General features: G+C 42.9%; 1 protein-coding gene across 3 annotated transcripts; it reads right to left on the bottom strand.

The window, feature by feature from the left end:
* Positions 1-495: 495 nt before the first annotated feature.
* On the bottom strand, positions 496-52528 carry fgfr1a (fibroblast growth factor receptor 1a). 3 transcript variants are annotated; one of them, XM_072682417.1, is made up of 18 exons: positions 52111-52528; positions 37996-38165; positions 25092-25346; positions 24706-24810; positions 23524-23696; positions 17239-17362; positions 14672-14862; positions 12788-12938; positions 7235-7425; positions 6411-6556; positions 5955-6076; positions 4486-4596; positions 3882-4072; positions 3636-3758; positions 2984-3054; positions 2712-2849; positions 2298-2403; positions 496-2019 (listed from the first exon to the last, which is right to left on the bottom strand). In XM_072682417.1, the coding sequence occupies exons 2-18, from the start codon at positions 38099-38101 to the stop codon at positions 1840-1842; spliced, it is 2484 nt and encodes an 827-aa protein (XP_072538518.1). In that variant the 5' UTR covers positions 38102-38165; positions 52111-52528; the 3' UTR covers positions 496-1839. The 3 variants fall into 3 exon arrangements, with proteins under 3 accessions (XP_072538518.1, XP_072538520.1, XP_072538519.1); XM_072682419.1 differs by lacking the exon at positions 12788-12938 and adding an exon at positions 11017-11161; XM_072682418.1 differs by lacking the exon at positions 52111-52528 and adding an exon at positions 51860-52085.
* Between the last annotated feature and the right edge of the window lie 5638 nt (positions 52529-58166).

The raw sequence follows: 58166 nt of genomic DNA, 5'->3' as shown, positions 1-58166 counted from the left end.
CGCCGTAGTATTCTTACAGTCCAACACATCCTGTCTCGTGGGCAACCCGTGAGAACCGTGGCAGTAAAAGCTAATACCGGACAACGGGACAGGAGGGTGTCATTTGGCTGAGGCCAGCTCGTCCGTTGCTAAGGGAGGAAGTTGTCTGGCTGACGCATCAGCAGCTGGTAGGGAGCCAGTAGCCGCTGGTAAAAGCAGCGCCTGATTGATGGATCTGCAGGAGTCCAGGCGTCTTGCTAGTGCAGTCATTCACCCCACTATAAATAATGCGCCAACGGCTAGTCGGCTAGCGCTCGGCCCTCAGCAAGAAGCGTCTGGCATTAGCATATCTGAGCGGCCTTGCATAGCCTTGCTAATATGGAGAGAGTGGACGGACGGATGAACTGCAGCCTCCTTGGTGTCGCAAATATAATTTACGCTGTAGACTCACACGGATACCCGGGATATTTACGAGCTTGTTTATGAAGTTCGTCCCAAAGTCCGAAAGCTCTGATCTGGTTTTCAATAGCATTTTATTTAATGTAATCCTTTTACAGTGACATAAGTGATCTGCAAATCTTTCCCCATTGCGAGGAGGATGGCATCTTTGCTTTTATGCACAGTCAATTCATTACATGGATGTCAAAGCCTTTTACAATTCCCGGCGTTCCCGGAGGCACATCTTAAGGTGATTGACTTTTACTCTTTACCATTTCTTTTTTTTTTTCTTCGGTAGAAATATTGGTATTAATAGGGCCTTTATCCATTTTTTTTCTTCCATAAATCGTAAGACATGTACCTTAAGACAAAACCTTAAGAAAAAGTACCATTCTGAGATGCCGACTACCTTAATACAGAAGGAAAGAGCAACCACTACAAGTGGGAATGATTTCTACTAAACAATAGTAGCGTACTATTATGTAGCTTAACTAGTTAATCTTGAGGATGGAGTGAATGCCATCGAAAAGCTAGCAGCGGTTTCTGAGCTACATTAGCTTACCTGCATTGACGATACAGAACAAAAACAAAAACACAAGGATCGGTAAAAACTGGCCAGCTATCAGTTCATAGAATTTTAGCATATTTTTCGTATCAAACTGACATTTTTTTCGCCCCTTTCCAAAAAAATAAAAAACAAAAAAAAAAGCCCAAAACAATCACTGAACATCCAGGTACAAAAAAAAGCAACAAAATCAATTAGAGTAATAAAAATAAGAGTAGAGTGTAAATATATATTCATATTTATAAATTTCTAACTGTATTTACAAGAAAGTCACATTTCAAATGAACTGACTTTACTGTTGTAACAAACCATTGTTAGAATACTTTACTTTCGGACAGTCCAGTAAGTGAAATAAGCCTTTTTTGTTTTTTTTGTTTTTTCCAGAAAGATGTTTTGGTCTGGGAAAAAAGAACGACAGAAGGACAGACAGAAAGACAGAAAAGGTCCTTGTCTGTTAGCAATGAAAAATCTCCAAAATACTCCAACCATTCAGCAATTACGTCCCCAATCCACGTCTTCCAGCCCTTTTTTGAGTTCAGGGACACACAAAAATAAAAATAAAATAAAGGTCTCTCCTTTCAGACGCACAAAATCTGTCCCAAGTGCCCTAAAGCTTGTCCACACCAATGGCGAATGGTGTCTGGAAATGACTAGCCAACGCTTCCCTAGGCTAACTGCGAAAGTCTTTAGCGAGTCGTGTCCCGAAAAACCGTCCTCATCCAGTCTGTAGTGTGCACTATATGTGAGCACTGTCTTCTCTGTAGTGTGCACTGTATAGTATGCCTACGAGTTCATGAGGGAAGTCCAGCTCGGTGGCACACACTACAGCAGGTTGCCGGGTGGAGGGGGAGGGGAACTCAGCGCTTTTTGAAAGCCACCCCGCGGTTAGGATGAGGAGGGAATTTGGGCAGGCAGGGTTCATCGGCGCCGGGGTCGTGGGAGAAGACTGAATCTTCGCCGGACGAGCAGGTGGAGCTGCGCGTGTCGGGGAAGCTGGGAGAATACTGGTCCAGAGACATGGACAGGTCTAGGTACTCCTGAATTAAAACACATACAACAATTTATATGGGGGTGTTAATTGGACCTCAGGGTTAATCTTATCAAATGAGTTAATTAATTTATTGACAATTAATGACAATTTGGTTTAAAAAAAAATAAAATAAAATGTATTTATTACACTTAAAATAGCATTCCAGGCTAAAAAGAGAACATAATCAAACAGAATTTGAATACAATTAATATCATTATTAATATAATTAATACAAAAATATTATTGTATTTCTTATATTTGATTCTAACCTTTTAAATTACTCACCTGATTGGACGTCATTGAGAGAGTGCGGTCCAAGTCCTCCACAAGCTGTTTGAAGGTGGGTCTTTGAGAGGGGATAGCATGCCAGCAATCCCTCATCATCATATACCTGAAATACAGAAAGAGAGAGATCATGTGCCTTTGTCTTTTTTTTTAGGGAATAATGAAATTCTAGTTTGGAAAGTTGGGATCAGAGCAAAGGGTCAGCCAAGCTACAGCACCTCTGGAACAAAGAGCATTAAGGGCCTTGCTCAAGGGCCCAACAGCTGAGAGGACACTGGTATAGAACCCCCAACCTTGTAATCAATAACCCAGCGCTCCAACCACTGAGCCACCACATTTAGTTCCAGACATCTGAAGACCATCTGAAACAGATCGACGAGCTCATTTAATGCATGCACATCTAATTAGTCTTACAGTTCATGGGTGCACGTTGAGGGGCGGTCCATGCGGTGGCCCTCCTTCAGCAGCTTGAACAGCTCCTCTACAGGCACGCCTGGATACGGAGAACCGCCCAGAGTGAAGATCTCCCAGAGCAGCACCCCGAAAGACCACCTGCACCAAAGAGAGAGAGACAGATGCATAGTTTCAACATTAGGATGCTGGATAAACTATTGTATCAAGAATAGCAGGACTACATACTGTTGCAGAGCTCACAGAATCGTAAAAGAAGAGATGGGGAGACTTACACGTCGCTCTGATGGGTGTAGATCCGGTCAAACAGCGCCTCTGGAGCCATCCACTTCACTGGCAAACGACCCTGCAGTGAGCCACATACAGTCAGTACTTTCATCATCCATCAGTGATCCTTTCATTTTTTTTTGGAATTGCTAAACAGTGCTCATAATTTTGGGCAGAGGCTCCCAATCCTGGTTCTGAAGATGCCCTTGCCCCATACATTTCAGCTCAGGAAGGGATTGTTAATTAGATAACCAGCTGTATTTTAAGGGTGGAGCAGCTCTAATGGTAAACTGTACGAGCCTTCAAGAACTGACGAGCTAAGGAACTTAGGAGCTACACGATTTGGACCAAAGTATTGGGACACCTGCTCATGCAAGGGGTATTTACTCCCAATTTTATTGGCGAAACTGTCTCGATTATCCAGGGAAGGTGTTCTACTAGATTTTACAGCGCTGCTGTGATAGTGAGGTCAGGACGTTTGATGATCACCACCCCACTGCATACCAAACTCCCCAACTTGGCCCAAATCTACTGGATGGAGGACCAACCAGCACTCCAACAGTTCTCCACACGGACTAGACAATTGGTGTGTTCGTGCATTCATGCATATTTTAGTGTGACTGGAACTGAAAATCAGCGAGCGAATTACTTCACACTCACATTGGTGGTTTTCTTGTAGTAATCAATATGGTGGATGTCTCTGGCCAAGCCGAAGTCTGCGATCTTCATCACGTTGTCGTCGGTTACGAGGACATTACGGGCAGCCAGGTCTCTATGGATACACTGATTGAAAGAACACACAATTAAAATGATACAGTGGAGCAGAACATGAGTTACTCTGAGGGTTCGGAGAAGCTGTTATTTGACTAGACCACTAGGGTGTTTTATTTATTTATTTATTTTTACCTTTTTGGATGCCAGGTACTCCATGCCGCGTGCTACCTGATAGGCGCAGGACACCAGGTCTTTGATGGACATGTTCTCCACAGGCACCTGGTCGGGGTTGTAGCAGTACTCCATCCCTGGAGGACGACGAGCCCTCAGGTACTCCCTCAGGTTCCCCTTTGAGGCGAACTCCACGATGACGTAAAGCGGACCTGAAAGAGAACATAAGTATGCATGAGTGCCTACTGGTAGAATTTTAAATAAACGGTCATGAGCAATGGATTATATGTATATAAGGGGTGCACACAAATGTGACCTTTAAGGAAAAAGGTCAAGCTTCACAGAATGTTACTGGTGACCATCTTTGCCTGCTTTTAGATAAATGTGTAAAAAACTTATCAACAACTCTCCAATTAATTCTTCCAATTAATTAATTCATTTTTACCCAATTTTCCCCCTAATTTAGCTAAGCCAATAACCCACCCACTCACCAGGACCCCACCCCCCACACACACACACATAAATCATAAGGTCTGTGTTGATTCAGTCCTTGAACTGACATCATCCTACTGACGCTAGCCTAGTACCGCATCAATCCTTCAGCCATGAAAGCAAAGCCTCTTACCGTCCTGTGTGCAGGCTCCCAGCAGGTTGATTATGTTCTTGTGCTTGCCAATGATCTTCATCATCTCCATCTCAGAGATAAGGTCTGACAGGTCCTTCTCTGTGGCATCAGCTATTTAAAATAAATTAATTAATTAATTTAAAAAAAGACATTTATTAGCACACACACACCATTGAGTGACGGGTCACGCAACCCTCAACCTTTAGGCTCAGAGAGACACCTAATTAGCAAGGCTAGGGGTGATAAACAGCATGGATTTTGAACATTTAAGCCTAGTTTACTTCAAAATATGATGCAAGCTGGAAGAAATAACGACTCAATAATCAAATCGCCATTATTAGCCTGTCAATATTACGTTAAAGAAGAATTCTGACCACATAGTTTGATTAAATTACAAAAAATATGATTCAATGGATGATTAAATGTTGTATTTTTACCACAATTAAGTACATAAAAATACAAATAAATAAATAAATAAATAAAAACCACCGAATGGGACGACATAGTAGAATATTGCCAATATAACTAATATTAAAAGATTACGCGAATTAAAAAAATGTGAATAATGTATTCAACATTCACTCACACTACTTAATTTTACTGCTTCACTAATCTGTGTTTTATAATGCCAGTCGGTTTATCGCATAGTTTGTTTGTGGGTACACAGTCTACCCTTCTTTCTATTAAACCACTCTGTGAAGCACTTTGAGCTGCACTGATGTATTCAAGGTGCTATACAAATGAAGATGATCACCATCATCATCATTACAATTTAATTATCCTTAATCATCCAGAGGTCCCAGTACACCAATACGACCCCATCCCGCACAAGCCTCTATCAGAACGGTGAAACTTTTCCTTTCTGATAACTGTGGTATACACCTGAAGTCAAAACCTCTCATAACCATTATCCACATCTCTCTCTTGCTATGTGGCTCTTGCAGCACACATCTGAGCCTAATGTGACTGGACTAAGACATGCAATGTGTGTGGATTGGGGAAAATATCTAAGACTAGAAGTAAGGGGAATTTAAACTACATGGCATGTAGTTTGTTAGTCATTCATCAATGGATGTTGCCACCCATTATGATTCATTTGCTGTGTGAAGGCTGAGCTCTAAAGTGACCTGGGCAAGAGTACTAATGACTCTGGCCATTTATGAGGAACTAAAAAAGCCAAGGGAATGGATGTGTAGAGAAAAAAAAAGCGCATACGCAGCTAAAGGCAATATAGAGGCAAAGATGCTGCAGCACAACTGCAGAATACAAATGAGATCAAATGACTCAGTCCAAGTGTATGCTCCTGAGAAGACATCAAGGAGGGGGTTGGATGGGGGACTAAACTCTAACACTCCTCACTCCTTAGACTCTTTTAATCAAGTTTTGTTTGGAGGAGGACAACATTTGGGTTGCATCAGCCCCAATGCAATCCTCGGTTTACAGTAAGAGGTGTGGAGATCATCACTCACATTTCAGCATCTTGACAGCGACTTTGGTAATGCGGTTAGGTTTGTCTTTGTCCATGCCCAGAACCTCTCCCATTACCACCTGGCCAAAGCAGCCTTCACCCAGAGGCTTTCCCAGCACCAGCCTGACCATGGAGAGAAAGAAAGATTAGAGCACATTCAGTATAATCACCGCTACAGTTTAACCACTGTGCTTCTGGGCTCTGGAAAAACGCTACACAAAATTACCCTTAAGAAGACAGAAGTGTTTGTAAGTGGTTAAATATTTAATTTATTAATGGTCATTAAATTTGGTCATGAAAACCTTACAAATCACCAATAATGGCAACAACCTCTAAACGAAAGACCAACTATGACCTGTCTTTTGCCAAATAGTGAGCCCACAATCACAACACTACTGCTGAACATCAGAATGTGTGCATGTGTGTTTATGTGTGTGTATGTGTGCGTGCGCATTACTTGTCTCGGGGTAGTTCCCAGCGGGGATCCTGTGGCAGTTCATATTCAGAGACTCCAGACAGCATGGGGGAGCCACTAGAGGAGAGACGGGACGGTTTGACCAGCATGGCTCCAGAGTGCAGAGACGAGCTGGAGTCCACAGACACCTGTAAAGAGACACTTACAACTTACTCTCTATATCACAGTACTGCACCATGTGTGTACATAACGTGTGTGTGTGTGTGTGTGTGTTTTAACATTACAAATATGGCCTTACATTATGGACATATTGTTTAATTATTACTATTTATCTGTTAATTAAAATGCAATTACATGACAATTTTCTAGCAGGTTTTCTAAAACTGCTACAAATACTGCTCTGAAACCACTGTAAATGGCTAATCCTGCTAACTGTGCTGCTGTGTGTGAATGGCTAGACTTCTTCCACCCATACAGTAAGTAAAGGCACAGAATTAGCAAGTGCACAAAGGCCAAGCTGTTCAAGAGGCTGATACTGGTTTCAGAAACAGAGTAGCTCAAGTGTGCTAAACACATTTAGCTTGACTTGGCTTGTTATTTTTATAACTGCAAGTCTTTTCTCTTAAAACTACTACAATACTCAGAATACTGGCCCTGATGAGCCTAATCTCCACTTACCTTCTTCAGAACAAACACTGAAACCAACTGAATCAGTGGAGAAACATCAACCATTGATCACTCAATCAATTCAATTCAAACAATTATGAACTTATCATCTTATAATCTTTAGCCACGTTTCCCGGCACCTGTCAAGGCTAAGTGTTTAGTAGTAGTGTCGTTCAAACCCCTTATCTACTTTCTGTTACCTGTCTGCGCAGGGGGATGCTCTTGGCCAGCTTGTGGACGGCCATCTGGCTGTTGAAGTCGCTCTTCTTGGCCGTGCTGTGCATCTTGACCAGCACGGCGATCACCACCATCACGCAGATGAGGAAGAAGCCCACGCAGTAGATCAGGACCTCCAGGTACGTCTGGTTGGGCAGCGGCGTTGGGGGCACAGCTGCTCGGGAGGAGAGAAATGCCATGCGGGATGCGGCACAAAAGGGGAAAGAGTGAGACGGCTGGCTGTGGCTGAACCGGGTTGTCAGTGGCAAGGGACCAGGTCTCCAATTTCAGGTTTCCAATTCTGGTCTTGAAGGCCTGGATATACATTAGTGTTGTCCTGCACCTCTAACAAGATGATGCTTCACCTTGAAGCTGGAGACAGAATCCTAAGCAAACCCAATGTCCAATAGGAGGCCTAAGGGCAAAGATATTCCAGGACCAGGATGGGAAACCACTGAAGTATGGAAGTGATTGGCCTTTTCAGACATGAAACCCTCTATATCCCTGAGCCACAGGAATGTTTTCCTCTTTTATTTTGGTTTCTACACTGGCCAACAACCACATTCCTAGAGGAGCCAGTGCGTTTGCTAGCCATCGAGTGCAAATTATCCCTTGCTTTCCTTACAGAATTCCTTCTGGATAGACCACGGACAACCCAGGCTTTGCAGACCATAGAATAGGTTTCTACAGATGGCTGAATCCACACTAGTCCTCTAAAAACTGAGGTTTGGGACCTTGATGGAGCCAATATTGCCAAATTGGAAGATGGCACACTCCATAAGACAAGACAACACACAACCACACACACACACACACCCTTTCCCAAAACAACACCACCAAAAACCCACCCAAATCCACAGCAAACACACAGAAAGGGGAGGGAAATAAAAGTGTGCAGAGCCTTTAGCATGACTGCCACGCTGCATAGAGCACAAACTCCTATTGTAGCACCATAATCACGTCTTTCAAGCATCGGGTTTCAGCCCGCATTCTTCTGCTTATGCACCGGCAGGGAGAGAGAAAACTGCTGCTCGTGACACTTGGCAGCCTCCGTCTCCAGATAAGAGCACAAAAAAAAAAAAAAAAAAAAAGAAAGAAAAATGGCCAAAGTAAACGGTTACATAAGCGGAGAAGAAGCCAGCCTGATTTAAGGCGGGCGGATAAACTGTAAACTATACAGTAAACTACATTCGCTGGCATGCACTGGCCAGGGCACTCCATTTTAATCCAGGAGACGGTGCACGTCAGCAGGGCATAATCAGCTAGCTAGGTCATGGGGTAATGTTACATGATAAATCTGGATGATAAAGCTGGTTCTTACTCCAAGGAAGCAATTTTCCCTAGCCTTAAGGGCTCTGCCTAATAGAACCGGAGGTATGCAGTCACATTAGAAAAGTACTCCAAAAACATACAATACAGGTGCATTCCCATCCCAAACACAAAAATACAAACACACAGCTTATTCATACAGACAAATGCTTTATAAGATGATGCTAAATGTGTTCTTAAGTGACCGTACTGTTGTGAAATGGTTGCTGCTGGATGTTTAACCTGTTTAAGTGTAACCTGGCTTTTCCATCAGAAGAATGCAAAGAACAAGGGAAAGACACTCCAAAGTTCCACTTTGGTTAAAACACCAACACCACATACACAAAAAGTATCCAAAAGGCCCAAGTGTTGAGGCTTTGATTGACAAGCAGCTTGATAAACGGATGAACAGAGAAACAGAACCCATTCCAAGCACCGAATGGATCTGCTCGGCTCTGTTTGAGAGACGTTTATCAGAGCAAGCCCAAAGAGCACGCTACGTATTCATTTCTTGAGAAGAAATGACGCAAGCATCGTCCACTCTTGGGTAGTTTTGTCAATCATCTTGCCAAACACTGATGTCCTTTTGAAACAGGCTTGTAATTAAAGGAGTAGAATCAGGAAATATTAGAAAGGCAATGGACGTAGCCAAGCAAACCACCACCTCAAACATCTCTCTCTCTCTCTATCTGACTGCAGTATCTGCAATATCTGACTGCAGACTGACAGCAGTTTCAGGCAAGTTGGCTGCATGTGCAGACACTTGGTTTAGGTTCCCTGGGCAAGGCTAATCAATGGGCTAGATTTCAAGCTTTAGGCTAAACATTTGTTGGGGCGCATACAGATATTCACTGGGTAAACTATTACACATAGCTTTAGCTTGGTGGTCTGGCTAAGCTAATGGGTTATGTAGCTAGACATATTTTGCTCAATTACCATTTTAAGTTGGCTTTGCTAAAGTACACTTCTGTCATATTTTCAGAAAGAACCTGAGCATAATAGTAAGCTTTAGTCTAAAACCAAATAATACTTTCATTTTTTTTATGTCCATATAGCATATGTGGCCTGGGTAAGCTAATAGGTTATGTAGATGCTTCAATTTTTTAATTATCAGCATAAAATGTTGATTAGTAATCCCTAAATTTAGCCTCTAGGCTGAATGTGAGCTTTAATAACCTGAGGGCTTTGTGTGGGATGTGTGGTTTCCGGATAACTGAAATAATAAAGATATCCCTTCCTGAACGGTTACATACATAGCACATGCCTTCAAAGCCACTGGACTGAAACAGCTGGAGTGAAACTGCTGGTGAAAAAAGTGCTGCTCTGTAGTTCTGCAGTCAGTCCCTTCTTGAATATTCCAGCAGTTTTTACTTACCACCCAGTCACACCAACTTGTTTTGTCCATAAATAAATGCACTGTTGCTTTTTTAAATGACCTCATTCGAGCCAAATATATGGACGCAAATATGTGCACGCATGTGTGCAAGATCCGGAAACCACATGGAGAAAGGTGGCCGTTTTGGAATTAAACTGACCACAAATTTATTCTGGAGGAGGAACAGCCTAAAGCACACTATTACAGTTTTGGTTCAGCCCGTTTTATCAATATTTACAACTACTAAAATAAGCTGCTCAGTCATTTGTAACGGACACAGTAAGATACTGAGGGGTCCCTTTAAATGCCCGACCAAACTATGGTTCAGCTGTGGTGTTTATATTCAGTAATGATGCATCTAATCAGAAATCCAAATAACCCCCAACCTCATTTTCAGTTTAGCGGATGGGAGTGGTTTGACTTGGCTCATTAGTTCCATTTTAACAGAAAAGGGAAGAAGAAGAAGGAGAAGAACCATCCTGGTTCAACATCTTCCGTATATTATCAGGGAGGAGTGGTCGAACCACGCAGAGGAAGTGGCTTCCACACAGGACGGGTCCTTTTCAGCCACAGCACAACCACTACAGGCGCCATGATGAGCAACTTGAGCACTGGGCCGGAGCAAAGAGGAAAATAGCCAGTGATTGCATCCTCTGACCGCAATAGATTGACGAGGGTAAACCACAAGCAGCCCTAAACTTAGTTTGTGGAACAATAGGAGCTCCATCCACATCAACCACCTCATTAAAAGACCCAAACAGCAATCAGATGCTTCCAGATGAGCTTAATGGGCACTTAAGGAACAGCCCCAAGTTTACCAACAGTATGGTAAATGTGCCTACTGTAGATTTCTGTGTTTTCAGGCTTTTCCAAGCTTCTGTGGTTGCAATGGAAGTTGCAGCAACTCTAGACTGGGCTAGAATAGTAAGCGGTTGTGATTGGGCCATAGTGGTGCGTAGTGGCTGAACGTGGACCTTTTGTGTGAACTGCTGGTTCGAAAGATGGAGAGAGAGAGAGAGAGAGAGAGAGAAAAAGAAAGAAAGAAGTCAACCGAAAAAAGAGCACCAGAAGAACCGTAGATACCTTCATAGACAGTCAACCATGCAGAGTGATGGGAATTGCCAATAGAGTTGCCAGCCAAGCAGGTGTACACCCCCGAGTCCTCTAAAGTCACATTCCTGAGCTGCAGCACCTCCATATCCTTATCCGTGGTGTTGAGGCCTGCCGTCTAAGAGAGAAGAACCATAGGATGAAGTAGGAGAACACCAGAAATAAACCCAGAAGAGAGAAGAAAAAGGAGCGAGAAAGGGGTTCCTGTTGTAGCTCTTGAAAAAAAGCACCCAGAGGAAAAAAATTAATAAATAAAGATAGAGTAGATCATGGGAGAAGACAGAGGTCCACATTGCCTTCCACCTTTATTGTAAAGTAAAGAAGGTGATCATGATTCCAGTTGATTGTGGCTCCAGCGATGACCCTGCTGACAGACTAATGATTAGAGGCTGGTTAGTAGGAGGGAACCGCTCCACCCTGCTGAGGAAACCCACACCTGGGGCTGAGGAATCGAATGAGGGGGTGGCCATTCACCCACCTGATCGTCCTGAAGTCCATCTCTACATGCACGAGATGGGCTACATGGAACGCTACCCAGCAGAGAGAGAACTCGGGAAGAGAGTAGCCAGTATATACAAAATGAGAGAGTGATACAGCAGCGAGAAGTGAGAGGAAGAAGTTGGAGATCAGATGGAAGATAAGACATGATAAAGAGAGAGAGTGCAAAGAGAGACAAACTGAGACAGGGCAGAGAAGAGGAGGAAGACAGAGGGACACCAGAGAGAGCATCAGACAGAGAGACTCAGAGAAAAATAAGAGTAACAGTGGGAGACAAAATGAGAAAAAGAGCAAGAGAGAGACAGCATGAGAGACAAACAAAAAAGACAGAGACAAAGAGAAGGAATGAAAAAAAAAAAACAAACGAAAAAGACAAAGGGGACATATGATGGGGTGGGGCGAAGGCATGAAAGAGAATGGAGAAAGAGACAGACAGAAAGAAAAAGAAGAGAGACAAAGGACACAGACAGAAACAAAAGGAGAGACAAAAGAGAGAAGAGAGGCTGAGAGACCAGATAGATAGGGGGGGGGGGGGGGGTGAGAAACACAGAGACAAAATGAGAGAGAAAGAGATTGAGAGAGAGACAGACAGAGAGAACGGAAAGACAAAAGAGACACAGAGTGGGAGAAAGAGAGACAGAGAGAACGGAAAGACAAAAGACGAGAGAGAGAGACAGAGACAGAAAAAAAGAGAGACAAAAAAAGGGAGAGAGAGAGAGAGAGAGAGAGAGAGAGACAGACCGAGAGAACGGAAAGACCAAAGACGAGACAGAAAAAAAGAGAGAGACAAAAAAAGGGAGAGAGAGAGAGACAAAAAAGGGAGAGAGAGAGAGAGAGAGAGAGAAGAAAGAGAGAAGAGAGAGAGAAGAAAGAGAGAAATTCAGACAGGCCTGTTTTTTTCAGCCCTACTTGAACAGCCCACTGAAGAAGAGTCGAGCAGAGGGCACGAAGCGTTCCCTTTTTAGGAGGGCCCGGAGTAACAGAGGGGTGAAGAAAGACAGACAGCAAGACAGACATAAATGAAAGCTAGAACACTTCCAGTCAGCTCTGCTGGGTTTTTCCATGGCATCATTCACAGTCCGGGGCACCAGAGGAAAAAGAGGGAGGACGGAGGAGGGAGGGAGATGATGTTAATGTTGTCACCCAACTGCCTAACTGTCTAACTGTCTGTCTGTCTGTCTGACTGGCCAACTCTCCATCTGCCCTTCTGTCCCCTGTAGGCGCCGGCTGGCGGTGCATTCTTTACCTGTGGAGGCGTGTTTAGTGACGGTGAGCCATGCTGATTGGTTGGCTTGGCCTATATAATTGGACACTTTACAAATATACTCCCCACTCTCCTCCTCCGTCACGTTGTACAGTGTCAGCACCTGCGTGTCCGAGCTGTTGACCCCAGAGTGCTGCGGAGGTCAAACAGAAGAAGTCAGAGGTCAAGGTCAAATATCGCCCGGAAATGATGAGGAGACCCTAGCTGTCACACTGGGGACTACCACGCTGACCGAACAGGGACGAGGGTGCTGTAAATGGGCCATTTCTGCCGGTAAAGTGGATTATGATTTGCCAACAACGCGGGTCATATTTTCCCCTCGAACGCTGGTCATCCGGCTCAGTTTCCGGAGGGGATTGTTCACACCAGACAGTGTAATTTGGTATTAAAAGAAAATGATAAAAAAATAGGACATGGGTATAAATATCCAAAGCAAACAAATGGCAAATAATAGCTTTCATAATATTAGGTATCCACATGCCTGGCAACAGAACTCCACTACAGAGCTCCATTTCCAGGGATGGGACTGAACTTACAGGAATTTCACGGAAACAAAACTGGAAAATGATTCCAAACTGGATGGAAACTGGATGAATACCATATGGACACTATATGTGCAAATGTTTGCGGACACCCTTTCTAATTAATGCCTTTAACTACTCCGTTGCCAAGTTGCACCTGTTGCTGACACAGATGTGCAAATGAGCGCACGCAGCTCGTCTCACCTCTCTAGAGAAGTTCTGCAGATGATGGGAGCAGATGAACAGATGAACCCATTGGCGCCAAGCGGCCTAATGGTGCCATAACACCCCCCCCCCCCCCCCCCCCAGCATTGAGCTGTGGAGCAGTGGAAGAACTGTGTTCTCTGGAATGATGGCTGGTGCTTAATTCAGTACTTTTGGGAGGAGCTGGGGAGTCACAGATGAGGTCAGGTGGTGATCATCAAACATCCTAACCCCACTAACACTCTTTGCAGCTAGTGCAATCAAATCCACACAGCAATAATCCAGCATATTCTAGCAGAAAACCTTCTTCCCTGGACATTAGAGAAAATTACTCCAACAAAAGCAGGATACACTCTTAACCTTGATTTCAGAAGAAACAATGAATGAGCAGGTGTCCCAAAACATTTGTCCATATAGTGTATGTTCATGAACTAGTACTAGATACCGAACTAGATACAGAAATATCAAAATTAACTAGACTGCACATCCAACGTCTACTTTTTATTTATATATATATATATATATATATATATATATATATATATATATATATATATATATATATATATATATAAAATTTGCAACCAAATGGGATTTTTTTTACTGAAAACACTGATTCTAAACATTTGAGCAGTCGTGTACCTTTGTTGTGACTTGTCAGATCTCTGGAAGTTAAAATTATACTGCAAAGTATGCTTGGCATTGGTTTTACTTTATAAAAAAAAAAAAAAAACATTAAAAAAAGACCACACTAGGCAAAGCTCTGTAGTCAGCTCATTTTCTACACATTCACAGACATTTGATCTTCATCAGCACCACACAATCGAAATACCACAGACAACAATTTGACACATTTCCCAGTATTTAGTGAAGCAGCTGCCCACTGATTTCTATTACAGGTGTGCCGGGTCAATGGGGTTCTCTGTTCTTTTCCACAAACAGGAGAACAGTGTTGAAATCACTGCCTGTGGTAAAGGACTGTAGGCTACGGATGCAGCAGACAGAGATCATAGGTTACGGACACTGAGGTTCTTCTTTATGTCCAGGCTTCTGGAGTGTGTTTCGATGGGATAGGAGGAAGAGACCTACAGTACAGTAAAGCAGTTTTTTTTATTAAAAAAGAGAGAGAGCTCATTTTCACCTTTAAGACCCGGACGTAGGGGAGCCCGTCACTTCCCATTTTGCTGCCGTTCACCTCGATGTGTTTGAGCCACTGGATGTGGGGCTGAGGGTCACTAAAGACTTTGCACTCAAACTCCACATCGCTGCCCACCACCACGGTACGGTTAGCAGGCAAGCCAGCCTGGAGGATGGGCCTATGGGGGGAGCGCTCTGGAACACACACACACACACACACACACACACACACACACACACACACACAGGGTGGGAGAAGACAGAAACAGCATTAGTTGAGAAAATAACAGCCTAAGAAACACCCAACAACAGCAATTACGCATTACAGTGAGACCATCTTAAGATTAGATTACAGTGAGCCATTCAAACACTGCTCATCTGAGGCAACTTCAGTCATTCCACTGCTTAGCAGTCTGGCAGCAGGAGGTAACTGTATAAATAACACTTCCTTGGCACACAAAGACTTCAATACTTCAGTCGCATTCCACGCTACGTTTTAAGCCATACATTACACTGATCCCTTATCCCGCGCTAATCTCCCACACAGTCTACGGAGACTCCGTCTTTTGAACCTCCAGACTGTGACTCTGGAGCGCGCCGATCTGATGGGAGCGGAGGGGAAAACTGTAGGCTGCTGCCCGCTGTACGGTTTAAGAAAGCTCCGGAGTGCAGCTGCTGACCACTTTCTTTCCTCCTTTAGTTGCGCACTGTTGAGCTTCTAGGCTAATGTAGCCAACAAGTAATAGGGGCTTGTAGCCAGCTACATCACACACACACACACACACACACACACACACACACACACACACACACACACACACACACAATTATGCTAGCAGAATCCACTGTGTGGTCACACACATTAGAATCACATCCGGATTACATTGGTACTGGCAGATTTCAGAGCGCAGGGTCAGCCATGCTACAGCCCTGTCTTCTTCAGGGGCGATAATGGCCTTGCTCAGTCGCCCAGCAGTGGCAGCTTAGTGGAGCTGGCTATGGAACCCACAACTAGGGACGCACTGAGCCATCTTTTTCTGTCCCAACACAGATACAGACACATGAACTTTGCGTATCGGCCGATACCTGATACCGATCCGATACCACTGTTGAGTTAATACGCCATATACTTGACCATCGGGGAGAAACTTAAGGCATCAGGATTGACGTAATCAATACTTTACTAACTTTAACAAACGAACACAGAAATGAACCCAATTTCTGTTTATTTGTCACTAACGAAGTTAGTGGATTAACGATCTGGATTACCCGCTGGTAGTTGATGACCGGTCAGGGGCACCATGCTGGTTAGATAGGGGGAGTCTTGCTGTGATCCTGGGTAGCCTAGGAAGCTTAGAATACCAGCAGGGCGAGAATCGGGTTTCGTGAATGGATCAGTCCTTTGGATCAGGCTACTTACCCAAAACCCAATCCAGCTAATTTAGTTAGTTAGTATTGGGACCGATATGCGATCCTAGCATGAGATCAACGCATCCCTACCTACAACCCTGTAATTAACAGACTGAGCTACCAACTGAGCCACCACTGTATTGGAAAATACACTGACCAGCCTTAACATTAGCACCATCACTAGCAGGTGCAGAGAAAAACATTGATTATCTTGATCTACAGCAGCATCCGTCAGGAATGGATATATATTAGGCAGCAAGTGAGCAGAGAGCCCCCCTTTAAGTGTTTGGGGTGGTCGGGTGTGGTGGTGTTTGGGTAAGTGATGTCACGGCCTGTTTTAACAAGACTCGCTCTGGTACTTCAGAGTCCAGAGGGGTGTGGCTTTGATTGATTGACTACTTGCAATGTGCGTAAATCACGACTTTGCCGGCCAATCAGCACCCTCGCCTTAATTTATTCCAAATGCTCTGACTTCATCCTGACAAAAAAAAAAAAAAAAAAAAAAACAAAAAACCCCACACACGTCCAGCCAAGTAAACACACTTCATTTTTCCAACATCCCATTTAACACGCACCATCAATACAGAGCACGCGACTGCCCTTGACGAGGACACAGCACTCGCACACACATCCTCTCTCGCACTCACACACACACACACACACACACACACACACACACACACACACACACACACACACACACACACACACACACACACACGCAAATCTGAAGGGTCCACCATTACATCGGTTTACTTCAGCAAAGCTGCGTTACCCATTAATGGTATTGAACCAACATGGCATTACCTTCACAGCAAACAAGCATTTGCATTTGATTAAAGCGGGTTAATGTGGTGCACAGCTTCTCAACCTCTTCTCTGAGGACCAGCAACCACCTTACTAATTAGCTGAAGCCTTGAAGGGCTGCAGTCGATGCAGTGATTTAAAGCCAGACACGCCTTAACTAGATTAAATCAACTGAGACACAGTCCAGTGCAACACACACTCACACACACACACAGGATTTGTAAACACACGTTAGAGAACCAGGATGTGTGTGTGTGAGACCTTGAGAGCCTCATTTTAGTCCTGGGGGAAGCGTATAAATCCGGATCAGGACTAACCAGGGAAACAAAAGGTGCGTAAAATAGGTTAACTCACCGACAACGTCCAGCTGATAGGTGTGGTTGATGCTTCCGTGTTTGTTCTCCACCACACAGGTGTAGTTGCCTTTGTCTGAGGGCACCACTGAATCCATTATGATCGACCACATGTGGTCCCGCACCTGCAAGAACGGGGAAGAGATTTATTTCAATGCTGGGTCACGGCTTCTTCTTCCCAACCTCTCCAGCTCTGCTGACTCTACAGCAGAGACAGCAACCAGGCCAATCAGCAGAAAATGCTCAATTGGACAGAAGAAGGTGGACTGGAACCCTCAAGTACAGTACGTTGTTCATTTCTAGATGTTCCTGGAGATTTTGAAATATTGGGTAAAAATGAATGGTGTCCATTTATTAAGAAGTTTAATCTCGTTAAACTCCTCACTATTATGTGATATATTAATTCATTAATTAATTAATAAAACAAGTTAAAATGCTAGCTAGCACATCCCTGAACGCCCAAAGCTGTCTTGTATGCCTAATAAACCGTCTAGAGGACACATTCTGAAGTGGTCCACATTGTTCTTGTAGCATAAACGTGGACGAAGTGTCTCGACGAGTCCCTGGCAGCAAAGCTCAGTCCGCATCAACTGAGTCACTGCGCCGGTCTCAAAATACACAATAACCGTGAGGCCACACCCCCCCCACACTGTCCGCATGAGTTAGCTGAGCACGCTAACATGCTAACAGAGCTACTAACTAACTAAAAATCATTAGCCATTTCCGCGTCGAAAGCAAAAACAGCGGGAAAGTAACAGCATTAGAGTGCGCCATGCCCCTCCTCCAGTGGAAATGACAGGAGACGTCCACATTTACGCCACTAGGCCCTGTAAAGAGTGTGACTTACGGGATGAAGTTGGGGCCAAACCTGGCAAGATTAGAAAACGTTAACTGTTCTTACTGAACATACAATTGTGCATATAAACAACTGCAGTCCTGAAACACAGTCTTTGATAACTATAAGGGTTCTGATAACTTCTTTTATGTCTAGAACATACCTAGAAACCATCTAATCCATTACGCAAGACATCCAAACAAAGTTATTATTATTTTTTTTTTATATAAACAGTTCCCCATCAGACCTAGAGTTCAAAGCAAAAGACAAGAGCCTTTCCAGGACATACCTCTCAGGAAAGCAGTTTGAACACCAACTACAAATTGGCCGCACAGATATGCAAACGCCAGAGCGCTCCCCGAGGAACGGCAACAAACCAAACTGCTGCGAGAAGCATCGGAAGCCGGTCTGTGTTCTTCAAGTCCACAAAAGCCAAGATGTAAAATAAATCGGTTGAACAGGGGGAGAGCTGGCAGCAGAGCTCGATCCAGTCAGTAAAACATCTGATGGAACTGAAGGTGAACAGCACACGTACCCAATCGCTCGCTAAACTCTGGCCAAACTCCAGTCCCACGGGCACAGGAGCTTCCTTATTCCAGCAGGAGCTGGAGACTGCACACCTCGCTCTAGAGCAGGGGGAATCTATAGGCTGGGTGTAGCGAAAACCAAGCTTTTTGTGAGTGAAAAGCAAGGAATAAGGAGTGATGCCATGCCTGTAATGCTGCTGCCAATGATTTCTAAGGGTTCCAAGGGCCCAGACATGACTAAGAGACAGGCTCTGTCTTCAGTTCTCATTACTGTTCTTATTAGAGGACAATAATGTACAATTATTGCCCTTATTGTCCCGCAGTTTGACTTACCACCCCGTCACACTAATGTATTTAGTCTACAAATAACGCGCTGTTGCTTTAAATGACCTCACAAAAAGGAAGGCACATCATCCAATCCTTCTGGAGCATTTTTATTGGTCCAATCATCATGAAATTTGAAGACGATCACAAAATTCAGAACTGCCAGATTCACAGTATGTGAATTATTAAGGTTTGTGTCACGTCTCAATGATTTGTTGCCTTTTCACGTAATTCAGATTCACGTCAGATTCAACTCTACCACCCTGTCACGCAAAACAGATACAGAAAACTGCTCCAAACGTACAATTCTTACTCTATTAATGCCAAGAATCATATTTCCGCTTGTCTGGCAGGTGAGCTAGGCCAAGGACTTGCCCACACAAAGAACCGCTGCCACTTTGAGCACTCTGAGCTTCACCCCCCCAGTCACGTTTTACTGTGAACCTGGCTCCAATATCCGGCTAAAAATGATCATATTAATAAGGACTTTATGCTTGTAACAATATGCTGCTTTGACTTCTGTGGGTTAGAAGGCCTGGCTAAACCTGGAGTCCACAGACTGAGAAGCAGACTTTAATGCCTTCAGTTTTCATTATTGTTCTTATTAGGCAGAAAGATAAAGGGGTTCTGGTGGGTGGTGTTTAAACAGAGGTTATAGCTACTCCAGCTGCAGGGACCCAGATGTGGTCACACACACACACACACACACACACACACACACACACACACACACACACACACACACACACACACAGCCTAACTTCTTCCATACATATGCTTAATGTAAATGAACAATAGAGCTGGACTCTTGTTAAAAAAAAAAAGAAAAAGAAAAAAGAAACGGAGGAAAAGAGGGGCCGGGGGGTGGGGTGTATGTATGTGTATGGGGTGGCTGGGGGGCTTGCGCTCATTCATAAAACCTGGACACCCCTTAAAAGGCGCCCCCGCACTCAAGCGGCTTCAAAGTCACCAACACATGTGGTCGGAGTTGAGCGTGTACGCTCGTGTGCCTGGACGAGGGAGCGGACGAGCGGGTGGGCAAGAGACAGAGACAGACAGACAGACAGACAGACAGACAATATGGGAGTTGGTGCTCATTTATCAGACTGCAGATATAATTGTGTGTAAACGTGCATGTAAGCATCTGTGTGTCTGTGTGAGTATGTACATGTGTGCTGTGAGCGAGTGTGTGCACGTGTGATGGACTGCGGCAGGCTGAAACACGCTCCAGATGGTAAAGTGTGTATGGTTGTGGGGCCTGAGAGAGCAAGAGAGAGCAAAAGGGAGCGAGAGAGAGCGAGAAAGAGAGAGAGAGGAGGAAGAGGCCTAATGCCTCCCAGCTGGGGAACACCTTGATGAGAAAAACACACAGCATGGCAGGTCCACGACCACAGAAACACACAGCTACAGCAGAGAAAGAACCCATGTATTAATATATAATAAACAAATAAATAAATAATTCTAATTATTCTATTATTTCTAAAAAAAATGAATATTTACTTATTAATATTGAATATATTTATTACAAAAAAGTGCTGTGACACTGAGAATTTTCCTAATAAAGGATTCTTATTATATATAAGAATACATCTCATTTGAGTCTTTGAAGCAGCCAGAAACAACAAAGTCATGTTCTGCCTTCTTTTACTTTCGTTTATTTGTTCCTTTTTCCCCTGTTAGACAGGGTCAATCAAGCTCAACCCAACCACCCCGTCACGCAAAATGAAGTTAAGAAAGAAAATTAATTTTTCTAATTGATTTGCACGTGTACTAGGCCAGGAACTTGGCCTTGGAATTTTTAGGGTGAAATTTACCACCCAGTCACATTTTTTTGTGAATATGCCTCCCGGGTCTGAATGAAAAGGATAATATTAATAAGGGTTTTATTCCTGTGGTGGGATAATACAGTTTTTTGTGTGTGTAGGTTGAACATATGTTTTTATAAATATAAACAAATACATTTTTCAATACCTTTCAGAGTTTATTAATCACTGAAAATGTTCTGTTTCTGTGACTTTTTGTGACTATTTTTCCCCCAATCCAACACTTCCAGTAAAGCCAGACATCAGGGCACTGTTCTGTTCCTTATTACAACAATCCAATCTCAGTCCTCGCCAAAACGATCCAGTGGAAAACGTGACTAACGTCTGACTGGCAACTTTACATGCCCCTTTAACACTTTAATAACATTAAATAACTATGGGAGGGAGTGGGCAACCAGCAGTGCCATTTTCAGAGAGTTTTAAGGCCCGAGTTTCAGTAAGCTCACAGCTCACAGCAGTGACTAAGAGACTCTGAATGCTACTGAACCAATCAATATTTACACACATTTAAATAGCACATGTCCAGTCTCCTGTGCACCCTGCCTCAGACCGAGATCACACTGAAGACAGTGGTGAGTAATAGATCACTAATCTAAGAGTATCCAGGACAGTCAGGGTGAGTAATGACTTCAGCACTTACACTGCAAACATTCCAGCACAATCTGACTCAGGGCAAATTTTACCCCGAAGCGTCACGAACGGCTCCAATTAGTCTGTATTAGTCTGTAGAGAGTCACTTTACAGCATGCCCAGTCACTAAGACAGAACACGACTTCTATAATGCTGCCTCATACCACCCCCCCCTGCCCCCGACACACACACACACACACACACACACATATACACACACACACACCACTGTATTGTATTACACCGATACTTATTGTATTGTACCATTGTAGTGGCTAGCACAGCTTAGCTTAGCTTGCACCTAGTGAAAATAAGCTTGTGGCTAAAGTAAGCTTAAAAAAAATAGAATAAATAATAAAAATACAGCTTTTAATATTTAAAAACAATAATCAGGCAGAACTCTGCATGGTCATTCTAAGGTAAATACTGCACTTTTATAATGAAATAAGTGTAAAAAAATTAACATATAAAAACAAAAAATAATTCTATACATGTATCTGGAGCATACAAGAGACTAAAATGAAGAACTGTGAATTATCATCATTTAAATATTGATTTAAAAATGATCTAGTATCTTTTTTTGACCTCTTGACCTAATTTAAATCTGGCAAATCAGATTGTTCTTTACAATGTATCATAAATGGACCAATATAAACGCTTCAGAATTATATGGAATGAAATGTTTGTACACACACTTATAAAGATTTTTTTTTTCACTATTTAAAAAGGTTGGAAACTGGGAAATATCAAATTTTCCCACTCTTAAACTGCACACAAGCAGCCTATGAGGTAGTATTTGCAAGTTGACAAGAAGCTTTCAGGTTTCTAGACAAAACAGGTTTATAAGATGTGCCACTTAACTCAACCTTTTACTTTTTCCACCAGTGAAACCAGTTAAACTTGGCACTGCAAAAAAAGCCGGACCTATGATTTATCTTAAATGTGCTGTGGATGAATCATTAACAAAACAACCACAAAAAAAACTTGTATCTCCATTTTTACAGTTTTTCATTTTAACATATTTTAAATCTGACAGTCTTTATATTCTCTCTAAATTTCATGATAAATTGACCAATAGAAACGCTCCAAATAAACTTGGAATAAATTACTTTTACTTCCACTGAAACCTAAGACGTTTTTTTCATTCAAGTATAAACCGTGCCTTTTTGGAGATGTGAGATTCTCGCATGAGGTTTTCTTAACCATCTGGCGTGTGCACCCTTTAGATAAGGACCTGAATGCAGAGTAAATCCTAAATTCAGCTAAATAACTATTCAACTGAACTAAAAATAAATAAATAAATAAATACACCCACTCCCACTAATCAATCCACCTCATTCTTACCTAACCCTATTAATACGTAACGGATTTGCATCAGACAGTTAACGATGAACAATGAGTATTGGTGCAGTTCTCACAGTTCAGAGTAACTAAACACAAATAACTCCTTAGGAGTTCACTTTGTCTGTCTTGAGGACTCGGGGCAGCTGCGTAAAAGGAGGACAGCCAAGCCCACTGCAGCCTGTGGAAGAAACTCAAAGCTTCCAGGTCAGCCTATTTGCGCTCAGACACACTACAGCGGCCTGCCCCGAGGCCATGGATATTCAAGATCCATTGTGTTATAGTGGGAACAGGTGTTACCTTTCAACCTCTGCACCAGCCCAGGTGTGGAACTCAACCACAGCAGACGCAGCAGAGCTGCAGGCACTCACACAGTTCCCAACTTTAAAGAACAACTATTTGTAAAGAAACGTTAAACGACAACGTGGCAGACAAATGCTTAATTTTTTTTATATATAATAATAATAATGGCAGCAAATATACCTTGCGAATGTGATTAAGCAGCACCACTTTTACAACGTTAGATTCAACTATAATCACTAATAGAAATATGCAACATTGACAAACTAAAAGAAAAAATAGGTCAATTTTATGGCCAAAATAAAATCCTTGACCTTCCAAACAAAGCAATAAAATAATTCTGAAATCAAAATAAGGGCCTTAATTAGTTAACTATGCGCTTTTTCTCACGAGGTGAACTGCTTCTGGTGGGGTTCCCACTCTTATCAGGAACACTCAGGTAAAGTTCTTTAATTAAACGCTCCCCCCGTCAGAACAGTTCACAGTGTACTGCTGTACGTTCTCACCTTGAAGCCTCCGATCCGCTGGTCTCTCTTAAACTCTTTGCCGTTCTTAAGCCACTTGAGTGTGGGGGTCGGGTTACCGATGGCTGGGCAGCGGAATTTGACGGTTCTGCTGGCGGGAACAGCGTGGAGCTTCTTCTCCATCTTATCAGGCTGAGCCCACACTGGCGCCATTGCTGAGGAATAGGGAGGGGCAGAAAGGAACAAGGGATAAGGAAGTGAAATGGAGCAAAACGGAGGGGAAGGGGAACGGGAACAAGAATGCCAGAGATTAGAGGAGCAGGTAGCTTCACAATTCCCGAACGCAGACACTAGAGCAGTATAAGGTAGTCCTGAACCACTTAAAGGGGTCATCGACTGGAAAGATGAATTTCCCTCAGCATAGCTGAATAATGAGAGCTCAGTACGTGGATGTGACAAACCGTGAACCTCAGGCACTGCTGAGAGAACAGTAAGCTGTAAAAAACTGACCAATTCCAAAACCTCAAAACTGTTACATCACAGTCTTGACCAGGTACATTTATATAAATGCTGTCCATTAGAGAAAGCTGTAAATCAATAAGGAGAGAATTACGTTCTTAAGTGAATTGTCCTGGGGACATTTTGGTGCGTTTAACAAACTGGTTAACTGATTCAGACCAGAGCAACCCATCTACAGGTGTGAAAATGCCCAGAGACAAAATAACAGAGAGGTAAATAAATAAAATTGTTAAATGACATCTGAGCATTTTTCGCCCCAATCAAAGTCACAAACAAACTATTTACCAAAAAAGCACACAATCTACAGAAACCTAAAGTTGCAAGTGCATTGATGCATCTCAGGAGCTTTAGATGTATAACGTCTGGCCCTCTAGACACAAAGACTAATCCAGCAACTTGGATGAAAAGCTATCATCATTATCATCTTATAGCTGGAGGCCAAATTCATTCCTCAAGCCTACTGTGAGCTGCTGAGGTGAATGTTTTACTGGATATTAGCTTGCCTTCAAAACCAGGGACCCGTTCTCCAACTATCCAGAATTCCTCCCATTATTTTCCTGATTGGAAAGTTCTTCAAGCCAAGCACTTTGCAAATGGTTTAAGGAAGGTGTCATCAAACGCACACCGCAGGCTCAGTAAATCAGGTTTAGAGCTCATTTGGGTTTTAGATATTTATAGAACTGCAGAGAGGGCAAGCAGACTCACGCAGTAGCTCTTGGCTGTTGGAGAGAAGCTTCTGGCTGCTGGACTGTTTGGTCTCCTCTGAAGAAGATTCATCGTCGTCATCGTCTTCAGAAGAAACAAGAGCATCTGAAGGGAAACGAAAAAAGGGGGAAGAATGAGAAATACATAACCAAAGGAACTCCAAGTATGCAGGTCATTTCCTGAAGTCAGACAAGCAGATCTTTACCCACATCAAAAGACTTGCATCTTATGACTTTTTATTTATTTATTTTTTTTTTTTACATAATTTCAAAAAGTTCTTGTTGTGGAGAAGGAATCAGGGACTGCACGGAGACATGTAATCAAATTTAAACCTTCAGGTGGTCAGGTAGCCACCACAACCTTCTCTGAACTCCGTTCCTCCATACCTGAGATGCTGACGTTAAAATATGACGTGTGGTTCCCTGCAGGGCTGCGGGCGAGGCAGACGTAGAGGCCCGAGTCAGCTGGTTCCACGCCCTCGATCTCCAGCGCGCCGCTACGTAGACGAGTGTGTTCCCCGTTGACGAGGAGAACCTGGTCTTTGGTCCAGCTGACCTCCTGAGTCTCGTCCTTGGTCCTGCAGCTCAGCTCAAGCTTGTCGCCAACGTATAGGCTGTACACTGCGGCATCCACCAGTGCAACTGCAAACAGAGAGCACACGGGGTATTGGAGACGGGGAGAATACAAGATACACAGACCAGACAGGCATCACGGTTTCTTGGAGAGGGAGGGCGATATGGCAAATATTACATCACCATAATAATAAGGACTACGGGGAGACCCGAAAATCGCTGTTCGAATCCCGGGTCATGCTGCTTGCCATCAGCAGCCGAAGCCGGAGAGAGCACGATTGGCCTAGACCTGTCCCTCTTGCTCTCACTCTCTTCAGCGAGATGCTGGCCAGTGCATCAGAACTGGGCACCCAGCGCTTTCCTCAGAGCGCGTTGGTTGCCCAGTGGTGTTGCATCAGTGGCAGTTTCAATAGAGAAGGTGGATGGTTGAACATGTCGGAGGAGGCATGCATCAGTCCTCCCTCTCTCAGTGTTGGGAGCATTACATGCATAGAGTACTAACGAGTGGGTTGGGTAACTGGCTAAAATCTAAAAATCTAAAATCGGGGAGGAAAATTGAGAACTGGGGTGTGCTTCTTTAGTTCAGAACAGGGATGCATGCTAAGCTAATGTAGCTAAACACTGGACTCAGAACGTCACCAATCCCATGCAAATACATGCTAAAATCTTATTGAAAATGGCACAGACATTATTTAACCAGTCAAACGCTACAACTGGAACTACTTTATTGCTCACATAACATTCTGATTTGTACCATTTCCCTTTCACAGTGGGTCGCGGAATAATACCACATACTGTACAGAGCTATAAGTAGTTCCGGATACTTGAAATAGCTGTTCCGCCACAGCCATGAAATATGTTTTCAGTAGACTAAAACTTTTTGGGTAATGTTTTCACCAAGAGAAGATAGCAACATTAGCCTAGAATCTCAGTCATTCTACACTACAGAAGTAAACATCAGCCATCAAAAGGCAACAAACCGATAGTCTTGGCCGATAGACTGCTTCTGGGGTCAGTGATAAATTACGTTAATTTGTTAATCTTACGCCAAACTAATATCAAAATAATTTGACAACATGAGGACATCACACGTGTCACGGTTCAGCCAAATTAAGGTTCACAGGTCATGGACTTCAATGCTCTTGTCCTCCTCCGTGACTGTTTTTCTGCTGCAAATCAAGTAAGACATGGCCATGTTCTTCAACGCCACCCTAAAACATCGCCCGCACAATCACGCAGATCAAATCCAAAACTCCTGTTGTGTTTCCTGGCTCCAGAAACTCCGGCTTCTAAAGACTTTACTCGAAGCCCTCATCCAGGAAAATCGAATCTCGGCTTGAATTAGTCAAGGGCCAATTGTCAGGCCGATCTAAAGAGGGAGCCCAAATTCAATTGTGGGCTGAAAGTAAAGGGTTGGGGGGGGGGGGGAGGTGGGGTGCAGAGGCATAGATGGCCACCTGAGCCCCCTGTCGCTCCTGACGACTGTGAGGGGGAGGGGAGTAAGATTCTGCCATGTTTCTTAAGGGGGTTCGGTGGCGGACGACACGACGTCTTGCACATTATCATGCCGCCCTCCTCTTCACCAGGCCTAGATTTCCAACTGTGTCCAAATGACTAGAAAGTCAATCCGCCTTCGTAAGGGCAAATGGTTCTTGTTGGGGGACACAAACAGCAGACTGCAGGGGGTCTCTGTTCTGACCCCCTTATGAAAAGCTCAGTTGTGAGATGGGACATCCTTATGTCACATGCTAATTGTTGTGGCCTGAATGACAATTGGGCTGAGGTGAGAATTTAGAATAGCACAAATGCCAACTGCTTCATATTCAAATGGTAAGTGAATACCATTTAATTCAATTGTGGCGCCTCCGATTTCTTCTCGGCAATTTGAATGTGAATGGAGATTCGGAAAAAGGGACAGGGCTTGATTTGGAACCAGACGGTTCTCCAGATATAATCAGGATCTATTTGGGATCCCTTGAAAATGTCAAGCAAGAGGCATAGCTTAGCTGAGTGTGTGGAGGGTTTGAAAATGTTCTGGACTCTTCTTTGAGCGATACCATAGAAGAACCACTTCTGGTTCCAGAAGGAACCATTTTTGTAAGTGCTTTGTGAATGAGAAGAACCATTTGAAGGCTGAAAAAGGTTCTTCACACTCTCACATCTCTTGCAAAAGTGGTTCTTCTGTGGAGTCACCTTATTTTTAGGACTGTGGATGTCCAACACTGCTGAAAATGGAGTAAACAAACAAACAAACAAACAAACAAACAAACAGGCTTGCTTTCCATCATGTTGAAGTTTAACACAGTGATCACACCCACAAATCCTGAACCTCCTATTGGCCCGAGAGAACACAGAAGCCCCACCTTTTGTTACTACCACCACTACCTCGACAAACAAAGCCTCCCCAACAATGGAAAGCTGGCAGAAAGAGAGCATGAGAAAAAAGAGAAAGAGAGACAGCGCGAAAGAGTCTGCAAGAGAGAAAGAGAAAGACAACGATAGAGAGAGCAAGCGGGGTGGGGGGGTGGGGGGAGAAAATGAGAGAGCGCGAGAGCAAGAGAGAATGTGAGAATGCAACGGAGAGGCTGTGTAATGGTCTAAGCAAATGGGTTAGATACACACACACACACACACACACACACACACACACACACACACACACACACACACACAGTCACAGTTACAAAAGGCAGTCACTGTAGTGAGCCGGGAAGTAGGGTGGGGGGGCTTTCTTGACAAAGTGTGGTGGGTAATGGTGCGACAGAATCCAGAAAGATGATCGGGACCGCGAGAGTGAGAGCCAGAGCGCGAAGGGGGGGGGGGGGGGTTAGTTGGGGGGAAGAAGGAAAAGAGAGAGAGAGAGAGAGAGAAAATATTCAGGAGGCCTGTAGTGGCAGGTTCCTGGGCAGGGTAACCATGGTGACCCCAGTTGGGCCTAGTTAAGGTATTTCCTGCGTGTCTAACAGGCTACTAATCCTGACAGGAACAGAGAGGGGTTATGGGGGAGCTCAACTTTCCCCCCTTTCAAAACACAGTGAAGAAGACAGCGGGAGAGAGAGAGAGAGAGAGAGAGAGAGCGCGAGAGAGGGTTAAAGAGGGAGGGGATAGATAAATAGACAAGCATATACATATAAATAAATATATAGATAAACACACACAGGCAGACATTAAAGCTCATTGGCTGACGTGTCTTATCATCATGCCTAGTTAGCCACAGGTTTTGTCTGCTTTGGCCACAATCCCTCCGCTTTACTTCTCGCACTGGTGGGTAAGCCTCGGTCAACATTCCTGCTATTACTCCAGGTCGCAGGCAGGCCATAAAAGTCCCATAAAAAGCAGCGTAAAAGAGTGTGTCACTTTGAAGTGCTGCACAGTCCAGTCATCGCGGCTCTGCCATCTCGAGCCCTTCCACTGACTTTGCATACACACACACACACCAACTGAAAAGATTTGGTCTCCAAATAAATCTTGATCTGGTCATCAAAACAGAATATGAAACAAAAATAAATAGAAAAGCAGTTCTGGCCTTCTACAACTGAAGCCATGACGCCCCCCCATGCTTACTGTGGTGTACTGCAATTTGTCACATGCATCATTCTGAATATAAAAACATTACAGAGGATATGGTCAAGGGTACTCAATGGTACTAAAAATGAGTCAGTCCCCTACTCTTTGGGCTTGTAAAACATTGCTGGGAGGATCTGATTGCATTCAGCCATTAGAACATTAGTAAGTTCAGGTACTGATATCAAGAGTGCTGCCATCTGCTGTCCCAAAAGTATTGGACTTCAAAAGACCTGAATTCAAACTACCTGATGTTTGGCACTGGGCATGGTGACACTTCCAGACACTTTCTTATGTGGCTGTATCAGCAATTGCTCCCCCTTAAATGAATTATGTCCACAAACTTTTGGCCGCAGAATAGATGAAAGATTGACGTCGATTCTGTTGACTGACTGCTGCAGTTTACACATTTGCACAATCAGTTTCACTGCTGCATCTCCAACCTGAGCGCCGGGTCAACTGCCGAGCGCTCCAGAAATGTCTCACGTCATTACGAGGGTGAATCACATTCGAGCACCAACACTCACGAGAGCGCGATAGAGAAAGTTCAATATCCTCTTGTCCTTATGCCAGTGTTGACAGAGGCAGTCATTTTATAGACACACTAAAGAACCTGCAAGTTCCTTAGAAGCAACGGGGAATTACATAGAAATTAAATGAGGCAGTGAGCTCGCTTGCTGATTTATGGTCGTTAATCAACATACCTCCTTCCTGGTCGTCATGTAGGCCAATGAAGAAAAACAGGGCATAATCATATGAGCAGTAGACAAATTATATATATATATATATATATATATGCACACAAACACACACACATATATATACTAACTGGAGTATTTGAATATATTAGAATACAATTTGGTTTCAGCAATGACACCAACAAAAAGACTTTGATCTGACAATCTGATTGGTCAGGAAGGTCTGCAATATTCCCACTACAAAGGCCAATAATGCAACAGCACGTAAACGATATATACTGTACTGACCTTTAAGCAGCATTATGGGTTCCCCTACAGTTAGGGGCGACCTTAATGCCACTGTCACGGCGAGCCCCCTCTACAAGGTAGAAAGCATTCTTAGAAAGTAAGGTGCTTTGAACAGTTATTTGAGGGATTCTCTAAAAGAACCACTTGTGGTTCCGTGTGAGGATAAGTGTGAAGAACCTTTACATCATCAACTGAAGGTTATCTATTACAAATATGGCTCCTTATAGAAGCAAAAATGATTCTCGGATTGAAGTCCCATAATGCAGCAGCAGCAGCGTCGTCCTGGCCAGGAGTGGCAATGACAAAGAAGCTATTCCCCCTACTGCAGTCAGTAGTCTGTGTACCATCAACATGATTCTGAAGCTGCTATTTTAGGGTAGAATGGCTCCCTAATGTTGCTTTAACACAAATGCAAACTCTGGAATGGTGCGATTTCCCAGTGATGGAAAAAAAAAAAGCCCCTCAAATGATCTGAAAGCTGTTGAGCACGAAACCCCACTGAGCCTCAGTCTCCTCGAGGAATCCAAGGCCTAGCTGATCCTTCTGATTTGGTGATGGGATTAAGTCGGATCAAAGTCCGTATTTTCGGGAAGGTCCCAGGCTGAGAGAGGGCCTGGGACCTTGTGCCCACACACTTCAAGCTCTTTGTAACAGCTGATGGACGGTCCTGAAAATCTGGTTAATGATACGAAGTTTTTTTTTGGCTTGCTGGACAGGAGAAAATGTGATGACCAAAATGAATAGTGGAAAGTCAAGCAAGTGGACAAGAGAGAGAGCGAGAGCGAGAAAGAGTGTGTGAGACTGCAGAAGAGGAAGCAATACAAACACTGAATGAACAATGGGATTTCCTTTAGGAAGCAGCACCGCTGGTAGTTAGGCAGAGGACAGATGGCATGCTGGACAGAAACACACAATGAGAGATGGGTGACCGTAGTTCAAGCGTCAGACACTTGACTGATTAGTCAGTGCTTTACTGAGTTAAATCAGGTGAGCTGCTGCTGCTGCTCATGCTATATTGCTGTGATGAACCTAATACAAAAGCTTGGCACTTCTAATTGGGGTGTGATACGAACCCTTCACGGCTGGGAGAATACAGAGCTGCCTATATGCAGAGGATACACGATGGTCATACCTCGAAACCTCGGAAGTTCTACCCGGAAAACATACCGTCTGACTACGGCGAGTGCAAATGGCACACATGGAAGAGCAGTCATCTTTTAACTTGGCAAGCATGTTTTGGGTTGGGACAGAGTTGTGAATGATTAAATACATACAGGCTAAGCAGAACAAGTGGTTGTTCTGTATAGAACCATTACAACAAGGAACCACTTCGATTCTTAAACGGTAATCTGTTTGGTTAAGAGTTCTCCAGGAGGTGGAAAACCTACAGTTTTCTATAGAACTTATTATTAAAATGGTTCTATACGGCACCAAAAAGGGTTCAAAGAACCCATTTTCAATTCTATATAGATCACCATTCTTTTAGAGTGCAGCTTACAATTCAATGCTAGTGGTGCTCAATCCACAAAGCCAACCTGTGAAGGCCACAGGGTACCCAAACCCACTTTTTAAAAAAAGGTGCTACAAAGCAAAAGGTCATGGTAGAACCATTTATGGTACCACAAAAACCATGAAGGTGAGCATGAACCTTGACATCCACTTCCTTAAACCTTTAAAAAAGGTTCTTCTATGGGAAAGCTGAAGGAACCCTGTGCAGCACCTTTACTTTTCACAGGTTTGCCAGATCTCACTTGTGTGAACCTGATCTCATTAGCTTGACTGGCCCACCAATCAGCGGCTTTAATTAGAGAAGGTTTCTGGTCTGCTTGGGGTGCTAAAGCAAGTGGTGAGACACACACACACTCACTCACTCCCTTCCCCCCCACTTTACACACTGCGCCCAGGCCCAGGCCTTCATCAAGCCTTAGATGCTAATGGCATTTGTTCACAATGACCGCAGTTCTACAAACAATCACAACACACACACACACACACACACACACACACACACACACACACACACACACACACACACACACACACACACACACACACACACACTGCAGGGGGCAGTGGGGGTGAGCTCAGGCAGCCCTGCTGAATCAAAGCTATTGTTCCCCCAGTCCCCACCCGTCCCCATCTCCACACAGGCAGAGCGAGCGTGTATTAGAGGGAGTGATAATTCAGGAAAGAGAATTCAAAATAAAGGAGGGGGAGGAAAATGGAGATCTTGAGTGGAGAGGAGGAATGTAAGCAGATCACAGTGAAAACACATCCACAGATCCACAGGACACACCATCTCTAACCTTCCATTCAGACCAATCAGCTTTAAGCAATGCCACAGAACCACCGAGCCTTCCTCACCAACTTGGGACAATAATAATTATTATGTGAAAAACTCTGTGGATTAAAAACACATCATGAATCAGATGTAGACTTCAGGACTTTTTTGAGACCATTTAAGGAAAAAAAAAAATCTTGGTGATTGAGGCCCATAGTTGTTTGTGGAACCAATTGGGACTCCAAAAAAGTAGCCATCCAAGGATGACCTGCTGCTTTCTTTATGCCTCGGTGCTCATTTAGACCTCTGGGACCTTTTAGTGGATTATTAACAAACTCCTATTAAAAGTTAGGCTTTGACAGGTTATGCGTGGCGAACACTGGAAATACCACCGCATGGCAGGCAACAACAATACAGTAACAGCGTAAATATATTAAATACTCAAACTTGATATTAAAGTTTTTTTTTTTTATTAAAAAAGTTAAAACACTATTTTTATATATATATTTTTACCTAATATTTCCAGATTCCCCTTTATGTTACTTTGGATACCAATAGTACTGGTATGGATATCAGCAATAAAAAGGTATCACAGTTTACACAGTTTACGTCATGCTAAATGTCCAGAACACACCACAAATAAACAGTAAACAGATGCAAAACGAACCCAAATAAGAAACAAACAATAGCCACTACTGCCTGAAGAACCTGGAGCTTCAGAAGTTTAGTTAGATCTTAGTGTAATTCTGATTATTTAAGGTGGCTGGAAAATCAACAGTGCACTACATGGAGACTCCTGCTGACTACACCACACTGGGAAACCTACACTGGATAAATGGCTGCTCCGTTCAACCTTAAGAAACGTAACTGGTTTCCTTCACAATTCGGCCCAAAAGCCCTTCCACGATCAACTCTACCTGATGTCTCCTAGGCATTTTAGTCAAACTAGTTGATACAGATAGCAGGAGAAAGGCCTTATAGGTAGGCCTCTGCTGTCCAGCTCTCATTTCCATCTTCCTTCCTTTCTGGAATCTCATGGAAAAGTGATCCTGAACTTAGGCTAAAAGACTGAAAGACACCATGTTGACAAAACCAACCAACAATTTCCGAACTTTTTTTCCCTTTTTTTTTTTTTTTTTTTAAAACATGGGGCACCATAAACCTCGAAGCCAGGTTCAGACCTGCCATTTGCACCAGCTATGACTAATTCTCCCATTCTGGCACCTCCCACCCAGTCATTTCGCTTCCTCCTCTTTTGACAGACAGCGCCCCAAGTCTCGGAAGGAGAGGAGCGGGGGGTGGGGGGTTAAGTTCACAGTCAAAAGGACCCATTGGGGAACGGATCTTCAGCATGGTCCTGCCCGGTTAAGGCACGATGGGGCCCCCATGCATATGCGTGGGCCCCTCGCCATGCCTTAAGAAATGACAGGGCCCCATCTAAACAAAACAGCCCTGAACCTTTCATAAACAACTCTTTCTGGAAAGGGGCCTTTTCAACTCCTAACACAGGCAGCTCCCAACTTCCAGTAGAACTTCAGGAGACGCATGAACCACCACAAGGCCAGTAGCATTTCACCATCAACGGTGAAAGCCAGGCTAGGACCGTCAGGTCTGGGAAAGACATGACAAACCTAGGAGTTCAATGCAGGATTAGTACAAAGGGAAGGAAAGGGAAGGGAAGGGTTGTAGGGGGGGGTGCATGGTTTGACTTGAAACTAAACAGCTCTGTAAATTCAGGGCAGGAAGTGTAGAGAGTCCTACACAGAACCGAGGGATATTTCTAAATAAACAACTCATCTACATATGGAGCTGGTTATGGAAATGAATGGATTGTCCGCCTCGGTTTTATTCTTTTTCGGTCCAGAAAAAAGAAACAAAGCAAAGCCGCCCCAGAAATGAACGTAGGCTGCTTCAATTACCATCTCCTGATTGCATTAGGACGGCCTTTAAAGCGGCACTTGTTGAGGTCTTGGTGTTTGGTTTCGTTTGTTTTCTTCTCCTCGAGAAGAAGAAGGAGGAGGAGGAGGTGAAGGAGGAAGACAAACCGCACAAATGCCGACGCGTCGGGTCCACTCATCGACAGCTGAAACCATCATTCACTCCACAGGAAGCAAAGGAAGGGGGGAAAGGACAGGGGGAGCAGGGGAAAAAGGGGCGCTGTTTACTGTGACAGGAGGAAGAAGGGAGTACTGAGAAGAGGGGAAAAGGGCAGAGGGCCTCAGAAAAAAAAAAAAAAAAAAACAAAAAAAAAAAAAAAAACGCCTGACCATTTGGTGATGGAGTGGCCGAGAGGGTGAAAAGACAATCCATCATGTTTGGAACTCGTCCCCTATCTCTTCACTCCTTCCTCCACCATCCATCTTGCAGGGCGCTCCTCCCTGAGGGCCCAGTTCAGCCACTCAACCACACTCGATTCCTATACCACCTGGAGCTGGATGATACTGATGTAAGATGCAAGATCGCTATGATACAACTTAAACAAGCGGCCCACAACGAGGAAACACCTCCATTCACTTCCTTTTCACCTCGAAAGACAGTAAGAGGAGTACAGGGAGGAAAAGCCCACTCTGCTTAAGCGTATACCAGCTCACTGCTGGTGCATTATTATAAACTCCTGAATGCTTAGCCTTCATTAAAGCTACCTTCCTGCTCATGCTTTATCTCTCTTCTGCCCATCAGAATGAAAACTGAACGCTCTTTCCCAGAAACATGATCTCTACTGTGGAATACCGCCACAGGGCGGAGTGCTCACTGTCACTCTTTATAAAAATAAAAAAAAAAGAGCAGGAAAAAAAAGCAGTAATTTATAGCTTCCCTGGTAGTTGAGTCTTCCCTTGACAACAAATACCTTTTCATTACAAAAGAAGGGTAGAGCGAGGGTGCGCGCGAGAGAGAGAGAGATAGGATGGGGGTGGGGTGGGGGGGTATTTTTGTGTAGCTGGAGGCTACAGATAGAAAACACACCTGACTTGCAGGTTAACACCTATGAATGAGCGAGAGAAGAGAGGAAAAGGAGGTAGACCAAGAGGTAGACCGAAGGAAAAAGAAAAAGAAAGAAAGAAGGCAGGAAAAGAACAGAGAGGAAAGAAAGCTGGGAGGTATAGAGGACAAAAAAGGTAGAGAAGAAGGGAAAGTTAAAAAAGGTAAAAGAAGAAAAAAAAAAAAAAAAAAAATCAAAAGATGATCTGCATGTATGATATGCAGAAAGGTATATATGATATGATAAAAAAAGGTATGAAAGCAAGAATAAATAAAGAATAAAAGAGATGGAGGGAGAAGATAGAAGAAAGATCAAAAGAAAGAAGGTATTAAGGAAAAATGAAGGTGGTATGTAAAAAGAAAGGATACAATTAAAGCATAAAGAAAGATGATAGACAGCAGGACAAAAGGATAAATAAAAGAAAGGCAGAAGGTTACAATTAAAGAATAAAGAAAAAGGAGAAAGAAAGGAAAGAGAAAAAAGAAGAGAAAAAGATGAAAGGATAAAAGGAAGGATAAAAGGATAAATAAGAGAAAGGCAGAAGGTTACAATTAAAGAATAAAGCAAGAAAAGAGAAAAAAGAAGAGAAAAAGATGAAAGGACAAAAAGAAAAAGATGAAAAAAAGAAGAAAAGATGAAAGGATAAAAGGAAGGATAAAGAATAAATAAAAGAAAGACAAGGTTAAAATTGAAGAATAAAGAAAGAAAGGAGAAAGAAAGGAAAAAGAAAAAAAGAAGAGAAAAAAAGATGAAAGGACAAAAAGAAAAAGATGAAGGGATAAAAGGAAGGATAAAAGGATAAATAAAAGAAGAATAAAAAAGACAAAAGGATACAAAGAACACAAAGAAAGGATAAAAAGAAAGAAAAGAGTAAAAGAAAAGAAAGGAACAAGTAAGGAAAGAAGGTACAGGAAGGTGAAGAGGCAGAGAAAGGTGGAGAGACAGCAGGGAGACAGTAATAGAGAGAAGGGTGAAGGGAAGGAGGGCAGGCTGTTGAATGAGGACTCAGTGAGGGGAAGGCGAGTGCAGTGCTGTGGGGGCTGATCAGCAGCAGAGGTAGTATGAAGGTGCTGCACGTTCGGGCCTGTGAGCCACACAGCAGCCCTCACTCTACTGGAATGTTGCCAGGAGACACATTTTTCAGGATTCCGTTTCATGGTGGGCTGCCCCCCCCCCTTCCACCACCTCCCTCTCCACCCTACTCTCACCATCCGGGTGTAGAGCGCAGGGCCTGGAGTTCAACCTGCTCCACAGAGCTCCAGTGACATGTTTTGGAAAGGCGTGTGAAGAGCTGAAGGAAGACTCCGAGAACACCTGAACGACTTTTTAAGGCTTATTTTTGGGGAACCCGTATCGTTCACAGGGGGGAGAACGTCCATCACAGCACGCGTGACTGACCGCTGCTGACGGAGCTCCATTATGTGTTTTAAACAGACTGTACACAGCTGGAACCCGGCTACCCGAAGAAGCTGCAGTAAATGCACTGGTTTCCTGTCACGACCAGACTGTGGTTTGAACTCAAGGGTACGCATCGGCTTCGGGCTGCTGGGCTTTGTTTAAAAAAAAAAAAAAAAGAAAGAAAAAAAAAAAAAAAAAAGAAAGATTCCAAACTGTGTCCAAAATGGATCGGAAATGCTTGCCCTGCTTTTGCCAGCTGTTCAGAAACTCTTCCAAACTGAAGAGCTTATAGAAGCAGTCATTTAGTGAAGAAGGATGGGCCGTTTACACTGCAGCAGAAATGCCTCAGTCTTGAGTAGTTGCATTTCCACATAGTGCTTAATGTACAAGTTACACGACGGGGGCAAAGACAGAAAGTATAACATATATATAAGAAGGTAGAGAATGAAGAAAATGGAGAAAACCAGGGAAAGATAGAAAGTTTGTTTTGGGAGGTGAAAAGCAAAAAAAAAAAAAAAAAAAAAAAAAAAGCTAGTTAGGGAGGCAGATGAATGCATAAAAGTTAGGAAGGCACAAGAGAAATGAGGGGGGGAAAAAAAAGGGACGGTACATGAAAAAGAAAAGAAGGAAGAAAGAAGGGACTGCATGGAAGGTAGGTAGTTAGGTACAGGAGAAAATACAAAAGAAATTAGTTTGAGAGAAAGATTTTTTGCAGGAAAAAAGAAAGAAAGAAAAAAAAAGAAAAAAAAATGAAACGTTTTTGGAAGACGGAAAAAAGAGACAGAAAAAGATTTAAAAAAAAAAAAATTACAATTTTTGTAGGTAGAAAAAAAAAGGATGAAAGAATGAATGAAGGAAAGAGAAAAGGAGGGAAAATGTTTTTGGAGGAAGAAAAAATATATATATATTTTTAAAAACCAAAGATTTTTGGAAGCAAAACAAGAAGGAAAATTAAAAGCAAAAAAAGAAGAAAAGAAACAAACAAACAAAAAATCTACAAGAAAGAAAAAGAAAAGCTTTTTTTTTTTTAAGGAAGAAGGAAAACAAAAAAATAAATAAAAGTTTGAGAAGAAAATGCTTGTCTGGCCATGAAATCGAACCCTAGTCGGCCACACAGAAGGCGCTGTTGATACCTACTATGCTACACCCAGCTTTTTTTTTAATGAAGCCTCTACAACGCAGTGCAAACTAAGCCCAAAAAAAAGGAAAAGCTCAGAAGTGGATCAGATCCGGTCTGATATTGGATACTAGATCCACTCAGGAGACCCCTATCCAAACCCCCCAACAGAAATGTTTTTCATAAAACACCTCAGAGCACTGTGTGTTAGTCTAATCTAGACAAACACCATCAAAACACAATACAGCACTGCATCCAATTAAGCAAGGTCAGCTCTGGACGTTCTAATGGTCCTCATAACGTAGAGCTGACTGTGACGCGCGTTATCATGATAAAGGGGTCATATCGTCATGGTTACCCTTAGATAAGGTACTACACAAGAGTTTCTTTACCTTGCTCTGGAGTTGCAGGCCTGGCCTGGCCCAGCAGAGGCGGAGTTAGGAGTACTGAGAATAGCAGCAGCAGCATGATGTTCATTATCATGAGGGTCATCATCATGCTCCTCTACAGCAGAGCCTGGTGCCCGGCGCAGCTCTCCATAAACACAGCTAGGGCATCCGCTCTGAGAAAGGGAGAGAAGGAGCGAGAGAACAGCACATTAAACAGAGTCTACGAGAGAACTGCATATATAGTCACTGTCGGAATGAAGAATTGAACCCCCTTTGTTTAAACGCCAAGTCTCTCAGACAGGCAATTCACAACTCTGTCCTATACATTTATCAGCAATAATAAAGAGCAGTGGCTGAAAACATGGTTTACGGTAATGCAACTTCAGGGCTTCTGCAAGCAGGCCATGGGCCAAGAAGACGACAAGCATAGGCAGTGTAGATTAGACTTCCATGTGGTCAGATAGAGCGAGAGCTTTTACGACATGACAAACTCTGTGTCACTTTTTCACTCAGGCAGAACCAACCCCCACCCCCTAAACCTTCCCCAACCACAAACGCCTGCTGAGGTAGGACATGGTGCCAACTGCGGAACAGCACGTTCTCCAAGGGTCTCATAGGCCGCGCTCTGAATTTGCTGACGAAATATATGATAAATAAACCATGGATCTTAGAAGAGAACCTGGATGGAAAAGACCCCTGAAACCCACCTAAATATTACACAAAAAGGTCTTGACCTTAGATGAGGTGGATAAAGACCTCAGCAGTCTTCTTGAGAAGACCACATTCTCCCGGCTTCGGCAAATGAAACGATTGCGAAGTCATTGCGAAGAAATCCGCAGGTAGCGTATACAAACTCGGAACTGTCCGACGAAGCATTTGACTGGTTGGTGCTAAAGATGTGAAACTCTGCAGCATGTGATCCTACTTCAATACTACAGAAATGTCAGGAAAACATCATAGCGCCCCCTGCAGTAATGGAGAACCCGACACAATAGCCAAAACGAAACAGCAGAGATTTGTAAGTTCGCGAAAGACTGCGAAAGTCAAAAGCTATCATAGTGTTTCGTCTTGGCTGGTGCTTGTGAGCTCTCCAGTGCTGCAGGTGGCGCTACAAAGTTTCATTTCACTGAGAAAAAAACAAACAAAAAACAAACCTGGGCCATAAGCTGGTCTAATGATATAAAGTGGGAAAAAAACCCAGAAAACTTCTAAATGTTTGGAGTTCCTGTTTGCTGTGATGACGATCCCACCCAGGGGTTTACTGTGTAGTTTAGCAGTAACTAGCGCCAAACAGCAGCTGATGGAAACCTCCATCGATGACTCCCATTTCTTTTGCTCTCTTTTTGGACACTTATTGGAAATATATGAATGCTAGTTGATGGTGACTGGGTCCTAATTTAACACTTAAGTTTGTAAACCGTTGAAACAATTTCCACAAAAAAAAGTTGTATTTATTTTTTTTTTTACAAATGTGGTTTTGAATTCTACGGCCTACAGATTCAAATTTAGTTTAAAAAAGTGCAAATTTATTTCTATAGGTAACAAAATAACTAATGTGAGAAACCATTGTATTTAAAGTCTATTTCAGATTAATGAGAGGTAAGTTAGGTATACATTGGAACAATACTAACTAGTGGGCCATCAGCTTCCATTCTTTGTTAGCTACATTAGCCTTCAGTATAAAAGAAGCCCGACACCAGGTAAACGCTCAACCTCAGACAGCAAATCCACAAGTAAACAAAGGGTTCTTCGAGGGGTCTTCAGTAAAGACAACGGCTCTACATTGAAACGAGAGACCTCAACAAACAAGTCGGATGCTTAAATGGTCCTCTGCTAGGCCGTGAACGGTTCTTCAAATACAAGTACGATTGATTGTAGATCTTTCCTAACAGAACCTTTTTTAACCTTTTGAACCCTAGGTTTACTATTCAGTCATTAGTCCTAAACTACTACTACTACTACCACTACTACTACTACTACTACATTTGCTTTAACATCTCTTGCGTCCCACAGGGTTCTATTGTAGGGCCTATGAAATTGATGGCAATTATGGCAGTATAGTAAAGTGGGATGAAGTGTGGGCCTACATACAGGTTCTTAGGAGTTAATAAAGGCTCTATACAGCACCTATATGGTCGCCATGAGTCAAAAGAACCCCTTTAGGTACTATTTATATACCCCAAGCTCTTTTTTCCAAGCCAAACAAACAGTGTTTCAGCAGCGAGAACCTTCTTCCGTCAAGCTCTCCAGCACACTGAAGACTGACTGAACCCTTATTGCTTCAATTGGACAAAGCTGCCTGAGCTCTAGCTGGAGGAGAACACAGTGAGAAGACGGTTTTAACATTAACCATGACATCATGCATCCCTAAAAACTTCAGAGACACTTTTTTTGGGTTTTTTTTTTTTTTTTTTTTGGTTGTTGTTGCTGCTCCTCGCTTCCACCGCAAGCTAAACAGACCTAGCTATTATATTCTCATAGTGCATGACAGGTTTGGACTCTGACTGCAAAGCATTTGAGCTTCAGAAACTAAACAGATGTTAGCCGTTATATACAAACACACACACACACACACACACACAAAACGGTTCTTGACGAAGAAATCAGCTCGAAGGGGAATGCCGGCTAAAGAGCAGACTTCATCTTCATGCTGGATGAGAACGAACGAGCAAGATCTATTGAGAGCTAAAGCAGATCTCAGAAGACGAAAACCATGGAAAGACCACACACCGACAAACATACGGCCGTAGAGGGGAGCGTCCCAGGCCCCTGCATAAACCTAGAACATACCATTTGTCTTGCTGAGTGTCGGAGCTAGTTCACCAAATGTCACTCGCACGCTTATACAAACACACACACACAATTTTCAGGAGGTCAGCCTGGGAAAGACTGACCATACTTGATGTGTTGATGAAGCCCAGTTAATCTAATTAACTATTCACTGGTTACATTCAGCCATAAACACCAAAAAGATTCACCCTCAAAGGTGTCAAGACAGGGTTCTTTGGAGTAATGGAGGTACTGTAGGGGAACATTTCAATGGTCGGTGATTGAAAGCCTCATTTTTGTGGACGAGACTTAAGAAGAGTGTGAAGAACAGGGATTGGCCCCAAATACACTCTAAAAGGTGTCGAGAAGGAGCTGTTTTGAGTAAAGCTTTAGATGAACCAGCTCGGGTTAAGAACCTTCTTAAAAGGTTGGTGATTGAAAGGACCATCGTTATGGAGAAGACATGGAAGTGTGAAGAACTTGGATGGCCATCAGAATCGCAATAGGATTGGAATCCACAGATAAGCAATCAAAAAATAAAACAGGATTTAATTGGGTTTAGATTGGCTCGTATTTCAAAGATCAGTATTTGTTCATCTAGAACTTTTCGATGACGCTGGACTACAGCACTAGATCATCCCCGTTTTATTCAATTCTCCGCTTTCATAACCCTACATTATCAGATATTACATGTAGACAGGGTTCTACATAGTACTGAATTTGACTCGTAATGATGGTGGAACCTGTATTTGTGCTTCACAATACAAAAAAAAAAGTAAATAAATAAATGAATAAATAAAGTTAACTTCTTAAACTTCGTTTGGTTCTTGGAACTCGTCAAGGTTCCAGATATAACCACTGTCTTTCCTTCAGAACCCCTGAGAACCTTAAAAAAAAGGAAAAAAGGGCCCAGACATGAGCCGAGGCCTACAATTCCCATATTTGTACATCTCTGCTGACGAACCCTCCAAGGGTTACAGAACCTCCACATCCTAGACAGGCTCTAGAGGATCTACACCAACGAAAATGTTCTTCCTAGAACCAGACATCCAGCTGAGGAACGTTAAGGAACAGTCATTATAAGCTATATGGTTCTATAGCTCTATCTAGTTCCATCAGACTTCATTCAGCCCAGTATCAGATTAATTTCAGATCATTTACTCAAAATTTATTCCTTTAGAAATAATCCAATACTGAATACAGATGCCAAAATACACTAGGCAAGTTTATCGGCCTGGTGATACGATGCGCGTTACGATACAGGGCGATTATTGCGTTAGACTGCGATACTGTAAGCAGGAATATGTATGTAGTAATAGCATAAAGTCAACTGCTTATCCAATCAGAACAGCAGGATCTGAAGGTAAGAAACCGATACAGTATCGCAACACTAATACCGTGATACTTCGATATATCGACAGTTTCTTACACCCCTAACCGACACGATCCTGAATTTTACCCGTATCGCCCAGCTCCACTCCACACACCTAGAACGTCTCCAAACATGGCCGAGTCAGCTGTCAGCTCAGTGCTGGTTTCACACGTTGCTTTAGCTCAGCAGAAAGCTGACTGAAAGCCCACTAATAATCCACACTAACCCCCACACTGGGGATGCAGCAAATGCAACTCTGGCAGTTAACACACAGACACACAGTTCTGATGGCCGGTCCCTGTGGGGGTCAAGCCTTACGATTCAGTAATTTCATCACCTCTACAGCTGTTCCTCGGCAGGCTTGGAAGGACAATGCAAGTGAACAAATGCCAAAAAACACTTAAGAATGAAGGAAGGAGAGGATGAGGAGGAGGAGGGGGGAAAAAAACAAAACAAAAAACACACACTTCTCCCTGATGAGTGTGTGTCCCCTCAAAAACAGCAAACCCCCCACACCCCCACCAACCCAACCCCACTCCCAGAGCCTGAGCTGCTGTCACTGCAGCTGGGTCCAACACACAAGAGTATAGCAGAGAGGTGAGGGACTGGGTGGAGAAGTGGTCAAGGAAGTGTGTGTGTGTGTGTGTGTGTGTGTGTGAATATATATGTGCGTGTAAATCTTAGTCTGGGCTCTTTCCAGCAGCTCCCATCAGCTGCCAGACACTCGGAAGTGAGAAGAGCTTACGGCCAACCACGTTTTTCCCATCTCGGCCAAACACACACACACACACACACACACACACACACACACACACACACACACACACACACACTACTGCTAAGGACATTGCGGCTTTAATTCTCAGAGGGACCATTTTAACCCTCAAGTCTGACGTACGGCCGAATAGAGGAATGCTGCGTCTCTCGGGGTGTATTTCAGCTGAAATATGAGGATATGGTACAAATATTAATTAATAATAAAACTTCAATGTTTTCAAAAGACAAGGATTCATATCATGCCAGTGTTTAAGTAGCACTGTCTATTGCTCTTCTATCTATCTATCTACCTATCTACCTACATGTCTGCAATTCCTGTATTGGTGCATATGGAGTCCAAGTACCACGGTACCATATCATACAAGGGCTGGGCAAATATGGTCAAATGAACCAGCAGTGGCAGGATTCTCTGCCGTCCAAATATTATTCTATCCTTATCAATTTTCAGTCAAATTTGCTGCCCTTAACCAAATTAAACAGGATCAATTACACTGAAATGCGTATACATCCACAACATGCTCCAAAAAAAAAAAAAAAAAAAAAAAAAAAAAAAAAAAAAAAAACATAGTGCATCACGATAATGAAAATGACATTCAAATAGTCCTGTTGCCCCCTGTGTAATACCCCCTACATACGATCCAGCACCATCCAAAACCCAAGTCCACGGTTTAGATCTAACGACTAGTGATTAATATGACCAGATAGCCCAAACTACCTCGGCAAGCTCGGCACAGCACCGGCCTGCCACTTTGAAAAAAAGATAAACGCTAGGTCTTAGAGGAGAATGGGCATTTTCTGATAGAGGCGGCGCTCACATTAAAACCACCTCAAGACTACAATATTTACCCAGAAATGCCAGTTTTTAGCATTGTGGCTAATAGTTAGAGCTGGGCAACAGGACAATATTTTATTGTATTGTGATAAATTGTGTTATTGTAATAACAATATGCTTGTGGAGGATACTGTTAGTGCTTAATAAACACTATTCAGCTGCATGTTTCAGCTGTTGAATAAAAAAAGCTGCAGGTGTTGAATAAAAAAATTGAAAAATAAATAAATAAATAAATACTTTTTAAAAATCCACTGTATTCAGTACGGGAGAGTATCTGAATAGTAGTTTACTGATGTTTTTAGTCTATGATTACATGTATTGTGATATATATCGTATCGCAAAAGTCTTTAAATATCATGATATAGTATTTTTACCATATCGCCCAGCCCTATTAGTACTAGTACAGTACTACATAACCACCATCGCTTAAAGCCAGCATTTAGTTGTCCAAATTCACAACCACGAAGGCCTGGCTCTGCCGTCGACACCTCAGTACGCTATATGAGAGTGCGTTAGCATACAGAACTTAAAGCTACAGAACTTCAACATACTCAAAAGACACGGAGGGAGAGTCAGGGAGGATGCGGCCCAGTTCCTCACCGAGACGAGACGGGCAAATTCATCTGCTTATCTAAACAAACATCTTTCAAACAGTTTATCCATTTTTTCCAGTCGCTTCATGTATACAAACTAGCCTCAACCAAAGCAAACCCGGGACAGACGTTTACACTGAGGTGTACTGAAACCCAACCGATCATTACTCTGACTGGGAAACGTGTAGACGCGAAGAACCCGGCAAACACCAGCATGTGGAAATGGGAAAGATACAAGGTTACAGAAACACAAACTTTAGTGGGTGTGAAAAACACCTAAAGCGAACTTCCAGGGGCAGCCCACCGAATTTTCAGCGAATCGCAGAAAGCTAGGTTAAATAAAATGGTTAGAGTTATGTTGGAGGATGCCGGAGTTAAATAGTTTGGAGTAGATTTGAGTGGGAAAAAAAAATATGTTATTAAAATAAAAACGTATTCATGGTGGAGGGATACACATGGCATACAGACCGGGTGTTGTAAGACAAAATAGTCCCCAGAAAAAGCTTATTTTTCCAGATGTTCTGCAAGGGTACCATCATAAACATTACCTAGAAAACTCAGAAGTCACATGTTTGTTCACTGATTGGTTTGGACAGTAAATAAAATGCCTATATTTGCATTTTAGACATCACAAACCCAGGTTACCACCATCACTCTTAGAAAAAAAATTGGGGGGGGCGGGGGGGGGTTAGCAAGTTTCTCTACAGTGAGCCATTTCACACCATTACACACAACTCCTGACTACTTACAGAAACTATACAGAACTTTTTAACCATCACTGAACTTCCCCTTTAACCCTTGAGGGTCTGTATTCGCAGCATCACAGTATCGCCTGTCTGACTGATCTAGCTTTAGTTTTTGTTGCCATGAAAGTCATAAATACTCAAGAAATCTGATCCTAGATCAGTCGTCTTACTCTAAACAACCCGGAATGCCAGCGCAGGCAGCACAGTCCACATGAGACGTCTGGAACAGAGCGAGGCAGGCTTCACCGAGCTGGAGAGGTTAGCCCCCTAATTTGCGGGGGGGTGGGGGGGTAAAGACTAAACAGTTGAAGTTTGAGTGCAGCCATTTTGTGATTGGACGAAACACACTGCTTTTCCTCCTCTTCAGAGAGCGTCTCCCTGCTCGTGGGCGTGAGTTTGTTAGCGCTGCGGCTAACGCTGGAGACGCAAACTCTTCAAACAAGCCGGCCGAACTAAACAAACGGTCTCAGAGCAGGCCGGTTCCACAGGCGAGGGGCCGAGGAGAGCGGGGAGAGCTGCAGAGCTGGAGAGATTTAGTCCCCTAATTAAACGGCCCCCAGGATGTTCTCTGGCTGTGATCGGTGGAGGGGAACGGGACGGGGCGGAGACTCGGCCTGTGCTCATTACCGCCGGAACATTCCGGATAGCGGGGCTGGTTTGTGTCTGGTTCGGGGCGCCTGACCTCAGTCCCTCCAGAGCCTGGGCCGGTTGGCCAGGCGGCCGGCCGCGAGACCACTGCTCCGCAGGGAGGCCATTAGGGGCAGCTTGGTGCGGCCTACACACACACACACACACACACACACACACACACACACACACACACACACACACACACACACACACACACACACACACACACACACACACACACACACACACACACCCTCACTCTCTCGCTAACTTTTTTCTTTTCTCCCTGGTTCCACTGCGCTTTCTCCCCCTTCACTTCATGTTCTTGTTCCCCTCTGTCCACTGGAGACGACAAGATCCCGATACTGAAACCCTGAGTATCGGTCAGTATTGATCTGATATTTACCTGGAATCTTACATCTACTATTAAAATAAGCCATATTTTCATTTGGTGTCTGACCTGTGATGCTTTCGTCCAATGAGATATTCTAGGCTAAAGTGCTAACAAAACCAAAATCGTACAGAATTCGCAAAAAAAAACACCGAAACACATTTGTAACCAAACAATTTAGCATAACAGCATGGACAGATGTTTATTTCGGCTTTTACAGACAAAAATAAGTGATTAATTAAATGGTCCATTTATTTATTATTATATACTGAATACAGACTTCAGATATCAAACATGCCTTGGCCGGCTGGACGCACCTGGGGTAGGGGTGATAAATTCATGTTTATTATACTTTATTATTCGTTTTTTATGCTTTTTGTATCCTTTTGAAACTCAGGGATATTTTTACCCCGATTTCTGAATCATGTGCTTAATACCCAAACACTATTTTCTTGGGAAATTCAAGGATTAACATTTTTAAAAGTTTCCTCAAGAGCTTCCTTAAAAAAAAATGACTAGCTTTTAAATAAACCCAGTTAGTTGGGCTTGGCTGTAGCCACAACATACTTATGTTTGGTCATTCTAAATTCGGCCAATTCAGTCAATGGGCCCCTTCCTGTCAATGCAGGCACCTCTCGGCCTTGCTAAAGGTGGACATTCATCAGGCCTAGCCTGAACTGCAAGTGCATCCCCACTCAATCCTACATTGGCTCCGTACCCACACTTCAGCCAGTTCCTGAACGCAGTGCAAACCAGCCATTTCTGCTCGGTCATCATTTCGCGGCCTGTAGAAAACAGAGTGAATGACAGCGGAGCTGCTCACCATTGTTCTGCGCTCTGAGAGATATACGTGACGAAATGGAGCAGAGCCGACAGTTGTGCAACAACAACTTTCTTTTTAAGAGGCACTGGGTGCTGCTTTCCTTTGCCAACTCAGCCCTGGCAGCTCCGTAAATTAGAGGGCAGGGAAAAAAAATGACAAAAAATTCCTTTCCTCCACTCCCAAACGCTCCACCGCACACTTCCACCAGAAAGAATGCCCAGTGGGAACTCTCGCACTTTGCTTTTCTCCTCCATCAGACTTCGCCAGGCTTCTTTTTCCATACCTCTCGTCTTCATTTAGGCAGGCCATCTCCGATCCACATGGACACTCACACACAGATGTCAGGGATGTCCTGCTCTAGGGTTAACCATGCCTACAGAAATCCCAGGGCATTCATTCTGCAGCCCTTTCGCACTGGACGCGCAATTCTAAACAGTTCGAAGCTGCAGAAGATCTACGCAGCACAACCGCCCATGCTCGCCATGCTCTCCATCGGCCCGGCTGAAGTAAACCCAGCGCGGATGGAAATTTCCAGGGCGAATGCAAACAAACTGGTCGGCTTCGATGTATGAAACTCAATCACGCCACCACTGTCATATTTCTCTCCGGAAGGGAGAAGGAGCAGAGGGAGCAGAGGGTTCCAGCCGTTCCAGCCTCCGTGCTCACCATTTCATTAAAAAAAGCAAGTGAACTTCTGACCCGTCTTGAAGGAAACGCCGGTCAAATCCTGAACGGCCATCAACTGCAACCATTTTCCTTCCAATTTCACTAATTGATGTAATTATGGGCCCAAACAGCTGCATTTTACAAGGTTAGCTGTACAACTCGAACTCGAAACTCGAAGGTCGAACGCAACGCAAGAGAAAGATAGCAATAATAGCCTCTGGGGGATGGGGGCGGGTACTTAATCAGCCAAATTAACTCCCAGAATTAACTCATTCACGGAACTGAAAAATCTGTAAAAACACAATCCCTCCATACCGACTTCCATATGACTTACTGGGGTTTTGAGGGACGCAGCGATACATCATACTGAACGATGTATTGCTGGCTTGAGGCAAGCGTACTAGTTTCTAGTGGTTTAGGGTTCTATAAAAGCACAGCTTTTGTATGTAGTACTGTACTTCTGGAGGTGGGCAATATGACGATATTTTAAGGTTATCGAAATAAATTGTTATTGCAATACACAACACACAGATTAGAGATAATATTAGATATTATAAGCATCATCAAATGTATGTTTCATTACCAATTAAACTGAATTAAATAAATTTATCTGGATGTAATAAAGACCATTTCGAATAGAATTCAATGTACTTTTCTTAAAGCAGGTTTGTAATCTGGTACTGCCCATGCCAAAACATGTTTGACTTAATTAACGTTAATTAGCATTATTTCTTTTTTGTCTCTGTCTTTTACTAATTACTAATTATGTAAAGCTGCTTTGTGACGACAACAGTTGTAAAAAGCGCTATACTAATAAATTTTACAATGACAATGTTGTATATCGTTACAATGTCATTGTTGCATTCAAGTCAGCTCTGAAATATCGCATTTGCGAGTCAGATGCACAGAAACACCAAACTTGGATTGTGTGGTGAGGTCTGTTTGTTTTCTAGTTTGGTCATCAATAAAACAAAGAAACAAATGATGAATAAAAATGCAGATAAATGTTGATCAGGTTTAATGTGTTGGATTGTAGCTGTTCTTTGATTTTGTTCCAGTTAGGCCAAATAAACTCATTTTCAGGACCAAAACACAGAAGTAAACTAACAAACAACAATAAGATTATCCCAGGATGTTCATGATAGGAACCTCCAGGCAACATATATTGTAGCACATCACTTAAGATACAAAACATTCATAAAATGGAAACTTTACAGGAGAAGGGAAAAAAAACCTTCTCAGTTTTCAATATAAGTCAATGTAGAAAGATTTTTTTCGGAGTAATTTAGGAGCATTTCTATTGGGCCGTTCATCATGACAATCAGACACAACGTAAAGAACAACTGCTTGATTTAGATTATGTTAGAAGTGAACAAGTGCAAAAAGGCATACAAGGTTTTTGCATGATGATCTACTTATTAGAATGAAAATCATCTACCCATGTGTAGAATTGACTACCAAACTATTAATGAATATTTCCATGTTACAATACAGCACAATTGAAACCCCAGCTTACTTTTACTATTTACAACATTCAATGGCATCACCTGTATGTGTGTAAGATCATATATATATATATATATATATGCGCTGTATACACTCTCCACGTTCAGTGCTGTTTTGCATCAGGGTCCAGGTCAAGTCTGAGCACGCTGCAGCTAGCCTGCCTTCCACCATTCAACCTGCTCTGCTCTCCAGACACAGCCACAATACCAGCCACAAGGTGGAAATTGACCATGAACGCTTTTACTTTGAATTACAATGGCCACTTATCGGCAGGGAGAGTTTTTGGGGAAGCTGAATTAGATCTGGGAGCAGGGGGGGTGGTGCATGGGGGCATACGTGAGTGTGAGCATGGTGGGGGGTGCGCAAGAGAGTGTGTTTCGGAAATGCAGAGGATTTTAAAAGGAAAGTGCACAGAGATGGATGGAAATGCAATCAACCTGGATGCTGTGAAGTATCCGAGTACACGTAAAAATAAAAGGTGCTACCGAGGGTTCCTGAAGCGAGGCCTTAGAAGAGCCACATTTGGAGATGTTTGGGTAAAGAACCTTTGAAAGAAGTAGATGAGGAATCGGTACCTCTATGGTGTTCACCATGGTAGCACCATTAGTTAAGAGTGTGAGAGGCTTGAGTGGGGAAACTTGTCCATCAGGGCAAACAGACACATAAAAGACGTATAATAAGAGATGAAATATGCATAATCAGCATGCAAATGGACAATTAATCACTGCTGGTTCAATAAAGGCAGCAAATATTAGTCAATAAATCCTAATTCTACAACGCAGACTTGGTCCATCCACACACTACACCCTTCTCCATCCAGACTGAGGTCAGGAACACACTGCGAAAAGGATTCTCCTCCAGTCTGCAAAGTAGGAAAAGTAAATAACCCCTGCGCTCCCACTAAACACACACCAGCCCCAGCGTCTCCCCAGAGTATCCACTCCCATATTATCACGCAACTGTGGTATTCAAAACAGTGTTTCCGCAGAACATCGCTGCTTATCCAGTGACCACCCCAGAACAAGCCTGGCCATTCACATCCGAAAGGGCCCGACTTGGAGGGGGAAAAAAAACAGATTACTTAAGATCAGGCTTCAAAAGGAGCCCAAGACAGACAAAGCTCAGACTGGAGGACTTGTGGCCGTGCTGTCTTACGTTGCTGCAGATGTTTAGGGTTTATCGTGGGACGGGGGGGACGGGGGGGATCTACACCTGATGGGGGTTAAGGAAACTGGGAACGCACCAATACGGGAAAACGTAGGTCCAGTCTCTGTATTACTGGCCATCCCTCAAAATCCACGGAAGACAAGCGTCCAAGCTTTTTTCTGTCCTGGCACCAAAGTGGTGGAACGAGCTTCCCCTGGGTGTCCGAACGGCCGAGTCGCAGACTGAAGACCCTCCTCTTCAGAGAGTACTTGGACGATTAGAGTACTATGGTCACCTTATTGTCCTGTGTTTAGTAATGTCTAAACTTAGAGGTATCCTTTGAATTATTGGTCATTTCTAACTACCTAAGGTTTTTCTTGGGTAAAAAGCAAAGCACTTTGTAAGTCGCTCTGGATAAGAGCGTCTGCTAAATGCCATAAATGTAAAGTAAAAAAATTAAAAAAAAAAGAATCAGCTAAGGGATTCGCTTAAGCTCAAGTGACTCTCAAGGACACACTCTTAGTGTACACTTAAAGTGGCTAAACATCTTCAACCTTGACATTTTAACCACACAAACCCCAGCCCTGGATGCCTGCACACACACACACACACACACACACACACCTAGCCTCAATCCCCTGAAACCAGCACAGCTGAAGCACACCAACGTGCCAAATGGTGGTGGACTAGTGATGAGAACTTTAGCGAATCAGTTGCCCGAACCGATACATTCGAACGGTTCGTTTCAGCGAACACAGCGTCTAATTATCTAAACGATTCGCCAATTCACCTCGTTGCTTCATTTCCATCTTTCCCTCCTCAAACACACACAGCGTCTCCAAAATATTAGTCAGATCATCCTTCAGTCTCACCTCCTTCATGCGCAACGCCATTTGACGAGCGACTCCTCTGAATCATTCCCGCTGACTCAGACGAGTCACACTCTCTGAGTCACTTCTGTTCAATGAAGCGAATTACGTTTTTAAAAAAACATTTCAAACGCGACACGAAAAGCAATAATACGGATTTAAAGACGCTTTATACGTGCAGATAATTGTCGATCCTTACGAACGATTCACTGGGGGGAAAAGAACCGATTCGCTGCATTAACTACTGTGAACCGCGCTGCGCTCCAGCTGCGCGCCTCCAACTCCAACTTTGGCCATTTGTTGCTGCAACACGTCCAGCTCACGGTATAACATGTTATTAAATACATATCGTATTATTTAAGCTTAGTTCACACAATTTGTGCAGCATATAATGTTAGCTACATAGCTATAGCCATCTAAAAAAAATTTTTTCGTGCATGTATTAAAAACAGATGTTCGCCATTGAAAAAGGGGGAAATATCATTAAAACGAGTACTATTACTGCAGTCCGGCCTTAAAATTAAGTAAACTTTTTTTTCCACAATTCCACAAATGCAGCACTATTTAGGCTCCTGGAGTAGTGTTTAGGCGTAAAAGTGGTGTGGGAAGTGTGTTCAGCTGCTCCTCAGCCCGGTGTGTTGTGTGTGGTCACACCGTGTCCTGCTCCGCGAAGGTAAACACCCCCAGATCCAGCCTCAAACCCAGCGGAAAGCACATGCAGGCGGACTAGGTGGACTTGGTACTCACCTTAAAGCTCCAAGATGGGTGCTAGCCAGCAGAGGAGAGGGGAAAAGCTATTTTGAGGAGCTGCTGGGGGAAAATAAAAAGTTCTCGGTCCTCTCCTTGGGTTTTGGGGGGTCTTGCGTTTTTACCCCAACGACACCAACCGCGCTTCTCGGCTACAAGTGCGAGACCACCTCAAATCACCTCCAAATGAGCTTATCGCAATCCAACAATGTGTGTAAGGCTTTAAGAGTGTATGTATGTGAGGATCTTACGGGAATCTCCAGCGGAGTCGGTGCCTTTCTGGCGAAGAAAATTTCCACCCGGGTTCTTTTTGTTTGGGACGAAGGTCTGGTCGACCGAAAAGTCGAAGAGAGGGGGAGGAAAGAAAAAAAAAACTTTCACCGCTTCCCCGATCAGTAATCCTCCGACTAAAGCACTCAAACTCGAGCTACAGACTGTCTGAAACACGCCGAAGCACCGCAGGCGCAGTTCGGAGGTCCGGTCGAGCTGATATTATAACCGGGCTCGTCTGCATCCCTCGCTGACTCGCTGTGCTCGGCCTCCCCCACCAGAGGATACAGAGAAGACCAGATTCCGGAGTCATGCATGGAGCTCCACTACCTACGATGGAGCGCGCGCGCACTCACTCTCTCACACACACACACACATACACACACACACTCTCTCTCTCTCTCACACTCACGCACACACTCCCACTCAACACACACTCGCTTACATCACTTGGTTTGAAACCTGGCTCCCCCCTCTGCCATTCACAACACCTCAGGACTCTCCATTGGTGCTGTTGCATTGTGGGAGTGTAGTTTATTTGTTTTTTACGATAGATAAACAGATTAACAAAAAAAAAAAATTAAAAAACGTATTTTTAATGTTTTTATTTATGTTTAGAGCATTTACTTATCCACAATAATGCAAAAAAGTAAATATAACAATTAAAATACAGCATATTTAATTTCATTTATTCAGCCATTCCTACATACATGCATACAAATCACCCTCAATTTTTGACGTGTTTTTTTTTTTAGCACAATCAGAATTTTTGAAATGCTTAAAAATGCTGAGATCAAATATTTTTATTGATGTCTGTTTACTGAAAGTAATAAAAAAATTGGTTTAAGGTTTAATTAAACTTATTAATGCCACGTTTTGAGTCATTCTTTGTTTTTACCCCCGTCTACACAAATGAAGTGAGTTTTGCCGGAATTTAGTGTGCTGTTGCCTGAAATTTAAAGCAAGCAATGGTTTGGTAAGATGTAGGCTAGTCAATCAGGCTTACGTTGCCCGGCAAGCAAACACTAGCTAGCTAACAGTCAATATAATAAGTCAATAGTCGCCCAAATGTTAGCCTGATTGACTCGCCTACATCTAACCAAACCAGTGCTTTCAGTCAGGCTACAATTTGGGCGACTATTGGCTTGTAATTGTTAGCTAGTGTTTGTTTGTCAGACAGTGTGAGCCTGATTGACTAGCCTACATCTTATCTAACAGTTACAAGTCAATAGTCGCCCAAATGTTTTGAGAATTACATGCCCACACATGTCTCTCGACCCCACTCTCAAACCACATCCGTGTTTTTTTATTTAAGTTGCACTGATTTGTCGTTAATTTGTCGCATCGTAGATCCAGTGATATGCCAAACTTTGGATGCCGAAGATGTTCTGGATGATTGATGATTAGCTTACATCTGGGTTAAGTTGAAAAACTGTTAGATAGATAGATCACTTTAGAGAAATGCACAGGAAAACACTCAAAGGAAACACTTAAACAACACAATATAACTCCAAGTAAAACAAACTTCTGTGAAATTAAACTGTCCACTTAGGAAGCAACACTGATTGACAATCAATTTCACATGCTGTTGTGCAAATGGAATAGACAAGTGGCTTAGGTAGTGCAGCTCATCCAGGATGGCACATCAATGTGAGCTGTGGCAAGAAGGTTTGCTGTGTCTGTCAGCGTAGTGTCCAGAGGCTGGAGGCGCTACCAGGAGACAGGCCAGTACACCAGGAGACGTGGAGGAGGCCGTAGGAGGGCAACAACCCAGCAGCAGGACCGCTACCCCTGTGTACAACATCAAAGTTGGATCAGCCTATAGTGTGTCTTTCCACTTTAATTTTGTGTGCATCAGAGCCGGGTATACGCCACTTCCCTCCAGGCACATTGGTTGCATGGTCAAGTCAAGTCAAGTCAAGTCAAGTGGGTTTATTGTCATTTCAACTACATACAGAGTACACAGTGAAACGAAACAACGTTCCTCCAGGACCATGGTGCAACATAGACAGTGCATACAAGACACAAGTGCAACACAAACAAACAAGTGCGGACAGACAACACAACACAGTACAGACAGAGGATAATGGTGATGTTGCATTGACAGCAGTTCGAAAAAGAAGAGTGGCTGCACATGTGTTGGAGGGGATGTGTGGTGGTAATAAATTGATATATCTAAAATAATAAAATGAACATGATCGCATAGTCCTTCCGTTTCACATCTGACAAACTTCTTCTTTAGTATAATCTGGGTAATGGTACGCTAATCTTATCTGTGTAAATACTACATAACATTATTTTATTTGCTTCAATAATTTTTCAAAAAGCTACGGAAAACAAATGTATTAAAAACATGATTCTGTAAAACAGCACGAATAGGCTTTCTTTAAATATTTAAGCTAAAAATGATGAGTTTTTCTAGACTAAAGTAAATCACACCGTGTCCATATATATTTGCCTGCCCCTACAACAAACAAAAAAAGAACTGAGCTTGTGTATTAAGAGAGATTATGAGTATGTGTATTATGAGACTGGTCACAGTCCACGTCCATATCTTGTTAGGAAATTAGCTTAGCATCTCCCATTGCAAACTAAATCTGATTATAATAGTACTGAATATAACGAACACTACCACTGACTACCAGCGTGTCCTACCAGGCAATACGGCTTACAGACACAGTTTCAGCTGGCTTTTTTATTAACCCTGTCAATGTTGATAGCAGTGATCTGCAGCAGCCGCTTATCACTTACTGCCTGTTCGTGTCTACAGGTAAGCGGCCCGTGCGTTTGGGGAGAGCAGAGGAAAGCTGTGCGGCATCGCTCAAGTGCTTTAGAAGTGCTGGGTCAAATGTCAACTGGCCCACATTTTTCTGAAGGCCATGCATGCATTTTATATTTTATCATATAAAAATCCTAATTTGCTGCATCAGCAGTATATTAAATTTGTCTAGATCTTTGCCTCATAGGCCAAAATAGTGGACTGTTTAGGCTTAGAAGCAAACATTTCATGCAAAATATTCTAGACTGAATTTACTGTTTTTTTCTTTAATTAAAAGTTATTGAGGAAACCACTGGCACATTTCCACACTATACATTTCCTGCTGACTTTTGATCTGCCAGAGAAATACCTTGGGGAGGTATTTGGGTGTGTCCAGACATGCCATCTGGTAGACTACTACTGGGCTGTGACTAACAAGGCCTTTTCCCAAAAGTCGAGTTAGCAGCATTCTGATTTACGGGATAAAAAGTCTCGTTTATTTGTTCAGAGATTAGACCTGCCTTGAACTTGCCTTGGACAGAAATAGCAGAGTCTCTGCTAGTTAAAATAGTGAGTGCTTTGTAAATGCACACAATCTGATAACGGCACAAAATTACAAGCACTTCAATAATCTGATAAACTAAATTCGGAGTCAGTCAGTAATCAGACTCTGCACAGCACGCAATTTCACAATACTTTTCACATACTTTCCAAAAAAATCTGTCTGGTCTGTTTTTGTCTAAGAGTTTCTTTACTGGGAAAATGTGTTTGGGAGTTTTTACAGTTCCAAACTACACAAAATAGAGGTTATTTTTTTTGTTGATGTTTTTTTTTTTTACAGTTGTAGCTTTGAAATAAGCGTTTGCGTTTGTTTAGGTCAGATTACTGTGTAAAATCTGTGTCTCTTTATTGTATTTCTTAAAATCTGATAATGACTTTAATCTGATCTGATTCTTTAATCTGATTGAAAGGAAATCTGAGCATGCTGTCTACATGGCAACACGAATAAATTGCCAAATATAATAATGATCATATTACTGGTGTGCAAATAAACAACCTCATAAACAAGTAACCTGCATAACCATGTCGTCATCAATCAGCTTTAACCTACTTTTCATGTTATGCAAAGACCATAATGTGAATCCGACAGTCGTTCTTTATATTGAGTCAAATTTTAACAATGAATGGGCCAATAGAAATGCTCCAAAATGACTTAAAGATATATAATATATATGTAAATATATATTATATGTTTTTAAACTTAAAAATTAAATTATTAAGTCAGGTTTCTGAGGTTTTCATTCATCTCAGTAATCGATGGTTGAGAATATGATTACGTTCTTGTTTCTGATAGCTGATAGCTGATAGCTGTGCAGTGAAGATCATCAGCTGTTCCTTCAGCTGATCATCAACAGAGTAAATGACACCCTTGTTGAGATTTGTTGGTTGCTTGTGAAGCCAAGATCTTGTCAACTGAGTTTTTCCCTTTTTTCCTTCAAATCTGCTCCCCTTTTTTTAATTGCCTTGCACAATTAATGCTCCCAACACTATGAGGGTTAACACATGTCTCCTCCGATACATGCAAATCCAGCCACTGCCTCTTCTCAAACTGCCACCCAGCTCCACTCCACAAGCTAACAGACGCCTTTTTTAACGCTTTTGAGGAATGAAGAGAGTTGAAGGAGAGAGCGCCATCTACCCACCAGAAAAGAGCTCAGCTTATTGTGCTCTCTCAGACTCTGGCTGCTGATGGCAAAGTGGCATGGATTGGAACTTGCAAGCCCTGGGCCATAGTAGCAGCATGTTAGACACATTAGAGTCAAAGCCTTCCTCAACTGTTTTTGACCAAGAAGAATCAATGTCCTGAACTGACTGACTGTCCATAGTGGAAATAGTTGAGACTTGAAGGAACATCATACAGTATAGATGGTTCCTATGTATGTCCGTTGTTGCAGTTTTTTAATTGACATAATGTGAATCTGGCAGTTGTTCTTTACATTGTGGACAAATTTAATGGACCAATAGAAATGCTCCAAAGTGAAATAAATATAAATAAAATAAAAAATATTTTACATTGACGTCCATTGAAAGCTAAGAAGGTTTTTTCCTAAGAAGGTTTTTTGGGGGGAGATTTAAGGTGACCATATTTTCCTTCTGGATAATGATTTTTTTGTGGATCTTGTTTCACCTGGCCAACAAGAGAAAACACTCAGTGTATCAATTTATCAATTTATATAGCGCCTTTCACAAACCCACGGCCACTTTAGGAGACATAGAAAGATATACAAAATAAAAAATTAATAAAAATAAAAAGACTATAAAGAATAATGTGGAAGAAGAGGTAGAGTGTGGAACAGTCATGAATAGTTTGTTGCAAAGACTTCCAAAGGTTAGAAGCAAGAAAAATATATTTAAATAATTTTATAATTAAAAAATATAGCAGTCATTTAAAAATAAAACAGAGATTTTCAGAATTTACTGAAAATAAAAACTTTATATTATGAACTTATATTATTTTACTGTTTGAAATATGTCTACCAAATGTGAAATGACCACATTCAATTGTATAAATTGTATAAAAGTTCTACCAAAAATGTTCTAGGATTGTCCAGAAAACTACTTGGATGTTGGAGGAGCCTGTCTTCATCAAACCTCAGACATTGTTTGGTTTGCTCTTGATTGGTAAAGTGAATGTTATGACCATGGTGAGATCCAACGAGCTCTCTGAGGCCTTCAAAAAGAAGGTTGTAGATGCTGAAGGCGTCTGAGACCACAAAACTCGCAAAGAAGCCTCCAACCATCCTAAAACGTCATCACAGGATCTACAGGTCGCTTTTGCCACAGCTGAAGTCAAAGTACAGCATCTACCACCAGAAAGAGACCACACACTTTGATTTCCACGGGAGGAAACCCTTGCTGTCATAAACAAAAAACATCAGAGTAGGACAAAATGTCTCCAGTGATACCAAAACCAAGACCAGGACATCTGGAACAATGTGCTTTGGACAAATGTTGAAGCCAAAGTTGAAATATTTGGACATAGTAACAGAGGACACCAGGCACAGCATTTAAGCCCAAGAACCCATACTAACTGAGAAGGTTTGGTTTGGGGTTTGGACTTTTCTGCAGAGGGACCTGGATAGCTCTCCAACATAGAACCCACTCAGCCTTCTTTACTGTATCAGAGGGTTCTTAAGGAAAATGTGAGACCATCTATCTAAAAACTGACGCTGAAACCTTACACAGCTGAAAGACTTCTGCATGGAGGAGTGGGAAAAG

The sequence above is a fragment of the Salminus brasiliensis genome, chromosome 6 (genome assembly GCF_030463535.1).
Source record: "Salminus brasiliensis chromosome 6, fSalBra1.hap2, whole genome shotgun sequence".
Classification (NCBI taxonomy): Eukaryota; Metazoa; Chordata; class Actinopteri; order Characiformes; family Bryconidae; genus Salminus; species Salminus brasiliensis.
This window is presented reverse-complemented; position numbering and strand designations above follow the sequence as displayed.

Bases quoted from the DNA above. Each gene is read 5' to 3' on its own strand.
- fgfr1a (XM_072682417.1), bottom strand. From the start codon at position 38,101: ATGATGATGACCCTCATGATAATGAACATCATGCTGCTGCTGCTATTC. The intron at 7,426-12,787 runs GTAAAGAATGCA...CCTCCCGAGCAG, and splicing joins CACTAAACACGCCTCCACAG to CTGTGCCCCCAACGCCGCTG. The intron at 2,404-2,711 runs GTAAGACTAATT...TCTGTATTTCAG, and splicing joins TCAACGTGCACCCATGAACT to GTATATGATGATGAGGGATT.